The 70,600-nt window shown below is 41.7% G+C and overlaps 6 protein-coding genes and 1 pseudogene across 9 annotated transcripts; 3 read left to right on the top strand and 4 right to left on the bottom strand.

Moving 5' to 3' along the window:
* The first annotated feature begins 1,513 nt into the window (after window positions 1–1,513).
* On the top strand, window positions 1,514–4,489 carry LOC141596134 (transcription elongation factor 1 homolog). 2 transcript variants are annotated; one of them, XM_074416195.1, is made up of 5 exons: window positions 1,514–1,722; window positions 1,848–1,913; window positions 3,616–3,736; window positions 3,866–3,958; window positions 4,080–4,489. In XM_074416195.1, the coding sequence occupies exons 3-5, from the start codon at window positions 3,624–3,626 to the stop codon at window positions 4,138–4,140; spliced, it is 267 nt and encodes an 88-aa protein (XP_074272296.1). In that variant the 5' UTR covers window positions 1,514–1,722; window positions 1,848–1,913; window positions 3,616–3,623; the 3' UTR covers window positions 4,141–4,489. The 2 variants fall into 2 exon arrangements, with proteins under 2 accessions (XP_074272296.1, XP_074272297.1); XM_074416196.1 differs by lacking the exon at window positions 1,848–1,913 and having other exon boundaries at window positions 1,571–1,722.
* An 8,455-nt stretch (window positions 4,490–12,944) lies between these two features.
* Window positions 12,945–15,025, top strand: LOC141596132 (putative pentatricopeptide repeat-containing protein At5g37570; annotated as a pseudogene).
* A 282-nt stretch (window positions 15,026–15,307) lies between these two features.
* Window positions 15,308–17,237, top strand: LOC141594014 (transcription elongation factor 1 homolog). 2 transcript variants are annotated; one of them, XM_074414232.1, is made up of 4 exons: window positions 15,308–15,466; window positions 16,421–16,541; window positions 16,688–16,780; window positions 16,913–17,237. In XM_074414232.1, the coding sequence occupies exons 2-4, from the start codon at window positions 16,429–16,431 to the stop codon at window positions 16,971–16,973; spliced, it is 267 nt and encodes an 88-aa protein (XP_074270333.1). In that variant the 5' UTR covers window positions 15,308–15,466; window positions 16,421–16,428; the 3' UTR covers window positions 16,974–17,237. The 2 variants fall into 2 exon arrangements, with proteins under 2 accessions (XP_074270333.1, XP_074270334.1); XM_074414233.1 differs by lacking the exon at window positions 15,308–15,466 and adding an exon at window positions 16,175–16,295.
* Window positions 17,238–35,424: 18,187 nt separating this feature from the next.
* LOC141596133 (F-box protein CPR1-like) lies at window positions 35,425–39,360 on the bottom strand. 2 transcript variants are annotated; one of them, XM_074416193.1, is made up of 3 exons: window positions 38,068–39,359; window positions 36,944–37,022; window positions 35,425–35,801 (listed from the first exon to the last, which is right to left on the bottom strand). In XM_074416193.1, exons 1-2 carry the CDS (start codon window positions 39,255–39,257, stop codon window positions 36,974–36,976), a joined length of 1,239 nt encoding a protein of 412 aa, XP_074272294.1. In that variant the 5' UTR covers window positions 39,258–39,359; the 3' UTR covers window positions 35,425–35,801; window positions 36,944–36,973. The 2 variants fall into 2 exon arrangements, with proteins under 2 accessions (XP_074272294.1, XP_074272295.1); XM_074416194.1 differs by lacking the exon at window positions 35,425–35,801 and having other exon boundaries at window positions 36,453–37,022; window positions 38,068–39,360.
* A 261-nt stretch (window positions 39,361–39,621) lies between these two features.
* On the bottom strand, window positions 39,622–43,599 carry LOC141594477 (uncharacterized). Its single transcript, XM_074414494.1, has one exon. It carries the CDS (start codon window positions 43,597–43,599, stop codon window positions 39,622–39,624), a length of 3,978 nt encoding a protein of 1,325 aa, XP_074270595.1.
* A 3,161-nt stretch (window positions 43,600–46,760) lies between these two features.
* Window positions 46,761–52,481, bottom strand: LOC141596131 (F-box protein CPR1-like). The gene is made up of 3 exons (XM_074416192.1): window positions 51,185–52,481; window positions 50,041–50,103; window positions 46,761–47,067 (listed from the first exon to the last, which is right to left on the bottom strand). The coding sequence occupies exons 1-2, from the start codon at window positions 52,396–52,398 to the stop codon at window positions 50,055–50,057; spliced, it is 1,263 nt and encodes a 420-aa protein (XP_074272293.1). The 5' UTR covers window positions 52,399–52,481; the 3' UTR covers window positions 46,761–47,067; window positions 50,041–50,054.
* Window positions 52,482–63,331: 10,850 nt separating this feature from the next.
* Window positions 63,332–68,164, bottom strand: LOC141596130 (F-box protein CPR1-like). Its single transcript, XM_074416190.1, has 3 exons — window positions 66,881–68,164; window positions 65,326–65,388; window positions 63,332–63,582 (listed from the first exon to the last, which is right to left on the bottom strand). Exons 1-2 carry the CDS (start codon window positions 68,095–68,097, stop codon window positions 65,340–65,342), a joined length of 1,266 nt encoding a protein of 421 aa, XP_074272291.1. The 5' UTR covers window positions 68,098–68,164; the 3' UTR covers window positions 63,332–63,582; window positions 65,326–65,339.
* Between the last annotated feature and the right edge of the window lie 2,436 nt (window positions 68,165–70,600).

The raw sequence follows: 70,600 nt of genomic DNA, 5'->3' as shown, positions 1-70,600 counted from the left end.
TTTTTTTTTTTTTTTTTGTTTCGAAAGAGTAAAGCAGGAGAGAGGAGTTCCGTTTTTCTATAAAAAAATTTGGCGACTGGATTTCAGTCGCCAAATTTGGCGACTACACATATATCAGTCGCCAAATTTTAAAATTCGGTCGCCAAATTTATTCCCTTTTTAAAAAATGACAGCCTGGTTTCTACTAAAAAAATTGGCGACTGAAATTCATTTTGGCGACTGAATTTCAGTCGCCAAATTGGCGACTACACATAAATCAGTCGCCAAATTTAAAATCTCGGTCGCCAAGTTTGATTCCCTTTTTAAAAAAGACAGTCGCCAAATTGGCGACTGATTTCAGTCGCCAATTTGAAAATTAGTCGCCAATTTGGCGACTAAATATATCAGTCGCCAAATTTCGGTCGCCTGTTTTAGTTTTTCTTGTAGTGTATATGGTATAAAAATAGGTGTGGAAGGCCAAATTACTAACATGACTTCAAATGTTACCAGATACAGGACACAAGCGGAGAAGGTGACCAGTTTCATCTTCACTGCGACACCTTGGGCAGATAACCATTTCCCATTATGCGCCTAACGCGATTAACATTATGCATAAGCTTTCAATGTGTCGTGAACCATAAAAGCATTCGGATACGTTGCTGAACCGATAGCCTCCAAATTACTCGCCAAAGGGGAAATTCAGGTTTATTGCTGAGGTACGAAATCTTTAAGATTTCAAGGGCAGACCTTATAGATAGAAAAGCGATCGGAATCAATACCTATTTAATATACGGTATTATCGAGATCCGAGTCATGTCAAAGCGATTTTTTGTAGTTTAACTTGCGGTAGATAGTTCGCGAAAATATCCCATTTCCATCCTAAAGAATTGCTCAAGATATCGCTCACAGTTTCACCAAGAATATCAGTTGATATCCACGCGGGTGTAAATATACATTTTAATTCACATATACGATTACGAAACACTCTTCTTTTACCCCTACGAGACTTGGCAAACGGGTCAATTGGATCGGGTCATTTCGGGTTCGGGTGATTATCGGGTCAACTATTCTAAAGTTTTTTGTGGATAATGATCAGTTCACAAGAATAAAAATCGGGCCGAGTTATTTGGGTTTGGATTAAGTTCGGATTTTGAGGTCGAGTGTCAGATCAGATTCGGATCGAGTTATTTCATTTTTACCAAGTTTACCTGCGAGGCTGCGACTCATCCTATCGGCCTATCCTAGTGACATCCCTACCCAAACGGCCGAAACACACACGAGACATATGAAGGAGTTGAGATCACCTGTCTCATAACTGTGTCACATCTCGTGTGCCATTACTTTTATCATGCGACACGTCTTCATTCACATAATAAAAGAAATGACAATTTCTTTTAAGTTAATGATATGTCACAAGAAGAGCATAGTGGACACGAGACGGAACACAAAACGGGACAGATAATCCGCTTTCCATATGAAGGATTGTGAAACCTAGGACAACAATATGAAAAATTGAAAAGATCTAAACATTACGTAATTCAATCATCAATAATCTATAAGTAGCACTGTAGAAGATATCAGTTTAACAATTATCGTGTTCCCTATTGGCTACTGTTACCCCGTACCCTAGCCGACATGCGTACATCATCATTTGTATATATATACGCACGCACACATAATTCATCCTCCTGCTTATTTCAACATTTACTCTTCTCCATATTTTTCTTCGATTCGATTCTCCAGGTAACTTTTCAATTTCTTACTTTTGCGATTTATTCCGTTTTTCATTTATCTTTTTGCACCTTTTTTCCCCATTTTTTTCCTGATTATTTATGTATTGTATTGATTGATTGGTTGATTTTCTGTAGATTGCGATAAAACCTAATTTCGACGATCAGTTTTAATTTTGTTGAGCAGCGGCTTTCGCTAATTAGGTAAATTATCTCAGTAATTTTAATTTGTTTTGATGATTTCCATGATTTTGATTGCAATTTGTCGTTTTAGGGTTTGTATGAATTGTATATAGGTTATGAAATTTAGGGTTTTCGTTAATTTGGGGGTTTTGATTGACATGGTGTTAGTTTGTTAATTGTAATTCATAGGGTTATTAATCATTTCATACTTGTATTGATTGGGTCAATTTTATGCTTTCGATTGCAAATTGCCGTTTTAGGGTTTGTATAAATTTTGGGGTTTATATAGTGTTAGTTTGACCATCATAATTGATTAGGTTATTAATCAATCAGCACTTGTATAAATTGGACGAATTCCATGGTTTCCATTGAATTTGTCGTTTTAGGGTTTGTATAAATTTAGGGTTTTCGTTAATTTGGGGGGTTTACTGATGTTATGGTGCTAGTTTGTTATGGTAGTTGATATGATTGTCAATCAATCACTACTTGTTTTAATTGATTGATGTATGTAAAGTTCATAAATTTTCACCGCCAAAAAATTTGGGAACATTTGGCCCCATCTTCATTTGTGACCCGTCACTAGAGGTGGCAATCGGGTCAGTCAGGTCGGGTTTGGGTCGGGTCACGTCGGGTCGGGTCATATCGGGTTCGGGTCATATCGGGTCAGCATACCCTTTCGGGTCGAGTCGGGTCGAGTTCGGGTCATTATCGGGTCGGGTCACTTCGGGTCGAATGATGTATCGGGTCGGGTCGGGTTTGGGTCGGGTCATTATCGGGTCCGGTAACTTAATCGCATTACTATAATTTTTTACCATTAAATTTATTTTTTAACCTATTATTTGGTTTAATTAATTCATTACTAAGTCAAACATATCAATCTAACACACAAAATCATTTACATTTTGATTAAAATTAAGCTTAATAATTATCGGGTCATCAATTTAATCGGGTCAGTATCGGGTCGGGTCAATATCGGGTCGGGTTTGGGTCGGGTTCGGGTCACTGCTAATCGGGTCGTGTCGGGTTACGGGTCGTCATCGGGTTGGGTCGGGTCGGTTTCGGGTCACAATATTTTCGGGTCGGGTCGGGTCGGGTTTGCTCGGGTTCGGGTCGGGTCAGACTTGCCAGCTCTACCCGTCACACTTGTCGTTAAAATGGCAACATTTGGCCCCATCTCCATTTGTGACGAAAAGTACCCGTCACAAATGAGAATTTGTGTGTGTTATATTTCAATTGCAAATTGAAGGTTTTTTCCTTTTGTTTTTTTGGTATCTATGTTATGATATGGATGATTTGGGGTTATTGATGTTAATGGTATTAGTTTGTTGCTGTAATTGACAGGTTTTCAGTACTTGAATTAATCAATGTTCAGTAATTGATTGTGATTAGTTTTCCATGTTTATGCGCCACCTAACTGTTTTTGATTTGCAAATCGTTGTTTTAGGATTTCTTCCATCTGGGTTATGAAATTTAGGGTTTTTATGAATAATATTAATAATTGGGAGTTAACGAATGTTGTCTTTGTAGTTTGTTATTTTAATTGATAGGCTTTCAATGCTTGTATTGATTGATTGATGCCAGATGATTTGTTTTTAACATTAGAATCCCATTTATACCTGGTTGGAAAAGCTACTATAATATTGTTCTTTACTTTTGATTATATTGGTCATTGTGTGTTTCTGTATGTTTTTTCTAACGCTTTCATGTTATTTGATGCTGTCAGTTGTAATAATGGGAAAGAGAAAGTCTAGCGCTAAGCCAGTTACAAAGAAGAGGATGGATAAGCTTGACACTGTTTTCTGTTGCCCTTTCTGTAATCATGGGACTAGTGTGGAGTGCCGCATGTAAGTTTATGCTACAATCCCGAAGTTAATTTTGAAATAAGTCATATTAAGACACATGTCTGAGTTTAGATACAGCTTATTTTAGTGATTGGCAGCGGACTCACTTCTATTGTCTTACCTGATGTCCAGTGATATGAAGAACCTGATTGGTGAAGCAGTATGCGGGATATGCCAGGAGAGCTTCAGCACTTCCGTCACAGCTTTAACTGAACCCATTGACATGTAAGTCGTAACATGTTTGGCAATCTCATACAACTTGTTTTTGTGTATGGATACTCTTGTTAGCTCTTCTTGTGACTGCCTGTTCCTTTACTAATCACCATCTGTTTTTTTTTTCCTACAGATATAGTGAATGGATTGATGAATGTGAGCGAGTCAACACCGTGGAAGACGATGCTGAGTAATCTACGGTGAAGAAGCTGAGCGAGAAGTGTTGCTATCTGTTTAATTAAATAATCCAATCTTCACCCCTTCTCGATGCTATGTATTTGCTATGAATGTTAGTTAGAGACCTGAGGTACTTGGTTTGTAATATTAACGAATTGGTGCAATAAACTGGTTTGTACCCGTGTAATATATTGTTATTGTTACTTTCATTCCTTAGTTTGTTTCCCTATGTAATGCTATGGTGATACCGAACAGTCCGTAACCGTCTTCCATTCCTTAGTTTGTTTCCCTATGTAATGCTATGGTGATACCGAACAGATTGTAACCGTCTTACAATTTGGCAGTAGTCAGTACCTTGTTTCTTCACCAATTTTCATTTTTTTTTGACAGTTGGAAAAAGACATAACTACATATTGTTTTTTTTTTCTTCACCAATTTTCATTTATGTTCTTGAAGAATGTTGTTTTTACCTTTCAATTAGTAGCAATAGTTCTCTTGTAGTTTCGTATAGCATGAGATGTACCGTGGAACTATAAAGTTGCCCGGAATGGTCGGCTGCCTTCCTGACAGTCATCCTCTACGGACAACTTCACATATTTCCCAAAGTTATTTTATCGTCACCAATACAACTAGTAAATGGGTCCGAGTCATCTTTTAGTCGTGTTGATAGAGGCTGGGTCTTCGAGTCATTCCGAGTTTCGGGCTATTTTAGACGTAAGGCTGCTGGGGTGTCGCGTCACTTTTAGGAAGGGCTACTTCAAATTGCATTGTTTTCAGATAGTCACTTCGTGTCATGTCTATTTTAGGAAAATGACGGCCAAACAACCAAATTGGTAAAAAAGTGAAGGGTATTCGCCAAATTGGTAAAAAAACTATGACTTGTGACGAATTGGTAAAAAATATGAAGAATTGTGACGAATTGGCCAAAAAAGTTACATTTTGCTTAATTTTTCATTATTCCAAATAGATTTGACAAAACTACCCTTACACAAGTAGTCCGATTCAAAAAAAATTGATCCGAGACTCGTCCTTAACAACTCAATTATGATCCCAAATTTGAAATAATCCAATCTTATTTAAACTCGATCGAAATCAGATACTTCTTCATTCTCCCATCCTTTTAAGTTATAAATTGACCACAAAAATGATGAAATCCAAAATGGCCTTTATTCAATTGACGCATAGCCAAATAATTGATTTTGACAGAAATGAGTCGTACTTAGACCCGGTAAAAATGATCCAAAACCCGAGTTGTCCGACCCAATATAATCAACCCAGATGCTTATTGTTTTTTTTTTATTAATGTTCCGGGCGTAATTCCAGAGCAGATATTTGTTACCACTCGTAGCTTGTAGAATGACGTCTTTGCTTGAATCCTCCTTTGATCTCTTCTGAAACGATGAACAAACTGAGGGCTCGGCTTTTGCCGAGCGTACTCACTCCGACGCTCAAGTCAGTAAGCTTAAAGGGCTAAGTATGCGTTACTTGACTAAACGTGTATTGTAGAGAGATAAGGAAGATATTACCAGATGAATAGTGGTTATTAGGTCAATTTTTGTGGATCCTTTCCTCAATGAAGGTTGAGGAGTATTTATAGGCTTTCACCTTTTGTCACGTAGTGGCCAAGTGGCCAAGTGGCTAGCAGGTGGAAAGACCGTTTTACCCTCGGCCGATGGACCTATGGCAGGCTGGCCGAGGGGTCTTGGATATGAGTACGCGGATATGTGCCCCGGCTGGCTAGTTGCCTGGCCGAGACCCAAGTGACAGGCCGATGGGCTGCATCGGCTAGACTGTCTAAGTCGTTGACTTTGCTGTGGATGCCCTTGACCTTGCTCAATATGTTGACTTGGTCAGCGGTGCAGAATATGCCCCATCAATTTGCCCCCAGCGTAGTCTATGCCGTGGTATGGGCTCCGATGTATGTTGAGCGTATATTCTGCGTAAGTATTTTTGCAAAATTTTTGGTATCGGCTTCTTCTGATGCATCGGCGTGGTTCTTGTTAGGCCGTACCATATCCCCCCTCCACATGGATGCGTAAAGGGTATCCAATGTGGAAAAGAATGTGACGCTGGCCGAGACCAGGGCTGAGAGTGCCGGTTGTTTTTGATTGCCCCCGGCCGGTGCTTCCTAGCTTGGTTGATCATGTGGCCGGCGGAGAGCAGGTACATAGGAATTTGTTGAGGGAGATGAACAGGCGAAGAGATGTGAATGGGCGTATTGAATACGCTTGGTCACTGTTGCATTGATTGACATTTAACTGTTGCAACGATTGACATTCCGTGGTTGCATGTCTGACACGTGTCTGTTCGCGATTGGTTGACGCTTCATGGGCTGTGCCCTGATTGGTCCTTCTTCATGGGCTTTCCCTATAAATAGGGCAGTTATTCCGTGATTTTGGCCACCAATTTCATTTTCTCAAATTTTCTCCAAAATCTTCATCTTTCTAAACTTTCAAGGGCTTCCTTTTCTTCCAATCTTCAGTCTTCGATCCGGCGAGTGTTTTTCTTCGAGGTAAACAAACAAATTTTCTCACTTCTTATTTCGTTAGTAATTGCTGTGAACATGTCTTCTGCTGATGCCGGACCTAGTAAACCTGCGTCGGGGGGCCCTAGGTCTCCTTCTCCTGAAGTTGATCCTCAAATTCTGGAGGAATGGGAGGATGATGATTCCTTTGGTGATTTGGGTGATGACTTCGGTGATGATGCGGAAAGGTCTCGTCCTAATGAGGGGAGACAGTACGTCATGGATCACGGCGATGCCTGTAAGGTCCGTCTTGACCGCACTTGGACTCATAAGCTCGCCAGTTGTTCCGGCGAGACATTTTTCGAGGGCCATTTTTTCTTCGGTAGGGGATACAAAATTGTTATCCCTGAGGAGGGTCAGGCCGTCTGTTGCCCTCCACCGGGCTACACCGGCGTATACATGCGGCATTTGGAGTATGAGCTCCGGTTTCCGCTGAATGGGTACGTTATGGCCATCATTAGAGCCATGAACGTTGCCGTTGCCCAACTGCACCCGTTGGCTATGAGGACCATAATCGGCTTCGTCTGGCTCTGTCTCTTCAAGGGAGAGGCCCCAACGGTGAATTTATTCCGCCGGCTTCATCATCTCAAACCATTCTCTGGCAAGTCGGATGGCACAAAGTGTGCAAATGGAGCCGGTTATGTCTCTCGTTGACAAACTTTCTTCTTGCAAGGACCGGCAAGGTCGGTGAGTGTACGTTAAGGTGCTTGGATGACTATCCGCCGCCCCGCTCCTTCCAAAGACCGAGTTAATTTGCGGTGTGAGACTAAGGCAGAGCACGACAGATGGGTCACCCGGAAGAAGCTCAAAATGGATGCCAGCAGGGTCCCTCTTAAGGAGGATGAGAAGCTGGCGATGAGGCTTTTTGAGGTGGACAAGAGTGGGGTGCCGAAAAGATGGATTCCCCCGACGCAGATCATTCTTCAGGATGAGCCCCTATGCCATGTCGGCCTCATACCGGCCCTAGCACAGGGTGAGTGGGGTCGGTGTGAGGCCCATTACCATTCTCAACGTTCCTGTTTCTCGAACTTTGATTTATTTCTTCTACTTAACTCTTGCTTTGTTTCTTTCGCAGACCACTTTGGACCGGACCTGTCTGAGGATATCCTCCGGAGAATGGGGCTGCACAAAGATAAAACCGTTGCTAACTTGCATCCCAAGGCTCTAGCTCATGACCGCAGGACGTCGCCGAATGATCTTATGGAAAAACGGCTGAAGGGCTTGAGCATGGAGGAGGCCCAGGCGAAGGTTGTTAGCGGCGTAGTGCGTCGGACGCGGAAAACGAAGTCTTCGGCGGCGACGGCGTCGACACCGGTTCCACCTCCCATCCCCCCTAAGAAAAAGACGGTGGAGATTGTTGATATTCCTGATGAGGGGGACTCTGACAAGGAAGAACCTCCCCTCGTCCGTAAGAGGAAGGAGACAGCCTCTACCGCTGGCAGGGAAGTGCCTCCTCCGGCCAAGAAGGCCAAGCATGGTACCCATCTATCCTGTGGCTCAAATTTATCCGGGTCATTAGGTGCTCCTGATGACAGGCTTTCTGATATGTCGATACATGTTGATACTGATGCCTTTATTAAATTTTTGTAGACCAGCCGCTGTCGGCTTTCGCTCTTATTGGGCAGCAAGTGGAGGCTGGTGATCAAGGCGTCACCGTTAATTCTTCATCCCAGAAGGCTTCCCTCTCCCAGCTGCAGGCTGGTAATCCAAGTGTCACCACTGTCCCTTCATCCCAGAAGGCTTCCGTCTCCCAGCTTATAGAGGAAGGCACGAAGCTGATTAAGGAGGCGGCGAGGTGGAACGTGATTACCGGTGCTCGTATCGTAGAGCGGAGAAAGCCGTGGCTCAAGTGTTTTTGAGCGTAATGCCACTAAGCGGTGGCTGCGTCGGCGGCCGGATCTCCTCAATGAGCGAGGCTCGGGGGAGATCTTGAGAAGGCGCTCTTGGCCGAGAGAAAACTCGGGAGGACGCTGAAAAGGAGGTCCTTCTTTGAGAGAGCCAAGGCCGAGGCTGCGGCGGCAGAAGGCTGCGAAGATCTTTGGAGAAGTGTAACCTTGTTCAGAGGCATGCCGACCTCTATCTCCAGCAGAGGAACGAATCCAGGGACCTGTTTAAGGCCCAGGCGGAGGTGATTCGGAGCAAAGAGGCCATCATCAGGCAAAAGGAGGCGGACATTGAGATGCTCCAAACCGTCATGCTTCCCAACATGTGCGCTGAATTCCGGGATATGGCCGAAGAAGCTGCTAGGGAAGTGATCGGGGAGCTTTTCCCTCTTGATGGTTCCTTTCCGTGGGGCCAATTTGACGAGCTGCTTGATGATAAGCTCGAAGCTAAGGAGAAAGCCGTGGCGGAGAAGGCCAAGGAGGCGGTGAGGGCGAAGATGGAGAAGGAGGCGGCCGCGGAGAAAGCAGCTCTTGCTGAGAAAGCTAAGGCGGCCAAGGAGGAAGCCGAGAGGATGAGGGCAGCTGATGCTGCCGAGGCCAAGGCTGAGGCTGCTGAAGCTGAGGCTGCTAGGAAAGCTGCTGGGTTGCCTATTGAAGAAGATGCGGCTACCGCTGCTGATGGCAAGCAGCAACAGACATAGGGAGACGGGCGGTTGTCACCAGGCTCACCCGGCGTCTCGGATAGCTTCAGCTCCTCACACACTACCATGTGCTGCTTGATGAGAACAAGTTTACAGCAGATCTGCTTCAGCTGTTCGGGAGCCAATTATTAAGCCCTTCCTCCCTGCCATCTTTTGGCGCTTCAAATGACATATTTGTAACTTTTGCTTTTCTTTCCTTGTATTTTGTACAACTTTGGTAGGTTGTGTTTTGGCTTATCCCAATGGGGACGGCCGTCGTCTGCATTCTTTTCACCTGTAACCTGTTATTATTAATAAGAGTTCGTCTCTTTTGCCTTCGGCATGGCCGAGGCCTTTACCTTATTTCTTTTACTTGCGCTTTTAAAAGTTGAGCGTCTCAACTGTATTTAGTGTTTCCACTTTGCCTCTGGCTTGGCCGAGGTCTTTTCTCGTTTTTGTCTGAGTTGCCCTCGTACGTTATTAATTGAGCGTCTCTTCTTGTTTCCGCCTCGGCTTGGCCGAGGCAGTTTAGAGTGTGTATCTCAACTGTGTTTAACATTTCTAAGGCATTTTGAATATTTTTGCGAGTATCAACTGTGCTGGCCGCGACTGTCGCGGTGTCTGCTTTCTGGGGGTGACTGCCGCTCTTGTCGGGATGACAGTGTGAGCCCGCGTCTGCTTCTGGATAGCGTGTTAGGCCCAGGTAATATCTTCCACCTTGATGGCCTGGTCGGCCATCTTCCTAGCGGCGTGCGTCTAGGCCCAGGCCCCCGTACTTGATGAGCTCATCTTTTAAGTCTCCCCTTGGGAGACCTTTCATCAGTGCGAAAGCCGCCAGCTCGGGATTGATCTCCCTAATCTGCTGAACCTTGCCGTCGAACCTCTTCACATAGCTTCGTAGAGACTCGCCCTCCTCCTGTTTGATAGTTAGGAGGTCCGACGTCTCCACGGCTCTCCTCTTGTTGCAAGAGTACTGGGCTACGAAGGCGTCTCTTAGGTCGGCGAAGCAGTATACCGAGCCGTCGGGAAGCCCCTTGTACCAATTTTGAGCCATCCCATGCAGAGTCGTTGGGAAGACTCGGCACCAGACCTCATCGGGCTGCTCCCATACCGACATGTAAGACTCGAAGGCCTCGGCGTGGTCGGTTGGGTCACTGTCTCCTTTGTAGGTGAACGCCGGCAACTTCAGCTTAGTTGGCACGGCGGTGTTAAGGACATAATCACTGAGGGGCTGTCTGACCACGTGTCGAATGACACGCGGCGATCGGCTCCTCGCATTCCTAGTCCGACTCCTCTCCTTGTAGCGGGAAGGACTCCTTCTCCGGCTCGGACTTCTTCTCCGACTCTGCTGAGTCGGGCTTCTCTGGCTCCCCCGGTCTGCACCTCGTCGGTGCTGCGGCGACGCTGTCCTCTCGTGAGTACGGGGAGGGCTCAGGTCCACCACTAGCACCCTAGGCTCCTCCGGCGTCTTGGCAGGGTCTGCTTCTCCCAGTGCTCCGTTCAAGTTTCTTGGAGTCACTTTCTGGGCCCTGGTCTCTTGGACGGTTTCCGCGGCTCTCGTTGGCGTGACAGTGTGAGCCGGCGTACTCCCAATTAGGTCTAGGAGCATCTTCAGTTTTGCTGTGTCAACTACATGTCCCATGATGGTGACCTGGCTGACGGGCGGCGGCATGTCCGGTATTATCGGCATTCCGAATTCCGGTTGGATTACTCCGCCGGTGGAGGGCTGCACAACTCCAGAATTGTGAAAAGTATCATCTTGGTAGAATGTGGTTTCGTCGGTCGCGACTACCTCTTGTTGTTTCGACATCTTCTTAGCTTTTTGGGTGGGTTTTTTGTGTTTTTTTTTTTTTGTTGTTTGGGAATGAATATGACTAGCTTCTAGTGTCTTTCCCCACAGACGGCGCCAATTGTTCCGGGCGTAATTCCAGAGCAGATATTTGTTACCACTCGTAGCTTGTAGAATGACGTCTTTGCTTGAATCCTCCTTTGATCTCTCCTGAAACGATGAACAAACTGAGGGCTCGGCTTTTGCCGAGCGTACTCACTCCGACGCTCAAGTCAGTAAGCTTAAAGGGCTAAGTATGCGTTACTTGACTAAACGTGTATTGTAGAGAGATAAGGAAGATATTACCAGATGAATAGTGGTTATTAGGTCAATTTTTGTGGATCCTTTCCTCAATGAAGGTTGAGGAGTATTTATAGGCTTTCACCTTTTGTCACGTAGTGGCCAAGTGGCCAAGTGGCTAGCAGGTGGAAAGACCGTTTTACCCTCGGCCGATGGACCTATGGCAGGCTGGCCGAGGGGTCTTGGATATGAGTACGCGGATATGTGCCCCGGCTGGCTAGTTGCCTGGCCGAGACCCAAGTGACAGGCCGATGGGCTGCATCGGCTAGACTGTCTAAGTCGTTGACTTTGCTGTGGATGCCCTTGACATTGCTCAATATGTTGACTTGGTCAGCGGTGCAGAATATGCCCCATCAATTAATAGAAGGGATAAAATCCCAGAGACCTACAGAGAGTAGGGTCCCAGAAAATTCACAAGAAGCAGAAATATAACAAAACGAGTAAAAAACAAACAACCCATCCTTTTCATCCTTTTCAACACGAAAAACTTGCGTACTAGTATCACGCACCAAGCCTCCTTTGCATAATCCTTTTCTCCTTCCATGATCTTAATGTTATCCAATTGTTTAGTCATTCCTCCAAAGTGTAGGGTAAAAGTGTCCTCCATGATGTGCACTGATTATTGTTATAAACTGATTATTATTCATAAATAACTTGATAATGACTGACCCGAATTTAAATGACAAGACCTGAATTCTTGCAAACCCGAAATCGACCCGACTCGAAGTGACTCGTCCTTAGTTGGGTCATTAATTTGGCAAGGGTAATTTGGATTATATCGGAACTGGGATGTCTCAAATTGCCATATTTGCCAAGATTTAGATTAGTGTTTTTCATTGGGTCATTAATTTGGGCAAGGGTAGTCTGGTCAAGTTTAGTTATAAGAATAGTAAACAAAACATGGTTATTACTTTTTTGGCCAATTTGTCACAATTCCACATTGTTTTTACCAATTCGTCATAAACCATACTCCCTCCCATCCAGACCAAAGGTTACAGTTGCTTTTTGGCACTATTCATGGTCGTAGGGAATCTTTGATATTATTCTTAATCTATAAGACAAAATATAGTCATGTGAGATCTTGTTTGATTTATCGTCATGAATGCTATAAGAATATCAAATTTTTATAATTTTTAATAATGTGTAACTAAAGATATGCACGTTACAAAACGTGTCTCGACAAGTGTGATAAAGCAACTGTAACCTTTGGTCTGGATGGGAGGGAGTAGTTTTTTTACCAATCTGGCGAATACCCTCCACTTTTTTTACCAATTTGGTTATTTGGCCGGAAAATGACTAACAAAGAATATTATGTAAACCCTGTTGAAAAGGATTGAACTGAATTGAATTTAATGAAGTTGAACTGAACTGAACTGAAGTAAGACCCTGTTCTTTTCCACTCACTAAACTGGAAATTAATTTGTGAAAAGATGAGCTAAACTGAACTGAATGGTGAACTAAACTAAATTAAATTAAATTGAGCTGAATTAAGTCCAAAAAAACATGACCTAAAGGAGTATTTGTTTGTCAAAATAGTCGGTTTTGGATCGATTCGTTCATAATCGGGTTAATTACGGGTCGAGTATTTTCGAATTTCGAGTCAAGCAAAACCCTTGTTCCTTGCCCCCTTTGTCTTGCATTCAAAGAAACACAAAAGAGACCCTTCCTCCTCCTCCTCCTCCTCCTTCACACACTACAAAACTCAATAAAACCTCATAACAATGTCAAAAACCTCAACTTCCTTAAAACAAATAAACAATGATAAAACATTTTACTTTACCTCCATTTACCCATCTAAAATCCTGCAAAACTCTTACAAATTTCCAACAAATTCATGTTCATATCATTAAAAAAGGTCTCCATAATGATCTTTACATAATTGCTAACTTCATTTCTCGCTTTTTCGATAGATTTAACATGAATAATAATAATAATAAAACCTCTTTTGATTACCAAACTTCTGTGTTTAATTCTGTTGTTTATCCTCATGATTGTCTTTGTAATGCATTTTTAAAGGGTTGTTTTGATTATCATTCTTCGTTAAGTTATTCGCTTTCGGTGTTGTCGGGTTTACGGGTTTCTGGGTTTTGTCCTGATGAATATACGTTTCTGCCATTGATTAAGCGTTGTAGTAGGGAATTGAATGGTTTTGTTGGGTTTGGGGTTCATGGGTTGTCGATAAAGTATGGAATTATGTATGATTCGTATGTCGGATCGAGTTTAGTTGATTTTTATGGGAAATTTATGTTGCTTGGTAATGCACAGAAGGTGTTTGATGAAATGCCTATGAGAGATGTGGTGTCTTGGACTGCGTTGGTGGAGGCGTGTGTGAATTATGGGGACTTGGGTAGAGCGAGGAAGGTGTTTGATGAAATGCCGAAGAGGAATCATGTGTCTTGGTATGTTATGATTAGTGGGTATTTGAGGAAAGGGGAGTTTGACGAGGCGAAGAGGTTGTTTTATAAGATGCCTAGTAAGAGTTTTGTTACGTTTACGACAATGTTTGATGGGTATGCTAAAAGTGGTTCTGCGTGGTGGTTGTTTAATCAGTGTTGGGAGAAAGATTGTTCCTTTTGGACGGCTTTGATATTCGGTTATTTGCAAAATGGAAAGGCGGATGAGGCGGTTAAGTGTTTTAGGGAGATGCTAGGGAGTATCACTAGGCCAGATGAGTTTAATATGGTGAAATTAATTTCGGCTTGTGCACAATTGGAGAACTTGCATCTTGCAAGGGAGCTTGATTCGTTTGTTATGAATTGTAGCTCTTTTGATCATTGTCGACCTGATGTTGTCGCGGCTTTGGTGGACATGAATGCCAAATGTGGTAATAAGGAAAGAGCGATTTTTCTGTTCTATTCATGGTCAAGGCACCAATGAACAACCTGATTTTAAGACTTGTCGAAGAGCGTTGCCGCTTATTTGATATGATGATGAACAATTATCTAATTGCTTCCTCTGCTGATCATTATGCTTGTATGGTTGATCTTCTAGGTCGTTCTGGTCACCAAAAAAGCTGCCTATGATATTCTCAAGTCAATGCTTGCTGGGTTTCACCGTGAAGCCTGGGGAGCGCTTCTTGTGGCATGTAGAATGTAGATTGCACTGTAATCCTGAGTTGGCGGAGTTAGTGGCTACGCATCTCGTTGAAGTTGAGCCACGTAATGGTGGAAATTTGTTTCTCTGTCTAATATCTATGCCGAAGCTGACCGTTGACTAAATGTTTCTAATGTAAGGGACCAATTGGGAAGTCAAGGAATTCGGATATATGCCTGATACGGGTGACAAGGGTGACGATGATACGAGTGCCAATGATGACGGTGTTGTGCTAGCAATGGAGAGGGGTGCTCTGTTTGGCTCAATGACGCAATTCGTTTGCTTAATAACTTGCAGTGGACCGTCGACAGATAATGTGTGACAAGTTTATAAATTATCATCTATAACTTTGTTATCTTAGCTAATAAAGGAAGTCTTAGTGAATCTCTTTAGTTTCCTTTGTTTTTATGCTACTAATAAGGGGTCTTAATTTGGCTTAATTAGTGGTCTTAATTAGCTCTTTTAAGGAGGGACTTTTTGCTGCCTTAGTTTGCTCGACCAACCTTTCTTGTTGTTATTTATAGCTGCTAATTATTTGTAATTGTCATTCAGAAGTTTAATCAAAAATCACAAATTGCTTGTTGGCATTTTTCCGTTAATTGTTCAAACGCGTTTTTGAATATTAACTTGTCCGATCTCAATAGGTCTTGAGTTTGGTCCCATTGTTATTGTTATAGGTCTAACAATAACAAATATCCCATTGACTTGAATACGACATAAGAATTCAAGGCAAATATTCTTTTATTTTATTTTCTATTAAACCGCTTCCGCAAATTCGTATCAATGCCGGTCGTAGTTGGGTTAAGCCAAGAGAAACAATTTCCTTGCCACACGTTAAAGATGATTCGTAGTATTCTTAGAGTAATATCAGATGTGAAATAGATAGCACTGTCGGACATCGTTGGGAATCGTGAAATATTGTTGGCTATTTGGCTGTGAGAGTACCAGTGCTGCTATTTGAGCAGTCATCCAAAGCGTATGCCTGGTTGCAGGAGCACGCCTGATAATTCCATCACTAGACACAAGTGAACAATGGTGTGTGCTCCTTCTGAAACTCCTTCTCTGTTTTAGAAATTTCAGATTCATGGTGCTTTCTTTTGCCCAATTGCCTCCTTAACCTGTACAAGTATTCCGTATTTGTCGTCATCAGTTAACAAATGTAAACTTTGTACATTATCATAGTTTGCTTTGTTACTCATTAAATGGCGATTAAGATCTCAACTCTCTTTGTTGTAATGTTTCTGAGTAAGCTACGTAAAAGACCAGTTTTGTGTTCTGTAAAACTGAATTCTAGCATTTTCTTGGCTGGTAATTTTATGAATATTTCGAGTATTTTAATGTGCATTGTTTAGGGTTTGTATAATTGTAGGGGTTTACGGATGATATTGCGCTAGTTTGTATCAATCAATACTTGAATCGATCGGATGGAAATTGTCGTTTTGGGGTTATGTATAAATTTAGGGTTTTCGTTAATTTGAGAGTTACTGATGTGATTATCAATCAATCAATACTTGGAATAACCGAATAATTTGTGTGTTAAAGTTCCTAAATTTTCACCCACAAAAATTTGGAAATCTTAATTTTTGATTCCTAATAGGATTAGGTTATTAAATTTGGAAATATTAATTTTTGATTCCTAATAGGATTAGGTTATTAAATTTGGAAATATTAATTTGGTAATAGAATTAGGAAAATTTGTGATGTATAAAAACCATCACATACCTCATGTTTCCTTACTCTACGTCAAAGAAACTTGAGAGCCAAACCCTTTGCTTTTGCTGCCTCCTTTCACTCTCTGGGCGTCTTTTACCTATCTGCCTTCATCAATTTCTAAATTTTCACCTTCATCAAACTTAACCCCTTTGTAAGTCACCTTTATCTGAATCTCTAGTACTTGTTTCATGAATGCATTCTCTATAGATCATTGTTTTTTCATCGTGCGTCTCTTTATCTTCTTTCTAACGCTTTCTTGTTATTTGATACTGTCAGTTCTGATAATGGGAAAGAGAAAGTCTAGGGCAAAGCCAGCTCCAAGGAAGAGGATGGATAAGCTTGACACTGTTTTCTGTTGCCCTTTCTGTAATCACGGGGCTAGCGTAGAGTGCACCATGTAAGTTTATGCTACAATCCCGAAGTTAATTTTGAAATAAGTCATATTGAGACGCATGTCTCGGACTTGATTTATTCGTTTAGTTTTAGATGCAGTTTACTTTAATGATTGGTGGACTCACATGTACTGTTTCACTTGGTGTCCAGTGATATGAAGGACATGACTGGCCTAGCAGAATGCGGGATATGCCAGGAACGTTTTTTGACTTCCGCCACAGCATTAACTGAACCCATTGACATGTAAGTTTTGACCTTTTTTTATATTAGTAAGCTTAGCTAGTGTGAGATAGTCTCGACTAAAGTGCTTGAGAATGGATTGATGAATGTAATTACATGTTCTTTTATTAATCGCCATCTGTTTTGTTTCTACAGATACAGTGAATGGATTGATGAATGTGAGCGAGTCAACACCGTGGAAGGCGATGCTGAGTAAGCTTTGGTGAAGCTGAGCGAGAAGTGTCGCTTTCTCTTTAATTAAATAATCAATCTTGTACTTGATATGAATGTTAGTTAGAGACCCGAGGTACTAGGTTTGTAAGATTAACGAATTGGTGCAAACTGGTTTGTGTAATATATTGTTGCTTCCATTCCTTAGTTGTTTTTTCAATGTAATGCTATGGTGAGATACAGAAGAGCTTGTAATCATCTTATAATTTGACAGCAGTAGTCAGTAGTCAGTAGTCAGTACCTTGACGAATGTTGTTTTCTCCTTTTGAAGTTTTATAAGCCCCTTTTTCCGATCCTGACCGGAATGAACCGGAAATAGCGGAATTATAAGTGTTGTTCAACTATGCTTAATTTGTCGTTATTATATGAGAATAATAATATATATTTATTTATTCATTTTTATAAGTATATTAATACATCCTTGTAAAGTTAATGTAAGTAGGCGAGTATAGAGAAATTCCGCTCCAACTGGTCAGGTCCGGTTTTGGACGGGATTTCCGATGTAGTCTGATACCTATTTTTTCCGGTTCCGGTCCGATTCTCATCCTGATTTTCGGATAAGTGGTTACAAATTACAATAGATTAATTATCAATAAAATAACCAAAGAAGAATGTTGTGTAAGCCTACATGCATACTTGTGATGGAGCGTCTGACAACCGATTCTTTAAAATAGTCGGTTTGGATCGATCACGATCGAGTTAACACAATTTTTTGTTCAAGATGGATGTATCTGTCTTAACTAAAGACGTGTCAAGTAGTATGAATACGACAAAAACAGAATGCATAGGAAAAAGAAAAAGATTTGTCATATACTGAATGAGAATATATTTGACTTGTTTTAATATTAAGACGGATATTTTCGAGTCGAACAAAACCCTTCTTCCTTTCCCTCCTCCCTTTATATTGCACAACCAATTTAACTGAATTTATGTGTCTTTTTTTCGAGCTTTTATAATTTTTGATTTGATTTTTTTTTTAATGTCAAAAATTAAAATCTAATTGAGCTCATATATACTCCCTCCGATGCAGTCTGATATCTATAGTCACTATTCTTTTCCCTGTTTCCGTAAACGGATTATTCAGGTTTTCTTCCCTATTTTCTTTTTTGGATGAATTTGTGTTGCCAAAATTCAATAACATTTGGGGTAGTGTGTTTGGTGTGGTTGAAATTCAATTTCTTATTTCCTATGCAAAAAAGAAAGGGGAAGAAAATGGTGAATTGGAGGAAGTATTATTTTGCGTTTCATTATAATTTTTTAAGTTATGTATTTTTATAAAGGAGCTCAGATTCTTTCAAATAAAACTCGTGACTATAGGTCTAAATTCAAGTTAACACATTATAAAGTTAGGATTCTATTCTATACAACCAGTTGTACTCGATTACGCGTCGTCCGAGCTCATTTCAGTAATTAACCTATTCGATTTCAGTCTCAAATAACGAGCATTAATACATTTTTCACGATTATCCGAGATTCGACGAATGCTGGTTTAACCGTGAGTACCAACGGAAGACATTTGGAGGTGCCGGTATGCCATAAACCAACATTCGTCGAACCTCGGATAATCGTGAAAAATGTATTAATGCTCGTTATTCGAGGATGAAATCAAATAGGTTAATTCCTGAAATGAGCTCGGACGCATGATTGAAAAACCGGGAGAAAAAGAAACAGGGCCCTGTACGACCTACCGAACGGCTCAAATTGAAGTGTATAACACACGGGTTTTCGGGATTCCAGAGCCCCGGAAAAAAATTCTCCGAAAATCACATAGAAAGTTCATCGGGTCAGATAAAGCGGCCACGCAAAATTTGAGTACCAACGGAAGCCTTTTAGGGCTGCCGGTTTGTCATAAACCAGCATTCGTCGAACCTTGGATAATCGTGAAAAATGTACTAATGCTCGTTTGAGGCTGAAATCGAATAGTTTAATTCCTGAAATGAGCTCGGACGCGTGATTGAAAAACAGAGAGAAAAAGAAACAGGTCCGGTACGACCTCCTGAACGGCTCAAATTGAAGTGTATAAATACACGGTATTTCGGGATTCCAGGGTCCCGGAATAAAATTCTCCCGAAATCACATAGAAAGTTCCCCGGGTCAGATAAAGCGGTCACGCAAAATTTGAGTACCAACGGAAGACATTTGGGGGGGGGGGGGTATGCCATAAACCAGCATTCGTCGAACATCGGATAATCGTGAAAAATGTATTAATGCTCGTTATTTGAGGCTAAAATCGAAAAGGTTAACTTCTGAAATTAGCTCGGACGCGTGATTGAAAAACCGGGAGAAAAAAGAAACAGGGTCCGGTACGACCTCCCGAACGCCTCAAATTGAAGTGTAACACACGGTTTTTCGGGATTCCAGGGTCCCGGAACAAAATTCTCCGGAAATCACATAAAAAGTTCCTCGTGTCAGATAAAGCGGCCAGGCAAAATTTGAGTATCAACGGAAGACATTTGGGGGTGCTGTATGCCATAAACCAGCATTCGTCGAACCTCGGATAATCGTGAAAAATGTATTAATGCTCGTTATTTGAGACTGAAATCGAATAGGTTAATTTCTGAAATTAGCTCGGACGCGTGATTGAAAAACCGGGAGAAAAAAAAAACCGGGTCCGGTACGACCTCCCGAACGGCTCAAATTGAAGTGTGTAACACACGGTTTTTCGGGATTCCAGGGTCCCGGACAAAATTCTCCGGAAATCACATAGAAAGTTCCTCGGGTCAGATAATGCGGCCACGCAAAATTTGAGTACCAACGGAAGACATTTGGGGGGTGTCGCTATGCCGTAAACCAGCATTCGTCGAATCTCGGATAATCGTGAAAAATGTATTAATGCTCGTTATTTGAGGCAAAAATCGAATAGGTTAATTCCTGAAATGAGCTCGGACGCCTGATTGAAAACCGGGAGAAAAAGAAACAGGTCCGGTACGACCTCCGAACGGCTCAAATTGAAGTGTATAACACACGGTTTTTCGGGATTCCCGAGTCCCGGAACAAAATTCTCCGGAAATCACATAGGAGGTTCCTCGAGTCAGATAAAGCGGCCACGCAAAATTTGAGTATTAATGGAAGACATTTGGGGGTGCCGGTATGCCATAAACTAGTATTCGTCGAACCTCGGATAATCTTGAAAAAAGTATTTATGCTCGTTATTTGAGGCTTAAATCGAATTGGTAAATTCCTGAAATGAGCTCGGACGCGTGATTGAAAAACCGGGAGAAAAAGAAACAGGGTCCGGTACGACCTCCCGAACGGCTCAAATTGAAGTATATAATACACGGTTTTTCGGGATTCCGGAACAAAATTCTCCGTAAATCAGATAGAAGTTCCTCGGGTCATATAAAGCGGCTACGCAAAATTTGAGTACCAACGAAAGACATTTGAAGATGCCGCTATGGCATAAACCAGCATTCGTCGAACCTCGGATAATCGTGAAAAATGTATTAATGCTCGTTATTTGAGGTTGAAATCGAAAAGGCTAATTCCTGAAATTAGCTCGGACGCGTGATTGAAATACCGGGAGAAAACGAAACAGGGTCCGGTACGACCTCCCGAACGGCTTAAATTGAAGTGTATAACACATGGTTTTTCGGGATTCCAGGGTCCCGGAACAAAATTCTCCGGAAATCACATAGAAATTCCTCGGGTTAGATTAAGCGGCCAGGCAAAATTTGAGTATCAACGGAAGACATTTGGGGGTGCCGGTATGCCATAAACCAGCATTCGTCGAACCTCGGATAATCGTGAAAAATGTATTAATGCTCGTTATTTGAGGCTGAAATCGAATAGGTTAATTTCTGAAATGAGCTCGGACGCGTGATTGAAAAACCGAGAGAAAAACAAACGGGGTTCGGTACGACCTCTCGAACGGCTCAAATTGAAGTGTGTAAAACACGGTTTTTCGGGATTCCAGGGTCCCGGACAAAATTCTCCGGAAATCAAATAGAAAGTTCTCGGGTCAGATAATGCGGCCACGCAAAATTTGAGTAATATATAACAGAAGACATTTGGGGGTGTCGCTATGCCATAAATCAGCATTCGTCGAATCTCGGATAATCGTGAAAAATGTATTATTTCTCGTTATTTAAAGCTGAAATCGAATAGGTTAATTTCTGAAATGAGCTCGGACGCGTGATTGAAAAACCGGGAGAAAAAGAAACAGGGTCCGATACGACCTCCCAAACGCCTCAAATTGAAGTGTATAACACACGGTTTTTCGGGATTCCAGGGTCCCGGAACAAAATTCTCCGGAAATTACATAGAAAGTTCCTCGTGTCAGATAAAGTGGCAGACAAAATTTGAGTATTAACGGAAGACATTTGGGGGTGCTGGTATGCCATAAACCAGCATTCGTCGAATCTGGATAATCGTGAAAAATGTAATAATGCTCGTTTGAGGCTGAAACCGAATACGTTAATTCCTGAAATGAGCTCGGACGCGTGATTGAAAAACCGGGAGAAAAACAAACCCGGTCCGGTACGACCTCCCGAACGGCTCAAATTGAAGTGTGTAACACACGGTTTTTCGTGATTCTAGGGTCCCGAACAAAATTCTCCGGAAATCATATAGAAAGTTCTCGGGTCAGATAATGCGGCCACGCAAAATTTGAGTACCAACGGAAGACATTTGGGGATGTCGGTATGCCATAAACCAGCATTCGTCGAACCTTGGATAGTCGTGAAAAATGTATTAATTCTTGTTTGAGGCTGAAATCGAATAGGTTAATTTCTGAAATGAGCTCGGACGCGTGATTGAAAAACTGTGAGAAAAAGAAACAGGGTCCGGTACGATCTCCCGAACGTCTCAAATTGAAGTGTATAACACACGGTTTTTCGGGATTCTAGGGTCCCGGAACAAAATTTTCCAGAAATCACATAAAAAATTCCTCGGGTCAGATAAAGCGGCTACGAAAAATTTGAGTACCAACGGAAGACATTTCGTGGTGCCGTATTGCTATAAACCAGCATTCGTCGAATCTCGGATAATCGTGATAAATGTACTAATGCTCGTTATTTGAGGCTGAAATCGAATAGGTTAATTCCTGAAATGAGCTCGGACGCGTGATTGAAAAACCGGGAGAAAAAGAAACAGGGTCCAATACGACCTCACGAACGGCTCAAATTCAAGTGTATAATACACGGTTTATCGGAATTTTGGGTCCTGGAACAAAATTCTCAAGAAATCACATTGAAAGTTCCTTGGGTCAGGTAAAGCGGCCACGCAAAATTTGAGTACCAACAGAAGACATTTGGGGGTGCCGTTGTATGCCATAAACCAACATTTATCGAATCTCGGGTAATCGTGAAAAATGTATTAATGCTCGTTATTCAAGACTGAAATCGAATAGGTTAATTACTGAAATGAGCTCGTACGCGTGATTGAAAAACAGGGAGAAAAAGAAACATGGTCTGTTACGATCTCCCGAAAGGCTTAAATTGAAGTGTATAATACACGGTTTTTCGGGATTCCAGGGTCCCGAAACAAAATTCTCCGGAAATCACATAGAAGGTTTCTCGGGTTAGATAAAGCGGCCACGCAAAATTTGAGTATTAACGGAAGACATTTGGGGGTGCCGGTATGCCATAAACCAGCATTATCCGAACCTCGGATAATCGTGAAAAATGTATTAATGCTCGTTACTTGAGGCTGAAATCGAAAAGGTTAACTCCTGAAATTAGCTCGGACGCGTGATTGAAAAACCGGGAGAAAAAGAAACAGGGTCCGGTATGACCTCCCGAACGGCTCAAATTGAAGTGTATAACACACGGTTTTTCGTGATTCCAGGGTCCCGGAAAAAAATTCTCCGGAAATCACATAGAAAATATCTCGGGTCAAATAAAGCGGCTACGCAAAATTTGAGTACTAACGGAAGACATTTGGGGGTGCCGGTATGCTATAAACCAGCATTCCTCGAACCTCGGATAATCGTGAAAAATGTATTAATGCTCGTTATTTGAGGCTGAAATCGAATAGGTTAATTCCTGAAATTAGCTCGGGCGCGTGACTGAAAAACCGGGAGAAAAAGAAACAGGGTCCGGTACGACCTCCCGAACGGCTCAAATTGAGGTGTATAATACACGGTTTTTCGGGATTCCAGGGTCCTGGACAAAATTCTTCGGAAATCACATAGAAAGTTCCTCGGGTCAGATAAAGCGGCCACGCAAAATTTGAGTGCCAACGGAAGATATTTAGGGTTGCCGGTATGCCATAAATAACATTCGTCGAACCTCGGATAATCGTGAAAAATGTATTAATGCTCGTTACTTGAGGCTGAAATCGAAAAGGTTAACTCCTGAAATTAGCTCGGACGCGTGATTGAAAAACTGAGAGAAAAAAAAAGCAGGGTCCGGTACAACCTCCCGAACGGCTCAAATTGAAGTGTATAACACACGGTTTTTCGGGATTCCAGGGTCCCGGAACAAAATTTTCCGGAAATCACATAGAAAGTTACTCGGCTCAGTTAAAGCGGCCAGGCAAAGTTGAGTATCAACGGAAGCCTTTTAAGGCTGCCGGTATGCCATAAACCAGCATTCGTCGAAACTTGGATAATCGTGAAAAACGTATTAATGCTCGTTTGAGGTTGAAATCGAATAGGTTAATTCCTGAAATGAGCTCGGACGCGTGATTGAAAAACCGGGAGAAAAAGAAACAGGGTCCAGTACGACCTTCCGAGCGGCTCAAATTGAAGTGCATAACACACGGTTTTTCGTGATTCCAGGGTCCCGGAACAAAATTCTCCGGAAATCACATAGAAAATACCCCGGGTCAAATAAAGCGGCTCAAATTGAAGTGTATAATACACGGTTTTTCGGAATTCCGGGGCCCTCGAACAAAATTCTCAAGAAATCACATTGAAAGTTCTTCAGGTCAGATAAAGCGGCCACGCACAATTTGAGTACCAACGGAAGACATTTGGGGTGCCAGTATGCCATAAACCAACATTCGTCGAACCTGGTATAATCGTGAAAAATGTATTAATGCTCGTTATTTGAGACTGAAATCGAATAGGTTAATTCCTGAAATGAGCTCGGACCCGTGATTGAAAAACTGTGAGAAAAAAAAAACAGGGTCCGGTACGACCTCCCGAACGGCTTAAATTGAAGTGTATAATACACGGTTTTTCGGGATAACAGGGTCCCGGAACAAAATTCTCCGGAAATCACATAGGAGGTTCCTCGGGTCAGATAAAGCGGTCACGCAAAATTTGAGTATTAACGGAAGACATTTGGGGGTGCCGGTATGCCATAAACTAGCATTCGTCGAACCTCGGATAATCTTGAAAAATTTATTTATGCTCGTTATTTAAGGTTTAAATCAAATTGGTTATGTTCCGGGTGTAATTCCAGAGCAGTTATTTGTTACCACACGCGCTTGTAGAATGACGTCTTTGATTGAATCCTCCTTTCGGTCTCCTGAAACAATGAACAAACTGAGGGTTCGGCTTTGCACCGAGCGAACTCACTCCGACGCTCAAGTCAGTAAACTTAAGAGGATTAAGTTATGTGTTACTTGGCAAAGTATGTATTGTAGAGATATAAGGAAGATAATACCAGATTATGAGGTGTTTAGGTTCTTTTTCGGATCCTTTCCTCAATGAGGGTTGAGGAGTATTTATAGACTTTCATCTTTTGTCACGTAGTGGCCAAGTGGCTAGCAGGTGGAAAGACTGATCTACCCTCGGCCGAGGGACCCATGGTAGGCCGGCGGGCTCTGTTGACTCGCCACCGAGGGGTCTTGGATATGAGTTCGCGGATATGTGCCCCGCCTGGCTAGTTGTCCCAGCCGAGACCCAGGAGACAGGCCGACGGGCTGCGTCGGTGAGGCTGTCTAAGTCGTTGACTTGCTTGTGGATATCTTTGACCTTGCTCAATATGTTGACTCGGTCAGCGGGTGCAGAATATGCCCCATCAATTTGCCCCCAGCGTAGTCTATGCCGTGGTATGGGCTCCGATGTGTGTTGAGCGTATATTCTGCGCAAGTTTTTGTAAAAATTTCTGCCCCGGCTTCTTCTACCTCGGCTTGGTTCTGCTTAGGCCGTACCATATCCCCCTTCCACATGGATGTTAAAGGGCATCCGATGTGGAAAAGAAAGTGACGCTGGCCGAGACCTGGGTTGAGAGTGCCGGTTGTTTTTGATTGCCCCCGGCCGGTGCTACCTAGCTTGGTTGATCATGTGGCCGCCGGAGAACAGATACTTAGGAATTTGTTGAGGAAGATGAATAGGCAAAGAGATATGAAGGGGCGTGTTGAAGACGCTTGGTCACTGTTGCGTTGATTGACGTTCAACTGTTGCAACGATTGACATTCCGTGGTTGCATGTCCGACACGTGTCTGTTCGCTGATTGGCTGACGTTTCATGGGCTGTGCCCTGATTGGTCCTTCTTCATGGGCTTTCCCCTATAAATAGGGCTGTTAGTCCCTGAAATTGGCCACCAATTTCATTTTCTCTAAAAATTTTCTTCTCTCTAAACTTTCAAGGGCTTCCTTCTCTTCTAATCTTCAGAGTCGTTACTTCGGCTAGTGCTTTTCTTCAAGGTAAACAAACAAATTTTTCTCAATCTCTTATTTTGTTAAGTAATTGTTGCTACCATGTCTTCTGCTGATGCCGGACCTAGTAACCGTGCGCCGGGGGGTTCCCCGTCGCGTCTTGATGAAGAGGAGGCACTCGCCGCCGTCCCGCTAAGGTCCGGGGGTCCTAGGTCTCCTTCTCCCGAAGTTGATCCAAAAGTTTTAGAGGAATGGGAGGAGGATGATGATGTTGATGATGTTGAAAGGCCTCGTCCTAATGAGGGGAGACAGTACATCATGGATCACGGCGACGCCTGTAAGGTCTGCCCTGACCGTGCTTGGGCCCATAAGTTCGCCAGTTGTTCCGGCGAAACACTTTTCGAGGGCCATTTCTACTTCGGCAGGGGATACAAAATTGTTATCCCTGAGGAGGGTCATGCCGTCTGTTGCCCTCCCCCGGGTTGCACCGGCGTATACATCCGGCATCTGGAGTACGGGCTCCGGTTTCCGCTGAATGAATACGTTATGGCCATCATTAGAGCCATGAACGTCGTCGTGGCCCAACTGCACCCGTTGGCCATTAGGACTATAGTCGGCTTTGTGTGGCTCTGCCTTTTCAAGGGGGAGGTCCCGACGGTGAACTTATTCCGCCGGCTCCATCACCTTCGGCCATCGGCCCCTGGTCGCGTTGGATGGTACAGCGTGCAGATGGAGCCGGGTTACGTCTCCGTTGATAAGCTTTCTTCCTGCAAGGACTGGAAAGATCGGTGGGTGTACGTTGAGGTTCCGGATGACTATCCACTGCCTCGGTCCTTCCAGCACCAAGTCAACTTGCGATGCGAGAGTAAGGCGGAGCATGATAAATGGGTCACCCGGAGTAAGCTTAAGATGGACGCCAACAAGGTCCCTCTTAGTGCGGATGAGAAGCTGGCGATGAATTTGAGGCGGAGAAGAATGGGACGCCGAAGAGATGGATTCCCCCGACGCAGATCATTCTTCAGGATGAGCTGCTCTGCCATGTCGGCCTCATACCGGCCCTCGGACGGGGTGAGTGGGGTCGGTGTGAGGCTCATTCCTGTTTTTAATGTTTCTGTTTCTTGAACTTTGATTTATTTCTTCTACTTAATTCCTGCTTTGTTTCCTTTGCAGACCATTTTGGCCCGGACCTGTCTGAGGAAATCCTTAAGAGGATGGGGCTTGCCAAGGACAAGACAGTTGTTAACTTGCATCCTAAGGCCGAGACCCGTGACCGTAGACCGCCGCCAAATGATCTCATGGATCAGCAGCTGAAGGCCCTTAATACGACGGCGGCCCAGGCGAAGGTCGCCGGTAAGATACCGCACCGAACTCGAAAAACAAAGCCTTCGGCGGCGACGACGTCAACATCAGTTCCACCTCCCATCCCTTCAGTCCAGAAGGAGCCGGTGGAGGTCGTTGATATTACCGAGGACGAGGTCACCTTGGCAGAGGAATCTCCTCTCTTCCGTAAGAGGAAAGAGCCTACTGATGCCGCTGCTGCTTCTGCTTCTACTGCCGCTACTGCTACCGAGGCTGGCAAGGAAAAGGGGCCTCCGGCCAAGAAGGCCAAGACTGGTACAAATCTAACCTGTGGCTCAGACTTAGCCGGTTCATTAGGCGTTCCTGATGACAGGCTCTCTGGTAGGTTCATGTATGTTGACACAGATGCCTTGATTGAATTTTTTGCAGTTCCGTCGCCGCCGTCTACCGGACACACTGTTGAACGGCGTCCTGAGAAGCAGCCTGTGTAGACGGGTGGTAAAGATGCCTCCGTCGTCTCCTCCTTCCCAAAGCCTACCTCCGCCCAGCTTAGGTCGGAGGCCCTAGGTCTGTCTAGGATGCTGGCTAAGTGGGCTGATGTGGCCGGTGCTCATTTTGTGGAGCAAGACAAGGTCATTGCTGAAGCTTCCAATCAGCTCGAGCGGCTCAGGTTTGAACTCGACGCTGCGAACAAGGAAGCTGTGAGGGCCAAGGCTGAGGCTGAAGAGGCAGTTCGTGCTGAGAGAAAACTTAGGGAGGACACTGAAAAGGAAGTCCTTGCTGAGAGAGCCAAGGCCGAGGCTGCGGCGGCTGAAGCTGCTAAGCTGCTGGAGGGGCGTGACGACATTCAGAAAGTCGCCGACTTTCATGCTAAGCAGAGGGACGAATGGAGGGGCATGTTTCAGGCCCAGGGGAAGGTGGTTCGGAATAAGGATGCTATCATCGCTCAAAGGGAGGAGGACATCGAGACGCTCCAAACCGTTATCCTCCCTAACATGTGCGCCCAATACCGGGACCTGGCCGAAGAAGCTGCAAGGGAAGTGATTGGGGAGCTCTTTCCCCTTGATGGCTCCTTTCCGTGGCAAAAATTTGACGAGCTGCTTGATGACAAGCTTGAAGCTAAGGAGAAGGCCAAGGAGGAGAAGGCCAAGGAGGAGGCGAGGGTGAAGAAGGAGGAAGAGGAGGACGCGGAGAAGGCGGCCCTTGCTGAGAAGGTTAAGGAGGCCAAGGAGGAAGCTGAGAGGATGAAGGCAGCTGAGGCTGAGGCTGCCAAGAATGCTTCTGGGTCGTCCACAAAAGATGATACTGCTAACGTCGCCGATGGCGGGCAGCAGCAGGCATAGGGAGACGGGCGGTCGTCACCAGGCTCACCCGGTATCTCGGATAGCTTCAGCTGTTCGGGGGCCAATTATTAAGCCTTTCCTCCCTGCCATCTTTTGGCGCTTCAAATGATATGTCTGTAACCTTTTGTTTTTCTTTTCCTTGTTTTTTGTAAAATTTTGGTAGGTTGTGTTTTGGCTTATCCCTATGGGGATGGCCGTCGTCTGTATTCTCCTCACTTGTAACTTGTTAACACTTTTAATAAGAGTTTGCTTATTTTGCCTCTGACTTGGCCGAGGTCTTTTCTTGTCTTCGTCTGAGTTGTCTTCTTACGTTATTAATTGAGCGCTTATTTTGTTTCTACCTCGGCCTGGCCGAGGCAGTTTAGAATGCGTATCTCAACTGTGTTTAACGTTTTTTAAACATGTTGGCATGTTGGTCGCTTCCTCTTTCACTCTCGGTCTGGCCGAGGCGTCAGATTTGCGATTCCCAACCGCCGCTGTTAACATGTTAGCGTATCGACCGTTGTGTCCTCTGCCAGGCCTTCGGTTGGCCGAGGCGACTAGAGGTTACGGCGCGACAGCGTTCGTATCTGTAGACATATTGATCGCTTCCTCTGCCAGGCCTTCGGTTGGCCGTGGCGGCTAGAATTGCGTCTCAACTGTACTTATACGTTCCTATGGCATGTTGGTCGCTTTCGCAAGTATCAACTGCGCTGGTAGTGACTGTCGTAGCGTCTACTTCTTGGGGTGACTGCCCGGCTTGGGCCGTGGCGTCTACCTCGAAACGACTATGGAGAGGACAAGCACTTTGATGGAAAACTTGCGTTATTCTTCATTTGATATAATCATGCGTTGGGGTGCCCACAATGGGTTTGGACACCTCCGCCGCTATACAAAGTACTTCCTTAGGTTGTCAGTGTTCCAATGGCTCATCAAAGGCACACCCTCCATGTCTGTCAGCCAGTATGTACCCGGCCTCATTTCCTCAACCACTTTGTAGGGTCCTTCCCAGTTGGCCGTCAACTTGCCGTGGATGTTTCCTTTGTTGGTGGCGGCTGACTTTCTTAGGACTAGATCTCCTACTCTAAAGAAAAACTTGTCTTGTCTGTTCCAATGCTCCGTTCAAGTTTCTCGGAGTCACATTTTGGGCCCTGGTCTCCTGTGGGGGTGCCGCCGCTCTTGTCGTTGTGACAGTGTGAGTCGGCGTGCTACCCATTAGGTCCAGGAGTAGCTTGCTTTAGCCGCATCAACCACATGTCCCATGATAGTGACTTGGTCGGCGGGCAGCGGTGTATCTTGTTCCTTTGGCATCCCGTTCGTCGTATCGGTGATACGGCCGGTGGGGATCGCCCGATTTCGAGTTGTGGAATGTGTCATCTTGGTAGAATTCAGTTTCCACAAGCACCATCTCTGGTTGTTTCGACATCTTCTTAGCTTGTTGGGTTGGTTTTGTTTTGTTTGGGAATGAATGTGACTAGCTTCTAGTATCTTTCCCCACAGACGACGCCAATTGTTCCGGGTGTAATTCCAGAGCAGTTATTTGTTACCACACGCGCTTGTAGAATGACGTCTTTGATTGAATCCTCCTTTCGGTCTCCTGAAACAATGAACAAATTGAAGGCTCGGCTTTGCACCGAGCGAACTCACTCCGACGCTCAAGTCAGTAAACTTAAGAGGATTAAGTTATGTGTTACTTGGCAAAGTATGTATTGTAGAGAGATAAGGAAGATAATACCAGATTATGAGGTGTTTAGGTTCTTTTTCGGATCCTTTCCTCAATGAGGGTTGAGGAATATTTATAGACTTTCACCTTTTGTCACGTAGTGGCCAAGTGGCTAGCAGGTGGAAAGACTGATCTACCCTCGGCCGAGGGACCCATGGCAGGCCGGCGGGCCCTGTTGACTCGCCGCCGAGGGGTCTTGGATATGAGTTCGCGGATATGTGCCCCCGCTGGCTAGTTGTCCCAGCCGAGACCCAGGAGACAGGCCGACGGGCTGCGTCGGTGAGGCTGTCTAAGTCGTTGACTTGCTTGTGGATATCTTTGACCTTGCTCAATATGTTGACTCGGTCAGCGGGTGCAGAATATGCCCCATCAGGTTAATTCCTGAAATGAGCTCGGACGCGTGATTGAAAAACCGGGAGAAAAAGAAACAAGGTCCGGTACGACCTCCCGAACGGCTCAAATTGAAGTATATAATACACGGTTTTTCGGGATTCCGGGTTCCCGGAACAATATTCTCCGTAAATCACATAGAAAGTTCCTCGGGTCATATAAAGCGGCCACGCAAAATTTGAGTACCAACGAAAGACATTTGAGGATGCCGGTATGCCATAAACCAACATTCGTCGAACCTCGGATAATCGTGAAAAATGTATTAATGCTCGTTATTTGACGCTGAAATCGAATAGATTAATTCCTGAAATGAGCTCGGACGCATGATTGAAAATCCGGGAAAAAAAGAAACAGGTTCCGGTACGACCTTCCGAACGTCGCAAATTGAAGTGTATAACACACCGTTTTTCGGGATTCCAGGGTCTCGGAACAAAATCCTCCGGAAATCACATAAAAAGTTCCTCGTGTCAGATAAAGTGGCCAGACAAAATTTGAGTATCAACGGAAGATATTTGGGGGTGCTGGTATGCCATAAACCAGCATTCGTCGAACCTTGAATTATCTTGAAAAATGTATTAATGCTCGTTATTTGACGCTGAAATCGAATAGGTTAATTCCTGAAATGAGCTCGGACGCATGATTGAAAATCCGGGAGAAAAATAAACAGGGTCCGATACGATCTCCCGAACGGCTCAAATTGAAGTGTATATAATACACGGTTTTTCGGGATTCCAGGGTCCCGGAACAAAATTCTCCGAAAATCACATAGAAGGTACCTCGGGTCAGATAAAGCGGCTACGCAAAATTTGAATATTAATGGAAGACATTTGGGGGTGCCGGTATTCCATAAACCAGTATTCGTCGAATCTCGGATAATCGTGGAAAATATATTAATGCTCGTTATTTGAGGCTGAAATCGAATAGGTTAATTCCTGAAATGAGCTCGGACGCGTGACTGAAAAATCGGGAGAAAAAGAAACAGGGTCCGGTACGACCTCCCAAACGTCTCAAATTGAAGTGTATAACACATGGTTTTTCGGTATTCCAAGGTCCCGGAACAAAATTTTCGGAAATCACATAGAAAGTTCCTTAGGTCAGATAAAGCGGCCAGACAAAATTTGAGTATCAACGGAAGACATTTGGGGGTGCCGGTATGCCACAAACCAGCATTCGTCGAACCTTGGATAATCGTGAAAAATGTATAAATGCCCGTTTGAGGTTGAAATCGAATAGGTTAATTCTTGAAATGAGCTCGGATGCGTGATTGAAAAACCGGGAGGAAAAGAAACAGGGTCCGGTACGATCTCCCGAACGGCTCAAATTGAAGTGTATAATACACGGTTTTTCGGGATTCCTGGGTCCCGGAACAAAATTCTCCGGAAATCACATTGAAAATACCTCCGGTCAAATAAAGTGGCTACGCAAAATTTGAGTACCAACGGAAGACATTTGGGGGTGCCGGTATTTCATAAACCAGCATTCGTCGAATCTCGGATAATCGTGAAAAATGTATTAATGCTCGTTATTTGAGGCTGAAATCAAATACGTTAATTCCTGAAATGAGCTCGGACGCGTGATTGAAAAACAGGGAGAAAAAGAAACAGGGTCCAGTAAGACCTCCCGAACGGCTCAAATTGAAGTGTATAATACACGGTTTTTTCGGGATTCCCGGGTCCCGGACAAAATTCTCCGGAAATCGCATAGAAAGTTTCTCGGGTCAGATAAAGCGGCCAGGCAAAATTTGAGTACCAACGGAAGACATTTGGGGTTGCCGGTATGCCATAAACCAGCATTTGTCGAACCTCGGATAATCGTGAAAAATGTATTAATGCTCATTACTTGAGGCTGAAATCGAAAAGGTTAACTCCTGAAATTAGTTCGGACTCGTGATTGATAAATCGGGAGAAAAAGAAACAGGGTCCGGTACAACCTCTCGAACGACTCAAATTGAAGTGTATAACACACGGTTTTTCGGGATTTCAGGGTCCCGGAACAAAATATTCCGAAAATCACATAGAAAGTTTTCGGGTCAGATAAAGCGGCCAGGCAAAATTTGAGTATCAACGGAAGCCTTTTAGGGCCGCCGGTACGCCATTTACCAGCATTCGTCGAACCTTGGATAATCGTGAAAAATGTATTAATGCTCGTTTGAGGCAAAAATCGAATAGGTTAATTCCTGAAATGAGCTCGGACGCGTGATTGAAAAACCGGGAGCAAAGAAACAGGTCCGGTACGACCTTCCGAACGGCTCAAATTGAAGTGTATAACACACGGTTTTTCGTGATTCCAGGGTCCCGGAACAAAATTCCTCGGAAATATCATAGAAAATATCTCGGGTCAAATAAAGCGGCTACGCAAAATTTGAATACCAACGGAAGACATTTGGGGGTGCCGGTATGCCATTAAACAGCATTCGTCGAATCTCGGATAATCGTGAAAAATGTACTAATGCTCGTTATTTGAGACTGAAATCGAATAGGTTAATTCCTGAAATGAGCTAGGACGCGTGATTGAAAAACCGGGAGAAAAAGAAACAGGTTCTGGTACGACCTCCCGAACGGCTCAAATTGAAGTGTATAATACACGGTTTTTCGGAATTCCGGGGTCTTGGAACAAAATTCTCAATAAATCACATTGAAAGTTCCTCAGGTCAGATAAAGCGGCCACGCAAAATTTGAGTACCAACGGAAGACATTTGGGGGTGCCGGTATGCCATAAACAAGCATTCGTCGAACCTGATATAATCGCGAAAAATGTATTAATGCTCGTTATTTGAGACTGAAATCGAACAGGTTAATTCCTGAAATGAGCTCGGACGCGTGATTGAAAAACTGTGAGAAAAAGAAACAGGGTCTGGTACGACCTTTCGAACGGCTTAAATTGAAGACCATAATACACGGTTTTTCGGGATACCAGGGTCCCGGAACAAAATTCTCCGGAAATCACATAGAAGGTTCCTCGGGTCAGATAAAACGGTCACGCAAAATTTGAGTATTAACGAAAAACATTTGGGGGTGCCGGTATGCCATAAACCAGAATTCGTCGAATCTCGGATAATCGTGAAAAATGTACTAATGCTCGTTATTTGAGGTTGAAATCGAATAGGTTAATTCCTGAAATGAGCTCGGACGCGTGATTGTGAAACCGGTAAAAAAAGAAACACGGTCCGGTACGACCTCCCGAACGGCTGAAATTGAAGTGTATATCCACGATTTTTCGGAATTCCGGGGTCCTGGAACAAAATTCTTAAGAAATCACATTGAAAGTTCCTTAGGTCAGATAAAGCGGCCACGCAAAATTTGAGTACCAACGGAAGACATTTGTGGGTGCCGGTATGCCATAAACAAGCATTCGTCGAACCTGATATAATCGCGAAAAATGTATTAATGCTCGTTATTTGAGACTGAAATCGAATAGGTTAATTCCTGAAATGAGCTCGGACGCTTGATTGAAAAACCGGGAGAAAAAGAAATAGGGTCCGGTACGACCTTCTGAACGGCTCAAATTGAAGTGTAATACACAGTTTTTCGGGACTCCAGGGTCTCGGAACAAAAGTCTTCTGAAATCACATAGAAAGTTCCTCTGGTTAGATAAAGCGGCCACGCAAAATTTTAGTACCAACGGAAGTCATTTGGGGGCGCCGGTATGCTATAAATCAGCATTCGTCTAACTTCGGATAATCGTGAAAAATGTATTAATGCTCGTTTTTTGAGGCTGAAATCGAATAGGTTAATTCCCGAAATGAGCTCGGACGCGTGATTGAAAAACCGGGAGAAAAAGAAACAGGGTCCGGTACGACCTCCCGAACAGCTCAAATTCAAGTGTATAATACACGGTTTTTCGGGATTCCGGGGTCCCGGAACAAAATTCTCCGGAAATCACATAGAAAGTTCCCCGGGGAAGATAAAGCGGCCACGCAAAATCTGAGTACCAACGGAAGACATTGGGGGTGCCGGTATGCCATAAACCAGCATTCATCGAACCTCGGATAATCGTGAAAAATGTTTTAATGCTCGTTATTTGAGGTTGAAATCGGAAAAGTTAATTCCTTAAATGAGCTCGTACGCGTGATTGAAAAACCGGGAGAAAAAGAAACACGGTCTGGTACGACCTCCCGAACGACTCAAATTGAAGTGTATAATACACGGTTTTTCGGAATTCCGGGGTCCTGGAAACAAAATTCTCAAGAAATCACACAGAACGTTCCGCAGGTCGGATAAAGCGGCCACGCAAAATTTGAGTACCAATGGAAGACATTTGGGGGTAGCGGTATCCCATAAACTAGTTATCATCTATTTTTAAGGAGTACTCGATATTCGTCCCAAACTAGTTTATCACATACCAGCACACTCAAATGTCCTCTATTTCGTCTCAAAATTTGTGTGACTACTTTATCTGACTCGAGCAACCGTCTGTATGAATTACGTACATTTTTGTTTCGTTATTCTGAAATCCCGAAAACCGTGTATTATTATTATACACTTAAATTTGAGCCGTTTGGGAGGTCGTACTGGTCATGTTTCTTTTCCTTCCAGTTTTTCTACCACGTGTCAGGGGTCGATTTATGAGATACCGTATTCGATTTTCAGCCCTAAATAAGAAGTATTCATTTATTTTTAAGGAGTATTTGATTGTCGTCCGAGACTTGTTTATCGCGTACCGGCACCCTTAAATGTCCTTTTTGCTTCTCAGAATTTGTGTGACTGATTTATCTGACCCGAGAAACCATCAGTATAATTACAGACATTTTTATTCCGGGGCTCTGAAATCCTGAAAACCGTGTATTGTACACTTAAATTTGCGTCGTTGCGGAGGTCGTATCGGATCATGGGTCGCTTCATAAGTTTTCGTCTTCGATGTTGAGCCCTAATTAAGAAGCATTAATATATTTTTAAGGAGTACCTGATTTTCGTGCGAGACTCGTTTGTCGCATACTGGCACCCTCAAAACACCTCTGTTTATTCTTAAAATTTGTCTAGGTGCTTTATCTGACCCGAGGAACCGTCAGTATGATTTACAGACATTTTGTTCCGGGACTCTGAAATCCCGAAAACCGTGTATTATACACTTAAATTTGAGCCGTTTGGGAGGTTATACCGCGCCAGGTTTCTTTTTCTACCTGTTTTTCCATCACAATGTCTCAGGTCGCTTCATGAGTTACCTAATACATACAACATAAGCAATTTTTTTTATATTTTGTGCAGTTTAATCATATAGCATAAGCATTTTTTTTTCCATTCTCAAAAAGCATACACAAGTTGATAATGGTTCCTGACTGCAACACTCAATTTAGCAATCCTTACTAGCATACACATTCAAGCCAAGCAAGAAAAAGCTTACACAAGTTGAATTTTTGTATGTTCGTAGAAACTTTAATGAGGTAGCACATAATTTAGCTCACGTTAATCCACAGAGATGCGGTAGGACGTTAGGTTTCGGTCTCGTATACTTCCCATGTACATTTCGAATGTCTCTATTCTTGATTCAATAGAAATGCAGTAAACCTTCGGGTTTTTAAAAAAAACAAAAAACAAAAGAAGCATACACACTGTGACACCGCTTCAGGTCATTCTCGTGTTTCTGCTCATGTATCCTACATCAGCGATAGCAAAATAAGTACATAGCATAGACTGTTAAAAAGAACTTTTCATACTGTCCGTCTGTCCCAGAAATTATATTTAAGTGGCAAGAGGCAATATACTTCAAAAGGGGAAAAAAAAATACACACATTCTCGCAAGAACTGATATTCAATCGCTGTCCATAGCGAGGATCATTCCCCCACAAGAGGTATCATTTTACCTTCATTTTTCATTGGCAAATTAAACACACTAATATAAATAGATATATGGTCCTTCGTACCATTAGAATAGGTTCGAGTATGGGAACAAAGTGCCACCCAGGAATCCGCTGAGTATCACATGCACTATGACTGAGTTCTGACCCTCGACAACCCGTCCCATGCTTGGTTCTTTGGACTAGCAAGACTCGACAATTTGAAACACAAATGAAACCTAAGGGGTGTTTACACAAAACAAGTTGCACAAAGAATTCTAAACAGCGTCTTATCCCCTCAACGATTACCCCTTAGTAAGTCCCTTTTGCACATGAAGTTGCAATCACAGTCCCACATATAATATTGGAGTATTGAATTGGACAACATATTTAAGGGAATAAGCTGTCAAAACTCCTTTTGAAATTCCAAAAAAAAAAAAAAAAAAAAAAAAAAAGGTTTTGAAATGGCTGAAATAGTAAAAAAGGAAAAAACGATAACATGAACATCTTACAAATTTTGGAATCTAAAAAGGACGATTTGACAATTGGATCATATATTTATGTTGAGGGTAGTCTTAGAACTTTTAGTAATTCAAGGCCAAGATATTTGAGTCCAAAATGACAAATAATTATGGATAAGTTCCCAACATTAACAAACTAATCTTAGTATAAAGAAAACGGTACCTGAATAAGCAATATTAAGATAGTCTCATTTTGGTCTAACGAAGCACGCACTTAGTTGCATTATAATAGAGGGGAGGGGGGATTCGAACCTGGGACCTATTGTCCACAATACCCCCGTCTTAACCACTAGACTAAGACATCTTCGGTAGATAGTTTCACTTTGTCTCACACCTTACCTACACTATTTTAATATTGTTCGGGTTAAGGACACCATGAATGATATCAGCTTAGCCAACAATTTTCATATATAGATCAAAGAAAGCAAAATTCATGATTACCGGTAGAAAATGATAAAAACTTGGTAGTGGTCATAGCTTCAGCTTGAATCCAGATGACAGGAAGCGGTCCGCACCATTCCTAACAAAAAAAATTAAGGGAAAGGTTCAGAGCTCGGAAGGATGGTGTGAATAAAACTGTCTGGCAATACAAAATCATGAGAATACAACAGCTGGTTTTAAAACAACAAAACGGTAAGAAAATTAGACAAGAGAATCACAATAATGTTCAGAACCCTTGGTGCACCAAAAATAACGAGCAAATAGATGGTTATGTAAATACAGACAGATTTGAAGGAAGAAACAAGAAAGATGAATGACATTTCTGGTATTATCATGTTTTCATTAGCAGAACGTTTACAAGTTTACGTGAAAAAGAATAAAGTCACTTGTGAAACTTATGGTGAGATAGCCTAAACAGGAAGTGTAAGTGTAGATCTTATTATCAAACAAAGGACGTATAAACCATCACGATGTTTCTTCCGAAAATAGGTGTCTGACACAGTGCCGTGTTCAACACTTGCGTCTGATACGACAAAAGAAACATACCTATCTAAGCACAACCTGCAAAATATTATCACTATCACCTCAATTACAAGCTACAACAACACAATATGACACAAAAAAATTTGCCATCGTCCATAAGAAGATTCAAAATATCCTCATGTGATCATACAAGTTACGGATATAAGCAAAATATCGTACAAGAAAATGCAACATCAATACTGGAACAACCTATTAGGCAATTAAAGCAGGAATGCATGTCTATTGTCTACACATTCAAGTGATCCAACACATGAACTTTAGCCATCACACTATGAACATCCTATTACGCTATTAAAACATGTCGTATGGCATTTCATTTTAACAACATGAACAATTCTTCATGCTAAAAGCTTGCTTTTCTACAAACAATCGATCCATCCAGATCACTACAGACACTAAACTATCATACTGAAACTCCCCGATTGACTAAATTAATTACATGAAGCATAAGACAAATATACTAGAAATTTCTACCAGTGAACTTATCGTCATCATACATTAACAACAGAAAATGCAGTTAAGTAAAACACAACAACAAAAGAGGCAACAACCCATTTAAAAAAGCCATTAAAAAACCATACCCTTTCTTCTTCTTTGGAACGGTACTTTTCCGTTTTGAATTATAATTACAGTCGTTCCCAAATGAAACAAGGCTTTCCACATAAGTCCAAGTAATAAAAGGAGAAGTAACAGGAGGCAACCCATAACATAAAACCCTAACAATACTCCTCTTCTCCCAATCATACCAACCAAATCCCCACCCATCCAACTCAAGCAAAATCTTTTGCCTAATACCTAAGGTAGCCCCAATTCTCGACATATCACTAATACTAAACAACTTAACCCAAGCCTCCTCCTTCATAGTCCAAAAATCAGCACGCATCAATCTATAACCATGCAATGCGCCATGATCCGCATTCTGATAATTCAAAAACAAACTAAGACACCCATCTACTTGTCCCATCCCAAAGCAAGACTCATCGAAATTTTCATCAGGTGTAGGAAGGTCCATAACAGAGAAAGTCTCGGTCCGAAGATTAAAACACCTAACAAAAGGCTTAATCTCCCCATTATTTACGACGAAATACAAACACTCATTAAAAAGTGTTGCGTTGCATTCCTGAACACCACCACAATTCAAAAACACATTGCCTACAACATCAACATATTTCCAAGAATTATTCTTTAAACTAAACAAGCAAACCTCAGTACCAACAAAATCAGAATCACTATAAAACTCGAGAATTCGCAACAACTTATAATCATCGTTAACACTATCATACCCAAAACCGTAAAGAAACAAATGTTCCATAGGTTTCGGGTGATCATTAAGGACCCCAACAATTGTATCAACATTAGGTTTCGGAAATCGAGAGGGCTGAACAGGGAGTAAACGATGCGTTTCAGTTGTAGGATTGTACAAGCAAGCGTACGCTGCATCGATAGAAGCAATGCAAACGACGCCGTTGCAAGAACCAAGGATATTAACGGGGATGCAATCAGTTGAGTGGATTAGAGGGTGGTGGAGCTTCGTGAACCGGAAAATGGTGGAAATGGGGGCGGTTGAGATGGATAAGGAGAAACTGGAGAATATCAGATTAGGGTAATTGTCGGAAATTAGGGTTTTGGAGAGGTGATGTTTGATGAAATTGGGGGAATTGATTAGGGAATTCCATGATTTTGAGACGGATTTGAAGCGGCAAAGGGATTTTACTGGTAATCTTGAGAAAATTTCAGCGATTAATTCTGGGAGTAGTGCTTCTTCCGCCATTTTTGTGCTCGATCTAAAGCTCAAGTTAAGTTCGACTCCGTTTTAACTTCCGTTCAGTTCAATTGAATTGCCGAATAAACAATTTGAAAACTTGGCATTTTATAGAATACAGTCCCTCTTCTTTTGGACTGAAACGGATCTGTACTGAACTGAATTTATAGGATTTGAACTGAACTGAACTGAACCTATAAGATCTGAACTGAACTTATAGGATCTGAACTTTTCTGAACTTATAGGATCTGAACTGAACTTGTAGAATCTGAACTAAACTTACACTTGTAAAATTGATTTTTTCACACTTATCGAGCCACCAACAACGTAAATATCTTTTTTTTTTTTTTTTGAGGGTAAATGCCCAAGGGCCTTACTTCATTAATGCCAAATCATAAATAACAGCGCTGTTCGCAGTCGGAGGTAAAGAATCCGACCACATCGATCTACCAACAACTCTAGGAAGTAAATGAGCTAAACAATGTGCTACTCTATTGTTTGTACGATTAGTAAACGACCAAGAAACTGAAGTAAAAACCAAACATAAAGATTGAATATCGTCATAAATAAGCGATAGAACACTGCGTCCAGAATCCTTCCTCCTCAAGGCCTCGATCACCGGCAGACAATCACTCTCCACCACGATCCTGGAATGCCCACGCCGCGCCGCCTCAGTCACACCTTCAAGCACCGCCACTGCCTCCGCTAACTGGGGTTCCCACTGCTGCTCGTGCACCACCGACACTCCCCATAGAACCGACCCATTCTCATCACGACAAACCACCCCCACACTAAATCCATCGTCCTCCTTAACCCCTGCATCTGTGTTGATCTTCACGTATCCCGCCTTAGGTGCTATCCATCGCTCCATATCCTTCACGGCTCCCTCCCCCTTCTTACCTACATTCCGTACCAACCCCAGCCCCCCTCCTTCTATCTCCTCCATCACCTCCTTAGCTCGCCTTACAACAGACCATGGATCCACCTCCCGATTATCAAAGATTACCTTGTTGCGGTGCTCCCACAAAGCCCAACACCCGACCATAAAGAGCGACTGTTCTTGGCACCCAAACTCCCTCCACCTCCCTTCCACCCAATCTCTTACGCCCCCAGAATCCCTCTCCTCCTCCCCTATCCCAATCCCTTCCCACACTTGTCGCGCTATAGGACAAAAACGGAACAAATGGTGACTAGTTTCATCAGAAGAATTACATAAAGAACAGAAAGTGGACTCACCTCGCACTCGAGAAGCAATGTTAGCTCGTGTCGCCAAAGCCTCGCTGCACAGCTGCCAAAAGAAGAGTTTCACGCGGGGCCATACAGGGACTTTCCAGAGCCGATTCCAAAGCCACTTTTCCTTCTCCCAATTCGACACACCCCCCATTTCCATATCGTTCCTTTCCCCTACAAGCCGTCTGTAAGCTGACCTGACAGAATAGATTCCGTCTCGCTCTCCCACCCAGTACCACGCATCCTCTGGCCGATTTGCACTTAGCCTAACATTCCGCACCCTATCTCGTTCGAACGGTAGGAACAACAAGGTAAGCATTCCTTCTTTCCAGCCCCTTCCATCCGCCTCCATTAAATCAGCCACGGTCAAATTCTCCAAGCCGCTGGCAACCGGTGAAATCATCCTTCCCGTCTGAGTATTTGGCGGCCACGCTTCCCCCCAGACCCGGGTAGTTAACCCATCCCCAATTCGCTTACGCCATCCCGCCTGCAACATATCACGAGCTTCCATTATACCCCTCCAAGTATAGCTCGGGTTGTGCCCCATACCAGCCTTCATAATGTCCTCATTTGGGTAGTACTTAGCTTTCATAATGCGAGCCCACAAACATTCCGGCTCAGTTAAAAGCCGCCACACCTGTTTTCCCAAAAGAGCTATATTGAACATGTTGAAATCGCGGAAACCCATACCTCCCAAACTTTTGGACAAACACAACCTCTTCCAGGACACCCAACTTATTCCCCTCTTCTCTTCCTCATGACCCCAACAAAAACGAGATATCATCGATCTAAGCTCATCGCAAAAATTTCCGGGAATTTTAAAAATACTCATAACATAGGTAGGGAGTGAATTGGCCACTGCCTTTATAAGAACCTCCTTACCAGCCTTAGACAAGATTTTCCCACGCCAGCCACTCAATCTTTTGCTCAGCTTATCTCTCAGTATATTCGTAATTGGTTTTTTCGACCTGCCAATCACCGTGGGGAGTCCCAAATATCTTTCCTGTTCCTCCACCTCCACTATACCCAATCTGGTAGCTAGATTGCTCCGCTTTTGTATCGGTACGCCCTTGCTAAATGAGACAGTAGTCTTATCAAGACTAACCAGCTGCCCCGAGGCCATCTCATACCTCCGCAGAACCTCCGTGACAGCTTCAGCTTCTTCGATCGTCGCTTTTGTGAAAAAGATACTGTCGTCTGCAAAGAGCAAGTGTGATATTGGGGGAGCATGATGGGCTATTCGAACCCCATGTAACGTACCCGCTTCAAATGCCCGTCGCATCAAACTGGATAGAACTTCGGCACAGAGAATAAATAAATAAGGTGACAGAGGGTCACCTTGTCGCAATCCACGTGACGGGCGAAATTCGTCAGTCGTCTGCCCATTAATGAGCACCGAAAATGATACGGTAGTAACACAGTCCATCACACGATTTACCCAACCCTGATCAAATCCCATAGCGAAAAGAACCCTCTGTAGAAAGGCCCACTCAACCCGATCATACGCCTTTGCCATATCAAGCTTAATGGCCATAGTCCCATCCAAGCTTCTCGAATTCTTCATATGATGAAAAACTTCAAAAGCGGTCATAACATTATCCGAAATAGCTCTCCCTGGAGTAAAGGCGCTCTGATTCTCTGAAACTATGTCACCCAAAAACGGTTTGAGCCGATTGGCTAAGACTTTGGAAACAAGTTTGTAGGCCACATTACACAGACTTATGGGTCGAAAATCTCGTATCTTATCTGGAGCTTTCTTCTTGGGAATGAGCACAATATTGGTTTTGTTAAATTCCGTTGGCTGCTTTTGACCGCGCAAAATATCCAACACTGTATCCACAACATCCACGCCAATCGAATCCCAGTAAGTCAGATAGAACAGCCCATTCATCCCATCTGGCCCCGGAGCTTTAAGAGGGTGCATTTGGTGCAAGGCTTCAAGGACCTCTTCCTCCCCATAATCTCGCTGCAAAGCTTGGTTCATATCCATCGTTACTCGTTGCTCGACACCATGAAGAATCCCCTCCTCTATCACCGGGTTCGAGGTCGAAAAAAGTTGCTGGAAGTAATTAGTAGCCACGGCTTTAACTTCCTCTTCCCCATGCCGTGTAATTCCATCGTCATCCACAAGATATGCAATAAAGTTCTTCTGTTTTCGTTCGCTGGCACGAATATGAAAAAACTTTGTATTTTTGTCCCCATCCTTCAGCCATAGGGCTCTTGATCTTTGTCTCCAGTATTGTTCCTCTTGCTTTCTCAAATTCGCCAATTCCGCTACTAATTTCCTGCGACGGGTCACATTTTCTTCAGTTCTCTCTTTATCGTTCAGATAACCCAGCTGCTTTTGCTTTTGCGCGATACTCCACCCTATCTGATGAATATTTGTCCCCTTCCATTTCTTGAGCTCCTTCGCACATTCGGCCAAGACCCGAGCAAGATTCCCCCTACCCCGCTCCACACCACGCTCCACGGCTTCCCCACACTCCACCTCTCCGACCCACATCTGCTCAAAACGAAATTTCCGCTCTTTCACCTTACCCCTCTCTTTGTGATTAAGCATCAATCGAATAGGGGCGTGATTGGACCATTCCCTGTTTAGATAGTAAAGCCGAGCATACGGGAATAGCTCCCTCCACGACTCCGTGCATAAAGCTCTATCGATCATACTTTGCCTATTCGCTTCCCCTACTTGCCCGTTATTAAACGAAAAATTATACCCCTCCCAAGGAACATCTTTTAGGCCGCAATCATCAACAGCTGCCCGAAAATTGTTCATCTGCCACTGCGGCCTGCACCCCCCCCCCCCCCCCACCATCTCCGTAGAGAACAGAACCTCATTGAAATCACCAAGGCACACCCAAGGGAGTTGAGATTGCCCCCCGAGAAGTCTCAATAGATCCCACGAAAGGTGTCGATCCCCCACCGCTGGCCAACCATAGAAACCCGTAACTCTCCAATCGCCTTCCACTCCCTTTATAGAAAAATCCATATGGTGCACCGAAGCTGACACAAAAGTACAGTCAACTTCTTTTAGCCATAAAAAAGCCAAGCCACCCGATCTCCCCACACTATCAACCTCCATCCCATAATACCCATCCAATTTCTCCTTCACCCTCCTCATTTCACGACCACTCAATTTAGTTTCGCATAAAAACAGAATGGTCGGGGCTTCCCTCCGTACAAGATCCCGGAGCGCAGACACCGTGTCGGGGTTGCCCAAGCCCCGACAGTTAATGCTTAAGAGATTCATTGGGCCTGGCGGGGTTGACCCCTGTCAACCTCCGCCTCAGGTATTAAGACGCCCCCGTCTGTTGAAGATTTTGTTTTCTTATACGCACCTGCCTCCTCCTCAGTCTCCCTGCTCCGCTTCCCATAGACTATCTCTAGCTTGTCTGTACCATCACCACTCCCTGCTCCAGCATTTTTAAATCTCGGAATTCGTGTCCATCCTCGTCCCTTCGCCCCTTCCCCCTCCACACCAAACATAGCTTCTCGTCCCTCACCACCCAGCCTTCCCCTCTCCTCCTCCAGGCTCCTCTCCTCCCCCTGAATTATAGCAAGCCCCTCCCCCTGCCACGCACCCTCCCCCTGATCACAGCCCTTCCTTCCTCCATCTCGCCTCTGTTCGCAATTCTGCCCCTCTCCATTCCCTGTGCACCCCTTGCTCGCACTATCCAACACTCCTCCTCCTATCCCCGAGTCTCCACTACCCTCCCCCATACTGCCATGACCACATTTCTCTCCCTTCTCCACCTTCTTTATTCTGAGTTCAAGAGCAATGTTTTGCAGTTTATCGATCATGTTCGAGATAGAAATCTCAGCTTCCTCTTTGTTCACCGCATCAAACTTCCCCCTAAGGTCCTGCGCAACCTTACCCGTCCCACTCTTCACAGTTTTTACCACTTTCCACGGCGATGCCCTAAGCCAATCCCCAAATTTTAACTCTTCCTCTTCGTATGGACCCTCCTCACAGTCCTTTTCCCCGTGCCCAATAACTTCGCACCCGTAACAGTACGTCGGAAGCCGTTCATATTTAACAGTGAAATTCATGCTACGGCCAGTTTTTAGTCGAATAGGGATAGCAGCTTTCAAAGGCTTCCGGATATCATACAATACCCGAACACGAATTGTACTATCTAGCTCGGGATTAGGGCCATGCTCGAAGCTTATAAACTTGCCCAGACAGTTTCCCAGCCGTTGGGCATTTGCTTGACACGTCCGTCCAGATATTGGGAGATCATAGATTCGTACCCAGATTGGTACGAGAAACAGAGAAGAGTCAGTGATTTTACCGGATTGATCAGGCTCATCGAAGCACCACATGAACTTGTCGAAGTGCCAAGGTTGCCCTTCGAGGACCCTTGCCTTGTCCCTTCTCGATTCAAATCGGAAGATAAAGGTCTTCGCTTTAGCGTCAACAACGTTCCCCATTACTGGTTTCGCCGGATTCCATAGCTTTATCATCGTGTCGATGGCCGCTTTAACATTAATAGCCCTCGATGCCCAAATCTTCCCTATCAGTAGAATACGTTCCTCTTCTTTCACCGGCTTTTCATCCTCCTCCCAAACGAACCCTTCCTCCTCATCCGACCCCATCGGCTCCTTCCCGTCCCTATGGCCCGTTGAGTCGTTCTCCATTGGCACCTGCACACAAGACAAAAACAAACACAAGAAAACACAGCAGCCCTAACTCACGAAAAAACGTAAGTTAAGCCTCGAGCGAGAGGAAAATCGAAGAACGTAGGACGGAGATCGAAGAAAATTAAGACCGGAACCCTAGGAAAACCCTAGACTTATATGCTATACTATTACAACGTAAATATCTTTAGTTACACATTATTAAAAATTATAAAAATTTGATATTCTTATAGCATTCATGACGATGAATCAAACAAAGTCTCACATGAATATATTTTGTCTTATAGATTAAGAATAATATCAAAGATTCCCTACGACCATAAATAGTGCCAAAAAGTCAATGTTACCTTTGGTCTGGATCAGAGGGAGTATATGTGTCAAATAATTAATGTCAAATATTTTTGTATCGGTTTTAAAAATAATACTCCGTATATAACTTTTTAGAACTTAATTTATGGGATATAAATTGAACTGAACTTATAGGATCTGAACTGAACTGAATTTATAGGATCTGAACTGACTAAACTGAACTTATAGGATCTGAAGTGAATTTAAATTAAGTGACTTTAAGTTCAAAAGAACGCATATCCCCCTGTCTCAATCATTTTTTTTTTACTAAAACGGAAAGAGCAGAAATTTATAAAATTAATACTTTAATAGCTTAATAAGCAAGTGTATAAAATAATATTTTTTTATAAATTACACATGAGTACAAGACTGTTTAATCAAAGAAAATATACATGACTAATCAATCGAAATTAGATATGTATAATAATATGATTAATCAATCACAAATTCTTATTGAAGACGAACACTATCCGTCACAAGCTGAAAACGGATAATTACCCTCTTACAATATGCAAGTGGCAAATCAAGTGAAAATTAAATAGAGCACCCCCTTGCCCTCCCACTTGTGATATTGTGAACCAATCGTTGGTTGGCGCAGTGGTAGCATGGGGTTGCGGCGGACCGTTGCGCTTGGTAGGGAGGTCTGCGGATCGATCCCCCACAACTGCGATTGGGAGGGGTTTAAATACCGTAATCCTTGGACACGCCCCGAAATCCGGATTAGTTGGCCCAATGTGGTTCGGATTACCGGATGGTTTAGACCAAAAAAAAAAAACTTGTGATATTGTGAAAGAGACACTATCCGTCTTCAGCTTGTGACGGACAGTGCTCGTCTTCGATGAGATAAGCTGTTAATCAATAATGTTTTTTTTATCAATGTTTAATTAAATTTGACTTGTAATTTAAATGCAAAATCATTAAAAATGAGAATTCTAAATAAAAAACCGTTGGCGTAAAGAATATAATTACATAATCCTTTTAAAATGGACGTTATAAATTTGAATATTACAAGATCAAGAGCTAAAAAGAGTTTATCAACATAAATCTCTAAACACATTTACATTTACGTAGGAAAAGATTAGTAATTTAGCTCCTTAAAAAATAAATGTTATCTTTGGTCCAATTTTTATAATTTTTAATAATGTGTAACTAATTTGGTCATAGTAAATGCAAGATACAGTAGCAAATTAGCAACCCATGCCTTTTTTCTTTGTTATTTAACCCTCCCTGTTTAACATTCGATCACGTGTCGGATGCATAATGTGAACCTATATGCCTTTTTGGTTACGGCCAAAGTGAACAATCAAAGTCCGATCAACCGATACATTCCATATTCTGACAAAACACAGTATATTCAGTCACATAGGTTAGAACTTACAAGTTACAACTGATAAGGGTTGCAGGCATTCAGCCACACATTCAGTAAATCCGCGTACATGCTAGGTCTTATGTACCAAAAACATGAGCAGAGCATCCATACACTCGCAAACACCACAAAATAAAAAGGGTTCCTGACTGAAACTTACTCCTAGCATACACATTTCAAGGCCACCCAGAAAAACCATACACGCCGCTTTGGGTCACAGTGTTTTTCTGATGTACCCTGCATCAGAAATAGCAAAATAAGTAACTGAAAAGACTAAACACTTCTAAAAAGACAAATTCTTGTTTAAGACATGAGTTAATGTTAAGACGAAAACCTCCGTCTAGAGGGAGACTAACTGAAAAGGAAAGGGGGAAAACAAATATACACATCCTCACAAGAACTGAAATTCAATCGTTAACTATAGTGACGATCATTCCCCACAAGAGATACTATCTACTTATCTAGCAACTAGTACCATTTAGCCCTTCCGTAGATCTCCTATAGAAGGCTAGAAGCGCCACCTCGGATTTACAGATTATCACAGCCTCACCCGCACAGTGACTGACCCTTGAGAACATCATAAGCCACTCCTGTCTCCCCCTCCTTCACTAGTCATCTCATGTTCGCTTCTTTGGACTTGCAAGAATCAACAATTTACAACATATACGAAACCTAAGGGGTGTTTACACAGAACAAGTTGCACAAAGGATTCTAAACACTATCTCATCCCCTCCTCAACTAAGTGTTTACCAAAGTATTAAGAAAATCATTACGGCGAACAATAACGAATACATTACCCCATAGTAAGTCCCTTTTTGACAGAAGAAGTCAATATATGCGAAACACATCTTTTTAATCGATTTCAAACCATTTTCAATGTCAAACACCCCGCAAACCCACTTTTTGACAGAAGAAGTCAACATTCCCCATGTTATCACCACTAGGGGAGCAGGGGAGAGTATGCATAAGTTGTGTTTTTTCTTGATCATTTGTCTCAGATGGCTTTACAAACAATATTTCATTCTATGAAGTACCATTACTTTTTGCTAGCACATAGTTTGCATCTTGTCTTGATTCTAAGAAACCACAAAAAAAATAAAAAAAAATTCTATTTAATAAGACGGAAAATGAAAGGGGAAACAAAACCGGTTAGATAAAATTCAGAAAGAGGGGAAACGCAACTTCTGGACGTGTCACCTGTTGGAGTTAGTGTCCTCCACAATAGTGCGTTTACATAATAAATCTTATTAAAGGAATATCATCAGGATATTTATTATTTGATCCTCGTCAGTTGATTAACGTAAATCAATAACGGTTGGCTGACTAGAGTTTGACGTTATTGTCGTGAGACGGCGGTGATCAACTGACCCCTTTCGGTCACACCTAAAGGAACGAAACCCAATTAATAACTAATTAATTGTATGAGATACAATTTATTTAGTCCTTGATTTATAGACTAAAAGGTTAGTCGATTATTTTTAGAGAGATTTCGAGTTGCGAACTCGTGGCGCGGTAGTTATTATTTAATTATGCGATAATTAAATAATAAATTTTATGAGACGGGTTTTAGTTAATTAATTGTTAATTCACTAAAATTGTACTAATTGATTAATGTGATTAACATTAGTACGTAAATAATATGTGTAGCGATACACGTATATTTACGGAGTGATTTGGACAAAATTTATTGGAAGCATTTAAACATAAATCGATGTTTAAAGTAAAATTTACACGTATTTGTGCGACAAATATAAGAACCAACATGGACCCGTAAATGGGCATTGGACCGTGTAATATAGAGTGTAGTGGATGATTATAAACATAATTATTTCACTTTGCTTTATATTCTTCCATAAGTTATCTTTTGTTGTTTTGCATGTGATGAACAATTGGACATAAAATAAAGCAAGTCCATTCCCTCACTCCACCTTGACCACCCGGCCACTCCCTCCTATTTAGACCAACAATTGTTTTATTTTACACACTACTTCACTTGTGCATTTTGCATGTGAATAAAAGTTGGTACATCTCTCTAAAATTAATATAGATCAATTACTAAGATTGTTAGTAATCAAAATAAATATTCACTAATATTTGTTAGTAATATTTACATATGATCAAGGGTATATATTATCAAATATCTAGTTAATATTTGTAAGGTATTGAGTTTAGTTCTTGGGTGCACATTGTTAGGAGATCTTCTCATTGAAGATTTGGTAAGGAGGATCATCCATTATTTTAAGCTCAAGAACAATCAAGATAGGAGATCTTGATTGTGCCCTTATTACCATCAAAATCAATGTAAGGAAATTGTTTTTCCTTAATCTTTATTATTATGCTTTTATATTAGCATGCATGTTACATAGATCACTAAAATGACATATTATGAGATAATTTGTTTTTAATTAGAGAGTCTAATTAGGATCTATGATCTTTCATCACCAATAGTCAATACCGAAAAATTGATTTTTTTCGCTGGAACGTGTATTTAGGGGGTGAGAGACGTAATTTTTTTTTTGAATTAGGTGAATTAGTCAAAAAGAAACGATTAACACTAAGGTCTTACAAATTTTGAAATTTAATAAAAAGGACGATTTGACAATTGATCCTATAATTAAATATCTTTTGAGGGTGGTTTGAGAACGATCAGTTATTCATGAATGAGAGATCCGGGTTGTATATGGCAATAAATTATGGATAGGTTGCCAATATTCACAAACTAATACGGAGTATTATTAAATAAGCATATTAGCATAGTCTCACTTTATCTCACCAATACAGTTTCATATATTTAAGGATAAGGACCGGCTGAACCACCATGAAAGATCTCAGACTACTTAGAGACGGTACTGCACCAATACTTAAGAAAGAGCAAGACCAAAGGAAGAAAAGGGAAGCAAATGAGCACAATATGTCGCGAGTAAGAATCGGACCCCAGCCTTATGATCAGAATAAAAGGGTTGTTATCACTTAACTAACTCTTATTCTACGAGCATATGCATAATGGGAATATGTGACGGGTTTTTTTGAAACAAATAATCCAAAAAGGAGGACAAACGTAACGTATCCAAAAAACGTGTACTCCTTGGCAAACAACAAGACATATAACGGAAGGAAAAGGGAAACCCAAAGTAGAGTAATAACGGGAAAAGAAATAAAGATCAAAGAAAGTAAAATCCATAATTACCGGTAGAAATAATAGAAACTTACTAGTGGTTATAGGCTCATAGCTTCAGCTTGAATCCAGACGACAGGAAACGGTCCACATCATTCCTATCAAAGAAGAAAAGGAAAGGTTGAGCGGTTGGGAAGCTAGTATGAATAAAACTGCCTCTCCAACATAGAAAATCATCGGAATTCACCACTTAGTTTTGACTTTTGAAACAACAAAGTGGTAAAAAGATTAAACATGAAAGAATCAGGATGAGTTAACGAGAGATGTCTACAAGTAGATGGTTCTGTGAGTATAGACAGATTCGAGGGGAGAAATAAGAAAAATGAATAACATTTCCGAGAAACAAGAGAAATGAGGAACATTTCCGAGAAAAATGAGTACAAAAAGGTGTCATTTCTTCTAATATCATGTTTGCATTAGGAGAAATGCCTACAAATTTACCGGAAAAAGACATAAGTAACGAGTGAAATTTATGATGAGAGTGCTTAAAAAGAAACTTGCATCTAAGGCGACGTAACATTGCAGATATGCAGGCAAGCCAAACGAAAAAAACATCCTATCTAAACATGAAGTGCAAAATATTATCACAATTCACAACCACATCAATTGAGAGCTACAACAGCACAATAGGACATAAGAAACAACATGCCATCGTCCATAAGAAGATTCAAAATATCCTCATGTGATCATACAAGTTACGGGTCTAAGCAAAATATTGGACAAGAAAATGCAACATTAATACTTGAACAAACTACATCATAAAATATTACCCAAATAACGCGCTTGCAAAGGCAGGCAAGCATAGCTAGTATCCTACTTCAACATCATGTACTATACATTCAAGTGATCCAACACATGAGCTTTAGCCATCACACTATGAACATCCTATTACGCTATTAAAGCTGAATAATTCTTCTTGCTAAAAGCTTGCTTCTCTACAAACAATCGATCCATCCAGATCACTACATACACTAAACTATCATACTGAGCCTCCCTGACTAACTAAATTAATTACATGAACAAACTTAAGACAAATACACTAAATTTGTACCAGTGAACTTATCGTCATCATATATTAACATCAGTTAAGTAAAACGCTAAGGAGTACACAACAAGATCATGCATAAGATCACAATAAGAGGCAACCACCCATTTAAAAATGCCAGTAAAAAACCATACTTTGTTTTCTTCTTCTTTGGAATGGTAGTTTTCCCCTTTGAAATATAATCACGGTTCCCAAGCGAAACAAGGCTTTCCACATAAGTCCAAGTAACAAAATGAGAATCATCAGGAGGCAACCCATGAATTAAAACCCTCACAATACTCCTCTTCTTCCAATCATACCAACCAAATCCCGACCCATCCAACTCGAGCAAAATTTTTTGACTATCTTTCGAGTAAACAAGCGGAATAATACCTAAGGTAGCCCCAATTCTCGACATATCACTAATACTAAACAACTTAACCCAAGCCTCCTCCTTCATAATCCAAAAATCAGCACGCATCAATCTATAACCATAAAATGCGCCACGATCCACATTCTGATAATTCAAAAACAAACTAAGACATCCGCCTACTTCTCCCATCCCAACGCAAAACTCATCAAACTTTTCATCAAACTGAGGAAGCTCCATAACCGAGAAAGTCTCGGTCCGAAGATTAAAACACCTAAGAAAAGGCCTAATCTCCCCATCTTGTACGACAAAATACAAACACTCATTAAAAAGCGTTCCGTTGCGTTCCTGAACACCACCACAATTCAAATACACGTTGCCTCCAACATCAACAAATTTCCAAGAATTATTCTTCAAACTAAACAAGCAAACCTCAGTACCAACAAAAACAGAATTCCTAAAAAACTCGAGAATTCGCAACAACTTATAATCATCGTTAACACTATCATACCCAAAACCGTAAACAAACAAATGTTCCTCGGGTTTCGGGTGATCATTCAGGAACCCAACAATTGTTTCAAGATTAGGTACCGGAAATCGAGAGGGCTGAACAGGGAGAAATTGATGCGTTCCCATAGTAGGATTGTACAAGCAAACGTACGCTCCATCGATAGAGGAAATGCAAACGACACCGTTGCAAGAACCAAGGATATTAACGGAGAGGAAGTCAGGGAAGTGGAGTAGAGGGTGGTGGAGCTCCGTGAACCGGAAAATGGCGGAAATGGGGGCGGTGGAGATGGACGTGGAGAAGCTAGAGAATAGCAGATTAGGGTAATTCTCGGAAATTAGGGTTTTGGAGAGGTGAAGTTTGATGAAATTGGGGGAATTGATTAGGGAATTCCATGATTTTGAGACGGATTTGAAGCGGGTTAAGGGTTTTACTGGTAATCTTGAGAGAATTTCGGCGATTAATTCTGGGAGTAGGGCTTTTTCCGCCATTTTTGTGCTCGATCTAAAGCTCAAGTTCGATTCCGTTTTACACTTCAGTTCAGTTAAATTGCATTGCGGATTAAACAATTTGAAAACTTGGTATAGGATACTTCTCTAAAGTTAGAGAGGTGTTCAAATGCGGGCTTGGGCCAGATATGGACCGAATTCACGTTTAATTTTCCTGGCTGCTAAAGGTCGTCGACAAATTACTAAATATCGTCGACAATTTTAATGAACTTCCAATTTTGCCCCTCCCTCACACTCCCCCTTATATTTTCCTTTTTATTCAATAACTACCTTTCATATTCCAAATTTTGAAAAAAAAAAAACCCGACTCAAATTTCAACCAAAAAACGTATCGACCGCATAATTTCCATCACGAATTCAAACATTAACCAAGGTATGTGATTAGTATTAAAAAAATTTTGTATTATTTTGCTTAGTTTGTAAATTTGTGACGGAATTAGGATAGATGCCAAAGTTGTGACTAATTAGGATAGATGCTTTGATTTCAATCGGTTTAGTCGTGTTTTAAAAAATCAAACGGAATAATTGAAAAAAAAAAAAAAAAAATGAAAACACACGAATCGGGCCCAGACGAGGAACTTCTTCGTCAGTCCAGCCCCGCAGACGAAAAAAATTCCTCGTCTAATATGGGCTCGACGAAGAATTCTTTCGTCTGGGCCTGGAGTTGGACGAAGGAGTTCTTCGTCTGGCCCATTTGTCTTGTTTTTTTTTTTTTTTTTTTTTTTTTTCTTTTTTCTTTATGTTTTAGAATTTGTCGATACTTTTTTTTTTTTTTTTTTTAAATATTTTTTTTTCCGTCTTGTTTTGTTATCGTTATAAATTAATTAATTATTAATAAATTAATTAATTATTAATAATTATTAATATTTTTTAATTTACATAAACTTATATTTATAAATTCTTTGTTTAATTAATTTAATTAATCAAGTTGTTGTAAATATAATTTTGTTGCGTCTCGTTTAGTTTACGTAAAATATTAATTAATTATTATTAATAAACCCCGTTCCGGGTTATTTTTTTTTTTTTTTAAATTTTAATTTACTTCAACTTATTTTTTGGAATAGATGGCCGGTGGAGGAAATGACCGTCACGTTCGAGCTCGAAAGGGGCTCCAGTTTGAGTCTGAGGTTGGAGATGTGAGTGCCGATTCGTGGACTGATGAGCGGGTGGAGGAGGAGATGGTTCGGTCTGGTGATGTGATAGGTGAGGAGGAGGCGGGTATTGAGCGAGTGCGTAGGGTGCCACGTAGACGGACTGAGGAGGGGCGTTTCCAGCGGAGGTCGGATGGTAGTTCTAGTAGTGTGGTGGCTCTGAAGAAGAAGAAGTCGGGTAAGGATGTCTCTTGGTTGATCGATCATCGTGTTCCCGGTGGTCCCGACTTTCCCCACGTGATTCCTAGCTTTGGGGGCCACATTGCCCACACCTTATGGTCGACTCCTAATGAGGTCGGTCGACCAGTTTTGACGGGTTACCACCGGTTTGGTAAGACGAGGTTGTTGAGTAGTTGGCCACTCCCTCCGCCGTTAAGACTATTTATGACTGATCGGTCTTTCTCACCTATTAGATTCCATGGCCGAGAATTATAACATGCCCCTTATTTCTGCCTTTGTTGAGAGATGGCAACCCGACACCAACAGTTTTCACATGCCTTTTGGGGAGATGTCCATACTCCTTCACGATGTTGCGCGAGATCTTAGGCGTTCGGGTTCTTTGTAATCTTGTTGTAAGGTGGAGAGTAATGACGGGACGTTGGCGGATCCCCTTATGTATGTATGTGGCTTCTTTGGGATTTCATCGGAGCGATTGAGGTTGCCGTTAAACTCTACTAAGAAGGTCCCTATTTACAAGAGTGGGGGTATATTGGTAGATGCAGTTTGTGAAACGGCGAGAGCTAATTGTGATGTTGTTTTTGCTCAGGGGTTTTTGGCTGTGGTGTTGGGGTCGACACTTTTTGTCGACAAATCAGGTGATAGGTTACGTCCTCAGTTGTTTCCTTTAGTGTATGATACTGATGAAGTACACCACTACGCTTGGGGAGCCGGTGTACTTGCCTTCATGTACCGACAGTTGGGGGTAGCTTCACGTGCTGGTGTGAAGACTATTGGTGGTTGCTTGACCTTGTTGCAATCGTGGATCTATGAGTATTTTCCTATGTTCAGACCCGGTCCACCTTCGGCAATTGACCCTACTCAGCCTCGGTCGTGTTCTTGGAGATCCGTTGGTCCTTTCGCTCAAAATGCGGAGAAATTGTTGGAGTATCGGAGGTTGTTGGATGGGCTTACTTGTGCTTCCATTAGGTGGGATCCGTACGGGCCGCGTCAGGAGGATTATCATCCTCGTACTTTGTATACCGGTTGTATTCGTTTCATGGACATAGCGGAGCCGTACCCGGCTGATCGGTGTTTACGACGGTTTGGGTATGTGCGGATCATACCCAATCCCATTATGAGATTGACGGCGCGTCGTCTGCTTCGGGTTTCGGTACGAGGTTAGTGTTGGGGTTGGGGAGACCGATCATCTTTGGGATTCTTTGGCGGGATCACGTGGTTCGGCTTTCTCGTAAATCGAGACCGCTTAGCTTCCCAGGTGAGACGGAGCCAGAGTATGAGGCTTGGTTTAATGGGAATTCTCACCCGTTCATCATTGATCCCGACCACCATGATGCCCCCCGCCACATGAGGATTTTGATATTCTATTTGAGGTAATAATATTACTTACGATTGTTGTAATAATCGATATAATTTTCTTCTTGTTCCTCGATAATGTTTATAATGTTTTAGTTGTTCTTGTCAATTTGCGGACGCACGTCTTTGTAATGTTCCGATTTTACGAGGCGAAAAAAATTAAGGATGACAAGAAACAGCTTGCCTTCTTCCGCAAGATGATGAAGAACGTCGACCCATTGATTGAGAGGGTCGGGATATCATACGTCGGCGAGGACCTCGTCAAACACCCGGTGATGTTGTTCAAACAGCGTAGAAGCGAGATGGTGTTTATACTGATAGCGAGGAAGAGGATAATCAGTAGTGGGAGACTAATTTGTGTTTGTTTTCATTTATTTTGTACGTTTTTGAAGACATTATTTATGTTGGATGATTATGTTAGTTTACTATTATTTCAAAAAAATTGACGGTTTTAAATTAAAATTTCTTAAATTTCTTAAATTTCTTGAATACATAGCAATCGATGCAAATTCATACATTTAAAAATAGTAACTACTTCATGACAATGGCCAACATAATGAAAACAAACAAATACAAGATACACTTGAAATAAAACTTCATCATCCTTGTCATTTCCGAAATCTCCTTTTTTATACCTATCACTTGCTCTTTCATGACATTTCCACTTGATGCATCATCACCTTCATCTTGACATGCTATATTCAAATTTTTTGTTATTGTTAAATGATCTTCAGTCAACCACGACACAAAACGATTGCAAGGTACGCACTTAAAAAAAGCTTTCTTCGGATTAGTAGCTGTCCCGGAAATCAGTATGATAGCGTTTCTTTGACAACGGTTGCAAATTTGATTCTTAAAATCAAGGCCTTCAATTGGTCGGGTTCCCCACATTGAGGATGATGTTGACATAAGTAAAGATTTGAAGAAGAAAATGGAAGATGATGAAGATGATTGGAAAATAGAAAAGGTTGAAGATGAGTGCAAAATTACAACATTATGTAGATGTTTATATAGGGAAAAATGTGACCGTTATAATTCAAAAATAGCCGTTATAATTCAAATTTCACCGTTATAATTCAAATTTTACCGTTATAATTCAAAATAGCCGTTATAATTCAAATTTTACCGTTATAATTCAAAAAAGCCGTTATAATTCAAAAATAGCCGTTATAATTCAAATTTCACCGTTATAATTCAAATTTTACCGTTGTAATTCAAAAATAACCGTTACAATTAATAGGTTATAAATAGGCCATTCTATGTCAATTTCAATCACAACATCCAAATCATCTTCACTCACTACAATACTAATTATTCACTCACAACATCCAATCCTAAAATGGTTCTCACAAATGCAGAAAAAATCAGAGTTTATCAAATAAGAATCGATTTAATTGTTCAAAATTTACCAATTCTAATTGAGCGTCTTGAATCAGTGGTTCCTAGTGACACTGTATGGCACCTGCTTGAAGAGCCTCCAATTGGTACCCTTTGTATAATTTTACAAGGAAACCGGATCATGTTCTAACTCCGTGAGTTAGAGATGAGGTTGTTTCTGATGAAGTACTAAACGAGAAGATGTGGGAGTTTCGTAGGTTAAAAAGTGATATCTTTACATATTTTGAGCGCATTCTCACCGTGATTGATTACCCAAGACTATCGGACTTATGTCTTTGGTAGAGTCTTGGGGCAAGGAATTCTTTATCTCTACTTGAATGATTTATTGACTCAATATATGTCTACCCAACCTGAAGAAATTGAGATTCAAGATCATGAAGAAGATGAGGAATCGTCATCTTCATCATCGGAAGATAATTAAGTTCGGTAGTTATTTAATTATGTTATGTTTTAAGTTGGGGTTAAGGGTTTAGGGTTTAGGGTTTGGGGTTTGGGGTTTAGGGTTTGGGGTTTGGGGTTTAGGGTTTGGGGTTTGGGGTTTAGGGTTTGGGGTTTAGGGTTTGGGGTTTAGGGTTTAGGGTTGTTTTAATTAAATTACGTTTTAATGAATGTTTTTATTTAAATATGTCAAATTATGTTTTAAGGATTGTTTTAATTAAATTACGTTTTAAGTCAATTAATCGGATGCGATTTATAATAAACTACAATAATCGGAAAATTAAATAAATAAAAAATATAAGGTACAATATTCGGACAAATAAAATAGAAGGTACAATAATCGGACAAATAAAAGCTAAGATGAACTCGCAAAATCGCGCCACATACGAAATCGATGTCGATACAAAAGCTATTATAATGATCTACGCTTGCATCATGTACCCAACAAGGGGCTAATGGAGGCATAGGTGACAAGGGGCGTACCCGGAGCCGCAAATAGTGGTTTCCCGCATGTAATACCCATAAGACACCATATGGGGTACGTACTCCGGGGGGGGCTCGTAAAGGCAAATAAGTAAAACAACCATTCCAATGCCGCTGACCTTCTCGATCGTCAAATGCAGAAATACAACATATCACCCAATTGTACATCGTAGCATAACCATATAGATCGAAACCGTCCATCCAATTACCCGAGCCACACGGTGTCTGATCCATAAATGTAATTCTAGCTACCTCCGTATCAAATCTCCCTGGGCCATAGATATGATCACGGTAATCGGGACTACGAATTTCCCTAAGTAAATCTGTTCTAGCCATCGTGAAATGAGATTGGTCACCCCGAACGAAAGATGTGAGATAACTCGAAAACCACAATGACCGTCTCCGTAAGGATTAAACCATGCTTCTACATACTCGTGAAAAAATGAAGGCAGGAAGTCACGATAAGAAAAATACCTCAAATCACCAATGGTGTAGTCGACCTCAAGAGGTGCACAATACGTTGTGCCGAAACTCCTCGTAGTCGTGGTAGCAGTGGTAGACGGTGTACCGGGGCCCGTTTGAGTGGACCGGGGGGTTCGATACGGAGTAAAACGAACCGACGGAGTAGAACGGGGAGTACTAGACGGAGTAACAGGAATCGTCGGAGTAGAACGGGGGGTACTAGACGGAGTACGTTGGGAAGACGGAGTACCTACTCGAACACGAACCCGTGCATGCTCAACGGCGGACGGATCTCTACGAGTTCCCCTACTCGGACGTCCTCTAGGGTTCTCGTTGACCCGAGGCTCATTTACATCCTCCTGATCCGGATGTATCTGAGAGTAAAGGGCATCGAACATGGATGATCTCATACTCGGATCTGCATTCCGAATTTCATCGAATAACTCCTCCAACCGATCATCATCACAAGTCGGCATTGCCTCCGAACCATCGTACTCCAACTTCCTCCAAAATGCATGTAACACATCAACAGGCACCCGAGATCCGTTTCTAGAAATGCGGTGAAGTGAACAAGCACATAACAAACCAAGTGTAGTAGCCTTTACACAACCGCAATCGATCGTCAAGGCATCTTCCGTCATCTTGGCACCTCTTTCGAATTCTTTACGCAATTCAGTGATGGCATTCTTTGATATTTTGCAAGAAAGTCTGGAAAATAATCGCTGAATCCCCGTCAACCGCCTCGATCTAGATAACTCCAACGAGTGTCGGATCTCAACATGTTGCGTTTCCATCAAAGAATGAAACCGACTCCAGATGCTATCAATCGCCGGTTTCGCTATTCACCATCTCTTCAAATTCGCATGAGCCGACTCAACCCGGGATGTAGAAGTATTGCCAAAATGAGTTATCTTGTTCGTTCTATACTTGGCCCATTTTTCCAAGTGCGGGAACCATTGCCTCTCAATATAAGCCGCCACTCCCGCCCATTCCCTTGCCAATTTGCCCCACGCAACATTAAAGTTATCTTCGGTCTCCGCCTCGACAACCGCAGTAAACAAGGTAAAAGTTACGTGCTTAGCCCAACTATCTTGACTCGTGATATCAAGTGCTTTCGTCTCCACGTTAGAATATATATGCCAAAGACATAGCAAGTGAGACGCATCCTAAAAACAATGGGAATCGCGTTCAACAAACCTTTCTCGCAATCGGTAACAATAGCATTAGGTTGAACGGCATCATTGAAAGCGGGGCCTTCGGTTTCCGTAGGACCCACAGATATTTCTCCTCCGACTCATGCGTCACAAGAGCATACGCGATGACAAAGCTCTTCCCGACGGGTGTGACTCCAACCATCTCAACAAGCGGAAGACGGTATTCATTTGTCTTGTACGTGGAATCGATCAGTACCACATAATAGTATGATCGAAACATCTTAACCGCTTCGGATGAGCCATGAACACGTGGGTTAGCTCATCGGTCTCCGATCGATGACCCAATAATGAACGTACTTATCTTTGAACCGCAAGTGCTAACATCTCACAGTCCGGGTTTCTCCCATCTCTTTCCTCGACCCTTACTTTCTGAGAACGGTTGTAGATTTGTCGCCGATTAGGTCTTGACTTTTCCGGATTCGCTGATGTAAACCCGCACTAATAATTGCGGTCCTAACGTGAGCTCTAACTTGGGCATCGATAAAAGCCAACTCATCGTCATCAAACTTTGGAAAGTATCTCATCGCCGTCACACAAGACAACGTTAAACCATGATTATGAAACCCGGATCTCATCACAAGCCGCCACTTATTCTCTTCTAATTCAACAACTTTCATTGAAAATTTGCAATTGCACCACGCTGTAGCGTGTTTACCCCTCATTAAAGAATCGGCATCCTTATTTACGGGACCTTTTCCACCCATCCGACAAACAAAATAACGTTGTCTCAAATTCGTGTTACGACCAACTTTCTTGTTGCTTGATTTTTTTATACCAAACCCGAGTCGGAGCCCGATCTCATATGCCCAATTAAACGCTTCAGTACTAGACGCAAAAAATCTGGTTGGCGTAAAATGATCTGAGTAATCAACACCGTCTCCATCGTTAATCACCTGCGCACGCATTTCAACAAGTTAGTTAGTTATTAATTCAATTATTTGCTACGGGACTAGTCGAAGTAAATATAAAATAATATAAAATTAATACAAACACGGTAATAAGTTATTTTTTACAAAACGAGTCGGAAATGTTAAAGATAAAAATTTCATATAAAGACGGTAATTAATTAATTCAATTGTTTTATAATACAAAAACGGCATTTAATTATTTTGTACACAACGAGTCGGAAATAACGGAAATTAATTATAATTATTTGAATTGTCGGAAACTATAAAAAATAAAAAAATTTAATACAAATACGGAAATTAATTATTTTATACAAAACGAGTCGGAAACAAAAAAAAAAAAAAAAAAAAAAAAAAAAAAAAAAAAAGGAAACGAGAATGGGCCAGACGAAGGAAAACTTCGTCCAAGACCAAGCCCAGACGAAGGGATCCTTCGTCCAAGACCAAGCCCAGACGAAGGATTCCTTCGTCCAAGCCCAACAAGAGACGACCCATTTCTTAAATGCGGGTGGGCTGGGGACGAAGAACCCCCTCGTCTCGGCCCGCCCGTTCCTTGTCCTTTCTTTTTTTTTTTTTTTTTTTCAATTGCTTTTTCATATAAATCCGTCACAAATTCTATCATAATTCCGTCTACATTCATGGCATCTATCCTAATTCGGGATTCAAACGATAATAAAACATAAATTTTTAACAAAACTAAATCGTAAACTAACCTCGTTACTATCTTCATTGTTGAAATCGTTGTTAAAATCGTTCCCGTTCATGTTGTTAATTACAAAACCCGACTTTTTTTTTTTTGGTTTGAAATATTTTAGTGAGACGGTGACTTGTGTTTTAGTGAGACGGTAATTTCATTTCTGTTTTGAGACGGAAATTGCATTTTGGTGAGACCAATATGGAGTCATGATATGGAGGGCAAACTTGGAATTTTACGTTAATTGTCGACGATATTTAGTAAAATGTCGACGACGTATAGCAGGTTCGGGACGGGACGGGTTAATTGTCGACGATATTTAGTAAAATGTCCACGGATAAGCGAGTTAGCGGGTTCGGGACGGGTTAGTGGGCCGGACCTTTGTATTTTTATTGAAATGTCTTGTACGTACCTGCATATTTAGCGGGCGGGATAGGCCGAGTTCAATGGACGGATCGACCCATGAACAACTCTAGATATAATCCCCCGTTCCAATCATTTATTTATTTTTAAAATACCTCTCACAATAAATATAGTAGTTGCTCTTTCAAGTTCGAGTTTTACTCTTTCATGAACTTTTTATCATTTTTTTCTCTACCTCACCCTTTTTTCTAAAAAAAACAATGAGAACCAAATTATTGAGTTACACCTTCTCTCTAAAAAATTCTCCCCTCCTCTCTAAAAAAGAAAAAATCCCAAATCAATTTATTTTCGAGTAGGTGAGTGACTCGATCAAGTGGGTGTGACTCGATCGAGTGGGGTGTATGTCGTTTCTGGACAATGTACTGTTTTTGGGCACTCGATCGAGTAGGTAGGGGGACTCGATCGAGCGAGGTCAACTCGATCGAGTAGATAGTGGGCTCGATCGAGTGAGGTTTTTGATGCTTTATGGTCAGGTTGTGGAGTCGAGGCACTCGATCGAGTAAGTGGGCAACTCGATCGAGTGGCCTCAACTCGATCGAGTAGGTTGTGTTACTCGATCGAGTAGGTTTTGCACACGTCATATACGTGTTTGAGTTGTGGGATGTGTGTTTATGTTTACCTTTTTCTTATATAGTTCCAAGATGCCGCCAAAGAGAAATGCGTTGTATGCTAGGGCTAAGATGATGAGTATTGATGAGATAGTTAAGATGTTAGAGCACCAAGACGCGCTCACGGATGCTTTAAAGAAGTTTGGGAAGGATAAAGAGGCTGGGGTGGATTTTGCTAAGATGAGTATCAACATCGCTCGTTTCAACCCAAAAGAGTACATGGGTACAGATGCGCCAATCTTGCTTGATAATTGGCATAGAGAGATGGAGAATATACTTAATATGGTTAATTGCCCTGGGGACTTTAGAGTGGAACAAGCTGCGTTCTACTTGAGAGATCTGACCGGAGAGTGGTGGGATAAGGTTAGGGAGAGTGCCTTAGACCTATATGTGAAACAGGGGTTGTCAGCTATACCTTGGAGTGAGTTCAAGAGAGCCATGCGCCGAGAGTTCATACCTGAGCATGTCCGTAGTAGGCTGAGAGAGGAGTTTGATGATTTCAAAATGACTCCGGAGATGTCTATGGCTGAGTACTATCACAAGTTCAATGAGAAGTCTAGGTACGCAGAGGATATGGGGTTGAGCCAAGAGAACTTAGCGTCGAGGTTTGAGAAGGGTTTGACACCTAAGATCATGGAGAAGCTGCCTGTAGGAGTCCTTACTGATGTTAAGGAGGTATATGAGCGCGCCGGGAGAGCTGAGAGGTTGGTAAAGATGGCTAAGGAGAATAGGGAGAGAGGTTCTGAGAAGAGGAAGACTGAGAGCGAGGGTGGTGGTCCGTCTAGTTATAAGAGGGGCAACCATAACCAGGTGAGGGCTTACTCATCGTGGTCGGGGTTCAGCGGTGGAGCTTCTTTTGGGCGTGGCCGAGGTGGTGGTAGTAGGAGCTGGGGAATATCTTGCTTTAACTATGGCGGTATGGGCCACAAAAGACATGAGTGTACTAGTGTCGTGGGCAGGGGTTTCCAGAGACCATCACAGGGGAGTTTCTCTTAGGGTCCATCTCATAGTTATGCTAGTAACAGGCCGGCCGGATCATGGAACAATCAGGGTGGTCAGAACAACAACAACAACAACAACAGTGGGGCTAACCGCAATGGCGGCAATTCATATCAGAGACCAGCGACGAAAAACAACCAAGGGGTCGGCTGCTAAGCCGTCTACTTCTGCTAGTATTGTCCAGGGAGGTGGACAGAAGACCAGTGGCAAGCTTTTCATGATGGAGAAGAAAGCAGCTCAGGATGATACTCACGTAATCACGAGTACTTTACCTTTGTTTTGTTTGACTCGGGGGCGTCACAATCTTTTGTATCGTCGGGTCATGCTAAGCTTTTGGGTTTTGAGAGAGTTTGAGTCTGTAAAAGAGTGTTTATACCGTCGGGTAACATTTTATCAGAAAATAATGGTAATATTTTATCAGAAAATAGTAGTAACATTTTATCGTAAAATGGTGACATATAGTCTGTCTTGTTTCAATCGGGAAATTAGCAACCCATGCCTTTTTTCTTTGTTATTTAACCCTCCCAGTTTAACTTTCGATAACGTGTCGGATGCATAATGTGAAGCTATTTGCCTTATTGGTTACGGCCCTAGTGAACAATCAAAGTCCGATCAACCGATACATTTCCATATTCTGACAAAACACAATATATTCAGTCACATAGATTAGAACTTACAACCGACAAGGGTTGCAGGCATACAGCCACGCCAAAAACTCGAGCAGAGTATCCATACACTCGCAAACACTACAAAATAAAAAGGGTTCCTGACTGAAACTTACTCCTAGCATACACATTTCAAGCCCACCCAGAAAAAGCATACACGCCGCTTTGGGTCACAGCGTTCTTCTGATGTACCCTGCATCAGAAATAGCAAAATAAGTAAGGAGTGTCTGTTAAATGAACTTTGCATAAACAAGTCCCACAAATACAAGTAGAAAAAGACTAAACACTTCTAAAAGACAAATTCTTGTTTAAGACATGAGTTTATGTTAAGACGAACACCTCCGTCTAGAGGGAGACTAACTGAAAAGGAAAGGGGAAAAACAAATAGTACCATTTAGCCCTTCCGTAGATCTCCTATAGAAGGCTAGAAACACCACCACGGATTTTCAGATTATCACAGCCTCACAGGCACAATGACTGACCCTTGAGAACATCATAATCCACTCCTGTCTCCCCCTCCTTCACTAGTCATCTCATGTTCGCTTCTTTGGACTAGCAAGAATCAACAATTTGCAACATATACGAAACCTAAGAGGTGTTTACACAGAACAAGTTGCACAAACGATTCTAAACACTATCTCATCCTCTCCTCGACTAAGTATTAAGAAAATCATTATGGCGAACAATAACGAATACATTACCCCATAGTAAGTCCCTTTTTGACAGAAAAAGTCAACATATGCGAAACACATCTTTTTAATCGATTTTTCACAAATTTTCCTTCATTCAAACCATTTTCAATGTCAAACACTCCGCAAACCCACTTTTTGACAGAAGAAGTCAACATTCCCCACGTTATCACCACTAGGGGAGTATGCATAAGTTGTGTTATTTCTTGATCATTTGTCTCAGATGGCTTTACAAACAATATTCATTCTATGAAGTACCATTACTTTTTTCTAGCACATAGGTTGCATCTTGTCTTGACGACCCAGCCAAAGGCCCTCGAAAACATTTAGCGAAAGATTCCGGGAGTGAGATACGGTTCACCCACCACCCATCACCTCTCCTCCTACTATATTGGGTAGGGTTACTGGCTATCTTTAGGAGTTCTAAAAAACTAGCAAAAGATTTCTATTTAATAAGACGGAAAATGAAAGGGGAAACAAAGCCGGTTAGATAAAATTCAGAGAGAAAACGCAACTTCTGGACGTGTCACCAATAGTCAATGCCGAAAAATTGATTTTTTCGCTGGAACGTGTGTTTAGGGAGTGAGAGACGTAATTTTTTTTTGAATTAGGTGAATTAGTTAAAAAGAAATGATTAACATGAAGGTCTTACAAATTTTGAAATTTAATAAAAAAGACGATTTGACAATTGATCCTATAATTAAATATCTTTTGAGGGTAGTTTGGGAACGATTACTAATTCATGAACGAGAGATTCGGGTCGTATATGACAATAAATTATTATTGAATAAGCAATATTAGCATAGTCTCACTTTGTCTCACCAATCCAGTTTAATACTCCATATATAAGGATAAGGACCAGCTGGACCACCATGAAAGATCTCAGACTCCAGAGTCCAGGAAACAATGATCAGATATGATTGTTGACTACTTAGAGGCAGTACTACACCAATACTTGAGAAATTACAAGACCAAAGGAAGAAAAGGGAAGCAAATGAGCACACTATGTCGCGAGTAAGAATCGAACCAAAAAAGAGCATAATGGGAATATGTGATGGTTTTTTTTTAAACAAATAATCCAAAAAGGAGGACAAATGTAACGTATCCAAAAAACGTCTACTCCTTGGCAAACACCAAGACATAATAACAGAAGGAAAAGGGAAACCCAAAGTAGAGTAACGGGAAAAGAAATATAGATCAAAGAAAGTAAAATCCATGATTACCGGGTAGAAATAATAGAAACTTACTAGTGGTCATAGGCTCATAGCTTCAGCTTGAATCCAGACGACAGGAAACGGTCCACATCATTCCTATCAAAGAAGAAAAGGAAAGGTTAAAGCGGTTGGGAAGCTAGTATGAATAAAACTGCCTCTCCAACATAGAAAATCATGGGAATTCAGCACTTAGTTTTGAAACAACTAAGTGGTAAAAAGATTAAACATGAAAGAATCAGGATGAGTTAACGAGAGATGTCTACAAGTAGATGGTTCTGTGAGAATAGACAGATTCGAGGGGAGAAATAAGAAAAATGAGTAACATTTCCGAGAAACAAGAGAAATGAGGAACATTTCTGAGAAAAATAAGTACAAAAAGGAGTCATTTCTTCTAATATCATGTTTGCATTAGGAGAAATGTCTACAAATTTACCTGAAAAAGAAATAAGTAACGAGTGAAATTTATGGTGAGAGTGCTTAAAAAGAAAGTGCAAGTGTAAACTATACAATGAGATAACGGGAGTATTAAGTATCACGATGTTTCTTCCAAAAATAGGTGTCACTGACACTGTGTCATGTCCGAAACTTGTATCTAAGGCGACGTAACATTGCAGATATGCAGGCAAGCCAAACGAAAAAAAACATCTTATCTAAGCATGACGTGCAAAATATTATCACAATCACATCAATTACGAGCTACAACAACACAATAGGACATAAACAACATCATGCCATCGTCCATAAGAAGATTCAAAATATCCTCATGTGATCATACAAGTTAGGAGTATAAGCAAAATATCGTACAAGAAAATGCAACATCAATACTTGAACAACCTACATCATAAAATATTACACACAAATCACAGGTTTTGCAGAAAGGCAGGAATGCATAGCTTCATTCCTACACCGACATCATGTACATACATTCAAGTGATCCAACACATGAACTTTAGCCATCACACTATGAACATCCTATCAGGCTAAAAGCTTGCTTCTCTACAAACAATCGATTCATCCAGATCAGAACACACGCTAAACTATCATACTGAACCTCCCTGACTAACTAAATTAGTTACATGAACAAACATAAGACAAATACACTAAATTTCCGCCAGTGAACTTATCGTCATCATGCATTAACATCAGAAATCCAATTAAGTAAAACACTAAGGGGTACGGAGTATAAGCAAAATATCGTACAAGAAAATGCAACATCAATACCTGAACAACCTGCATCATAAAATATTACACAAAAATCACGTTTTGCAAAAACGCAGGAATGCATAGCTTCATTCCTACACCGACATCATGTACTATACATTCAAGTGATCCAACACATGAACTTTAGCCATCACACTATGAACATCCTATTAGGCTAAAAGCTTGCTTCTCTACAAACAATCGATCCATCCAGATCAGAACACACGCTAAACTATCATGAACAAACATAAGACAAATACACTAAATTTCTGCCAGTGAACTTATCGTCATCATACATTAACATCAGAAAATCCTGTTAAGCAACAACATGCATAAGATCACAATAAGAGGCAACAACCCATTTAAAAAAGCCAGTAAAAAACCATACTTTTTCTTCTTCTTTGGAACGGTAGTTTTCCGCTTTGAATTATAATCACAGTTCCCAAACGAAACAAGGCTTTCCACATAAGGCCAAGTAACAAACGGAGTATTATCCGGAGGCAATCCATGACATAAAACCCTCACAATACTTCTCTTCTCCCAATCATACCAACCAAATCCCCACCCATCCAACTCGAGCAAAATCTTTTGCCTATCTTTCGAGTAAACAATCGGAATAATACCTAAGGTAGCCCCAATTCTCGACATATCACTAATACTAAACAACTTAACCCAAGCCTCCTCCTTCATAGTCCACAAATCAGCACACATCAATCTAAAACCATGCAATCCACCAGGATCCGTATTCTGATAATTCAAAATCAAACTAAGACACCCGCCTACCGGTCCCATCCCAACGCAAAACCTAGTGAAATTGTCATCAGCCTTAGGAAGGTCCATAACAGAGAAAGTCTCGGTTCGAAGATTAAAACACCTAAGAAAAGGCTTAAACTCCCCATGTTGTACAGCAAAATACAAACACTCATTAAAAAGGGTTCCGTTGCATTCCTGAAGACCGCGACCATTCAAATACACATTGCCTACAACATCAACAAATTTCCAAGAATTATTCTTCAAACTAAACAAGAAAACCTCAGTACTAACAAAAGAGTAATTTCTATAAAACTCGATAATTCGCAACAATTTATAATCATCATTGACACTATCGTAACCAAAACCCTGAAACAAACGTTCTTCGGGTTGGAACCCAAAAATTGTTTCAAGATTAGGGTTTGGAAATCGAGAGGGTTGAACAGGGATTAAACGATGCGTTCCGATAGTAGGATTGTAGAAGCAAGTGTACTTTCCATCGATAGAGGAAATGCAAACGACGCCGTTGCAAGAACCAAGAATATCTACGGAGAGGTAATCGGGGAAGTGGAGTAGAGGGTGGTGGAGCTCCTTGAATCGGAAAATGGGGGAAATGGGGGAATTGGAGATGGAAGTGGAGAAGCTGGAGATTATCATATTAGGGTAATTGTCGGAAATTAGGGTTTTGGAAAAGTGAAGTTTGATGAAAATGGGGGAATTGATTAGGGAATTCCATGATTTTGAGACGGATTTGAAGCGTGTTAAGGGTTTAACTGGTAATCTTGAGAGGATTTCTGTGATTATATCGAAGGGGAGTGTTTTTTCCGCCATTGTTGTGCTTGATCGAAAGCTCATTTATGATTTTGCCGCCCTATGCAAGTTACTTGGTGACTTGGAGTGTGCAGTGTGTGTAGTGTGTAGTGTGTAGTGTGGACGTGTGGTAATATGGTACTAGTGTCGATCTCGCGCGAATGCGCGGTTTTTTAGATAGACATATTAAAGAAAATAACAATTATATAATTGTTATTTAACTCAATTTTAAATTTTAATTGTAAAATTTATTATTATTAAGGTTTTGTATTAATCGGTGGAAAAGGAAAAGTTGAGTATATTCCAGTTATAAAAATAATACTCCCTCCATTTCCCTATTTTCACCTCATTTGTTTTATTGTAATTACAAATATGATATAATAAAAGCTCAATTATAGATATGATATAATGAAAGCCCAATTATAGCCAAAGTCATTTAGGCGGGAAAACTTGAGAGATTTCTTATTCTTTTAGTATAAGGGGATGTCTTCTATTGGACTCGGTTCGGTTCGATTCAGTTCAGTTCGATCTAATTTAACTAAATTCGTTTGTTTCGTAGTTTAAGAGTTATGTATATAAGTTACTCAAATGTGTACTCTTTTTGTCTCGGTTAATAATTTTTTTGAAAACGTTTCGGGCAGTCCCGACTAGACCTGGCAAATGGGTCAATTGGATTAAGTCGATTTCGGATTTGCATACTTCGTGCCGGGTTATTTTGGGTTGGGTCATTTTCGGGGCAACTATTATCAAGTTATTTATAGATAATATCAGCGTACAACAATAAATATTCGGATCAGGTTATATTGGCTCGGGTGAATTTAAGTTCGAGACAAGCTCAGGTTGAGTTCGGGTGTCGGGTACAGCTGTACGAGTTGGGTTATTCAGGTCGGGTCAATTTCGCCAGGTCTAGACCCAAGCCAAAATGACCCATACTCAAAAGTGAGCCGATCCGAAGTGACACGACAACAGGTTATCCACAATTGATTTGGAACTCGAAATTACCTAATCCGATCTAACCTGATCCGAAAGTGTATGACAGACCCGAAATAACCGACTCGAATTGACATGACCCATACTAAAGCTTTTAGTCTAGGACTCTAGGTAATTAGATTTGAAGTCCTTTATTTAGACTAAGTTTAACGCGGTATGAGCAAGAGTATGAGGGAAAGTCTGAGCTTCAGATTTGCAGCTTTTTTGTGCGTCTTAGGGATAAAGTGGGGAGTCTTGGGTGAGAGTCTTAACATCAGTCTTGGATTTCCAAGACGCTTCTTCAGACGGATGAATAGTAATGATGTATTATTTTATTAATATAAGTTGTAGATTTTATTAATATAGTCCGTCTTGCTTCAGACGCTCTAAAATAAGACGGATTAAATGTCACCATTTTTTAAAAGAATGTAACCATTTAGTGACAAAATATTTTATGAAGCTAACATTTTATCGTAAAATGACAACATTTTGTCCGTCTTATTTCAGACGGGAGAATTTGCGTTTTTTATTGTAGATTATGTATTGTTTTGCTCAATAAGTTGAGTTGAGTTGAGTTGAAAAACAAAAATTGAGAAAAAGCCCATCTTATTGAGTTGAGTTGGGTAACAAAAATTGAGTTGAGTTGTGTAACAAAAGCTGAGTTGAGCTGGATAACAAAAATTGAGTTGAGTTGGGTAACAAAAGTAGTGCATTGACTTGAGCTGGGTAACAAATGGTTTTTTTTTTATTAAAATTATATTGTACATCTTTATTAATATTAAATTGTAGATCTTTTTTATTATATATATATATATATATATATATATATATATATATATATTGTAGATTGTGTGGAAAGTTGAGGTGACAAAGTCTGAAATGAGTATGAGGATAAAGTGTATATTTTAAGTGAGTCTGAGAGTGTCTGAGTCTGAGTCTGAAGAATAAAAAGTTAGTGGAAAGCTGATGTGGCAGAGTCTGAAGTCTGAAGATGAGTCTGTGGATAAACACAGCCTTATGGAGTGTACGTTAAACAAAATCTAGATATATCTTGTAAATCACGTAAAGAGTCTTTTCATTAGTTGTAAACTTGTACGGACTACGGGAGTGGTATAGACTAACATAACATTGTACACTCGTGTACTAAAGAGCTTCACGGTCTCTTCAAAGAAACCTCTCATAGCTCCTCCCCACTTGTCCTGCCACTTGCTCTCGTCTCATGTCTCTTCAAAGTGATGGATTTTGTCGTTTAAGTAAAATGTCTGTCCTTTTTATTTTGTTTTTATTTTTAAACCAAATAGTAACTTCTCCAAGGTTTACTTTTCCTTTTTCACCAGAGAGGTTTGGGGTGTCCTGTCCCCTCGCCTTTGTCGGGTTAATAATGACGATCGTAACTTTACATCTGGTTAATATTGTGGCCATCTTTGTTCTGTCGTTAAAGGTGATTTTCGTTTTGGTCAGGGGCTGTTTAAGGGGTGTTATAATTTGTCAGCTAGTTACGTGCTCGTTTTTCTGGGAGACGAGTTTTTGATCCATAGGGATGGTGTCCCAAAGTGTAGGAGTCTTTTCTCCTTTAGAG

The sequence above is a fragment of the Silene latifolia genome, chromosome 8 (assembly GCF_048544455.1).
Source record: "Silene latifolia isolate original U9 population chromosome 8, ASM4854445v1, whole genome shotgun sequence".
NCBI lineage: Eukaryota > Viridiplantae > Streptophyta > Magnoliopsida > Caryophyllales > Caryophyllaceae > Silene > Silene latifolia.
This window is presented reverse-complemented; position numbering and strand designations above follow the sequence as displayed.

Bases quoted from the DNA above. Each gene is read 5' to 3' on its own strand.
- LOC141594477 (XM_074414494.1), bottom strand. From the start codon at position 43,599: ATGAGGAGGGTGAAGGAGAAATTGGATGGGTATTATGGGATGGAGGTT.
- LOC141596130 (XM_074416190.1), bottom strand. From the start codon at position 68,097: ATGAGCTTTCGATCAAGCACAACAATGGCGGAAAAAACACTCCCCTTC. The intron at 65,389-66,880 runs GTATGGTTTTTT...CTTCTTTGATAG, and splicing joins GTTCCAAAGAAGAAGAAAAA to GAATGATGTGGACCGTTTCC.
- LOC141596131 (XM_074416192.1), bottom strand. From the start codon at position 52,398: ATGGCGGAAAAAGCCCTACTCCCAGAATTAATCGCCGAAATTCTCTCA. The intron at 50,104-51,184 runs GTATGGTTTTTT...CTTCTTTGATAG, and splicing joins CCAAAGAAGAAGAAAACAAA to GAATGATGTGGACCGTTTCC.
- LOC141594014 (XM_074414232.1), top strand. From the start codon at position 16,429: ATGGGAAAGAGAAAGTCTAGGGCAAAGCCAGCTCCAAGGAAGAGGATG. The intron at 16,542-16,687 runs GTAAGTTTATGC...CTTGGTGTCCAG, and splicing joins GCTAGCGTAGAGTGCACCAT to TGATATGAAGGACATGACTG. The intron at 16,781-16,912 runs GTAAGTTTTGAC...TTGTTTCTACAG, and splicing joins TTAACTGAACCCATTGACAT to ATACAGTGAATGGATTGATG.
- LOC141596133 (XM_074416194.1), bottom strand. From the start codon at position 39,257: ATGGCGGAAGAAGCACTACTCCCAGAATTAATCGCTGAAATTTTCTCA. The intron at 37,023-38,067 runs GTATGGTTTTTT...TTTTTTTGTTAG, and splicing joins GTTCCAAAGAAGAAGAAAGG to GAATGGTGCGGACCGCTTCC.
- LOC141596134 (XM_074416195.1), top strand. From the start codon at position 3,624: ATGGGAAAGAGAAAGTCTAGCGCTAAGCCAGTTACAAAGAAGAGGATG. The intron at 3,737-3,865 runs GTAAGTTTATGC...CCTGATGTCCAG, and splicing joins ACTAGTGTGGAGTGCCGCAT to TGATATGAAGAACCTGATTG. The intron at 3,959-4,079 runs GTAAGTCGTAAC...TTTTTCCTACAG, and splicing joins TTAACTGAACCCATTGACAT to ATATAGTGAATGGATTGATG.